The 72,089-nt window shown below is 43.7% G+C and overlaps 2 protein-coding genes across 2 annotated transcripts in view; both read left to right on the top strand.

Annotated features, from left to right (window-relative positions):
* The window catches only part of igbp1 (immunoglobulin (CD79A) binding protein 1), a gene marked incomplete at its 5' end in the record, with an annotated part of 8,934 nt that extends 359 nt beyond the window's left edge, over positions 1 to 8,575 (top strand). The window contains 3 exons of the mRNA XM_084332156.1: positions 1 to 130; positions 1,504 to 1,854; positions 5,444 to 8,575. The exon at positions 1 to 130 is cut by the window's left edge and continues 359 nt beyond it. Of these exons, the coding sequence (XP_084188282.1) occupies positions 1 to 130; positions 1,504 to 1,854; positions 5,444 to 5,728 (766 nt within the window). The 3' untranslated portion in view covers positions 5,729 to 8,575. The remainder of the gene's footprint in view (positions 131 to 1,503; positions 1,855 to 5,443) is intronic.
* Positions 8,576 to 13,626: 5,051 nt separating this feature from the next.
* Positions 13,627 to 61,066, top strand: abhd18 (abhydrolase domain containing 18). The gene is made up of 14 exons (XM_084331659.1): positions 13,627 to 13,726; positions 26,871 to 26,979; positions 28,480 to 28,564; positions 29,584 to 29,684; positions 30,120 to 30,195; positions 38,747 to 38,833; positions 39,037 to 39,062; positions 39,515 to 39,653; positions 39,948 to 40,037; positions 40,643 to 40,744; positions 43,624 to 43,746; positions 53,628 to 53,856; positions 55,962 to 56,124; positions 59,832 to 61,066. The coding sequence occupies exons 2-14, from the start codon at positions 26,888 to 26,890 to the stop codon at positions 59,887 to 59,889; spliced, it is 1,371 nt and encodes a 456-aa protein (XP_084187785.1). The 5' UTR covers positions 13,627 to 13,726; positions 26,871 to 26,887; the 3' UTR covers positions 59,890 to 61,066.
* The last annotated feature ends 11,023 nt before the right edge of the window (positions 61,067 to 72,089 follow it).

Raw genomic sequence — 72,089 nt, 5'->3', positions numbered from 1 at the left:
GCTGTACTTCTACGACTTCTTGAGGAGGTGTAAAGAATACAACGTGTCCGACTTTGAACTCCCCGACAGGGCGACGAGCGAAAACTCCCCCGACTCCCCCGACGAATCAGACAGTGAATCATCCAACAAGGTAATGAAATTAAGCAATTCATACCCATGTACATGTCAAAATACTTCCCAAATGTCAGTGCATACCACGACCACAACACCAGAGGGAGTTCCACAAATCATGTTAAACCCAGAGTCGGCTCAAACAAGGGACTAAACACGTTTCGCAATTATGCCACATCAATGTGGAACGCCCTACCCACAGCTGTAAAGGAATGTGAATCACTACCCACATTCAAAACCGCTCTTAAAGAGCACCTACGGGAGGCTGCAATTAGAAACTGGCCACCGTAAAGGTGCTCCCATAGTCGAGCAGACTGTACACAGAGCAGACTCCGCGGATGTCCGCGCGGCTCTTTGAGCTTTCATAGTCCAGCAGATCTCAGCGGACGTCCGCGGTCTATTTCCTACATTTCTCGCTCCAGTTTTACTACATTTCCCACAATTCTGTCTGTTCTACTGTACTGGCAGCAGAGGGAACATTATCAGAGAGAGAGAGAGAGAGAGAGAGAGCTTCACGGGCTCATCTCTCCTCGTGCCACCAATCGCTCGCGCGGCGTCACATTAAATGCAGTTCGATGTCAACCAAAACGCCGAGCAGCGTTTTGTGTGACACCAAGTCAGCGGCGCGGATGTCCGCGCCTCAGAAAATAGGAGCGTCGCACCTGTGGGTCTGCTGTCCGCTGAGATCAAAGCTCAAGAGTCCGCGCGGACGTCCGCGGAGTCTGCTCTGTGTACAGTCTGCTGGACTATGGGAGCGCCTTAAATGTCCAAACCCCCCAACCCCTCCTAATGTACAGTCTCCACCCCACCGTATGTATATTTCTCTCCCACCAACCCACCCCCTCCTAATGTACAGTCCCCTCCCCATCATATGTATGTACTGTCAGGATCTATGGGTAACAGTACTGTATATTTGAATACCGTATATGTCACAAATGTATCAGTACTAAATACCTGTATGTCCCAATGCCATAAATGTCATGTATGTTGTCATAAATGTCAATATGAATTGAAAATGGGGGACCCTGATGTAAACAAGACTAAAGTCTTTCTCTGGTCTGCATCCCCTTAACAATTGTGTGTATTGAGCCGTACTGTATTGTACCCATTCTGCAATCTGTTAAATAAAGTTTTCATTCATTCATTCATAGAATATATTTGTATATATAACAGCTAATAAAGAAACGTATACGAAATTGTGTCTACCGTTAATGTTACTGAATGGCGACAAAAAGTAGCCTAATGTACGACAATGTTTCATCCAATCGTTGTTGTACTTTGAACAGTTTTACACGGATATCCTGATCAATTACTTAGGAGTCTCACAATAACATGAATAACAAACATGAGTAGTGATGTTTTTTTGTATTATAATTGTTTTGCCTCCTATAGCTCTCAGTCATAGCCAGACCACCAGACCTGCTCGCCATGGCGGTACAGAGGCAAGCCAAGATAGAGAGATACAGACAGAAGAAAGAGACGGAGGTGAAGCTGTCTGAGGTCAAAGCTGCCGTGGACAGCGGCCGGGCGGACGACGAGCTCGTCAGGGACTTCTACCTTCTCAACATCAGGAGATGGATCTCCGTGTCGCTGGAGGAGATCGAGAGCATCGACCAGGAGGTGGAGATTCTGAAGAGGATGGATGTGCTCAGACGGAGCTCGGCAGAGCCGTCGTCGTCCCGGTCCAAACAGCCGGCGAGACCTCCCATGAAACCCTTCATCCTCACCAAAGATGCTGCTCAGGTGAGACCGCTGTGGTGCAGAGCATCGACGTACTCTAGGCAAGGTGTAACGGAGGTACCGCAGTATATCCACAGTCACGGGTACAAGTAGTGACGTGGCTGTGGATGGTAAGCGGTACTGCAAGTAAAACTCACTCCCCAGAGGCATCCAGACCCGGAAGCAAGCAGTGAATTCACTTCTTGCTTAGTGGTCTGTGATGCCGCCCGCGATGCGGGCGTCCGGGGTTCAACTCCCACTCAGGGCGATCCCTTAACAGGGGTCGAATCGACTAAAACACAACGCAGACAAGATCACACCGGCTACATGTGGTACCGTTAGACCCGGATGCCCTGGGTGGAGTGAGTTTAGGGGGGTGAGTGTAACGGAGGTACCGCAGTATATCCACAGTCACGGGTACAAGTAGTGACGTGGCTGTGGATGGTAAGCGGTACTGCAAGTAAAACTCACTCCCCAGAGGCATCCAGACCCGGAAGCAAGCAGTGAATTCACTTCTTGCTTAGTGGTCTGTGATGCCGCCCGCGACGCGGGCGTCCGGGGTTCAACTCCCACTCAGGGCGATCCCTTAACAGGGGTCGAATCGACTAAAACACAACGCAGACAAGATCACACCGGCTACAAAGGCATGAAAGTGATTGATGTCAAATAGATTCAAAATAAAATAACAAGAGGAGCGGCTGGGTAGCGCAGTGGATTAAGCACTCGCCTACCACCACAGAGACTCTGGGATCTAATCCAGCCGTCAGCGGTACCTCCGACTTGGTCAGTCGTCCCTACGAACACAATTGGCAGTGTTAGCAGGTGGGAAGCCGGTGGGGTGTGTATCCTGGTCGTTGTAAACTGTGACTCCTACTTGTCGGTCAGGGCACCTTTTCAGCAGGGAGGGGATCTGGGGGAGATAGTGTGAACCTCTGCACGCGTTACGTTCCCCCAGTGAAACTCCTCGCCGTCGGGTGAAAAGAAGCGGCTGGCGACTCTACATGTATCGGAGGAGGCATGTGGTAGTTCTAATCTACACCCTCCCCAGGCCGACAGTGGGGCAATGCGCGCAACGACCAGGAAGGGAATTGGTATAACGACTAAATTGGGATGGGTGAAAAAATACAGAAAGCCAGAAAAATAAATAGAACATTCTTTTTTTTTAAAGAACAAAAGGATTAAAAAGCATGAAAGACAGAAAAAGGCAGAGGTGAACATGACGCTTTTTTGCCTGTTTTTGAAAGTAGTCGAAATAAGTAATAATAACTGCTAGGGATGGGTACCTTTCACATTTGAACCGATCCGGTACCCAACGGTACCTTTTTTCGGTACTTTAGTCTCAAAATTTTTTATTTACCTACCTCAGTCGTGAAAAAAAATCCAAACTTCAAATACGGTAACTACAATTTCGACCGTTTTCGGCTTGCCATTGCTCCGACTGCTTTGTTGTTGAATCAAGTCAAATCCTAGGTAAGCATATATTGTGCGTGTGAACGTTGACATGAAAAGAAAAAAGCAGGGGAGCTCCAGTAGCTCACCGCGTACCTCGGACGCTATTTCGGCGTCGGGGACAACCGTGCGCGTCACGGATCTGGGGTACACGAGTTCGACTCCCGGACTCGCCGTATTTTCTCAGTGTCTTTCCCCCGATCTATACCCCATTCAACCTGTTTCTGTCGGTCATACTTGACCAGAAAAAGCGATAAACGCTAAAAGAACCAGCTGACTGGTCAAAGTTTAAAAAAAAAGAAAAGAAAAAAGCAAAAAAAGAAGTAAAACTTTTTTTTTTCCGGTTTCTCACTTGAATCGATACTCGGTAGTACCGACCATCCCTAATAACTGCTGCTTCACCGTGTTTTGTTTGAATCCTACAGGAACAGTTAGCAGACAGCTTTCTGACACTCTTAATAGGTCCAGGGGGTAGGGATGGGAATCGAAAACCGGTTCCCATTGGGAACCGGTTCCTAATTGGCCGATGCCTGGAACCGTGTGGCTCCTGTGACTTTCGATTCCCTTATCGCTGCCTACAGTTGCGCAATAACGTTACGTTAGCATGGCCATGGCAGACTCTATTTGATTCCTTAAGGGCTCGAAATTGCCTGGGTTTTGGTAATATGCTCCCGAAATGCTCCCGCTGTTTGGCTACTTCTATGTGCAGTGAAAACTACTTGAATGCTTTAGAGCCTAGTCATTGATTTAGATCAGGGTGAGCTAAAATTTGCCGCGGAGCTAACGTGAGCTAACGTGAGCTAACGCTATTTAATCAAGCTCACAAAGAGAGATAAACAGCTGACAGCGGAGAGTACAGGTACAAATACAATAAAACAGCAGGTGGGGGCTGTTGTGTAAACCTTGTACTCTTTAGTTCACATATAATGAGAGACGTGAGTGCTTGTTTACATGTCTGTAAACCAGGAAGTACAGTGGTGCAACATACAAATGTGTCCGTGTAGCAACACAAGCCAATACATAAAGGACAGGGGCCCGGGGAGGGAGCTCTCTCTGTGTGTGTGTGTGTGTGTGTGTGTGTGTGTGTGTGTGTGTGAGAGATAGTGTGAGTGAGTGAGAGACAGAAGTCAGAGGAATAACAACCTGTTATTCAATAGATTAAATTAGTTTAAGAATAAAAAAATAAATACATTTTAAGAGAATCTCAAATACATTATTTTATTTAAGTGTAGGCTATAGTTAATGTTTTATTTTTTACAGTTTTTGTATTTTTCTGACATGGGGGCTCAACAATAAATGACAATCAGAAATGTCAAGTTGCATGTTGTTATTCTAACCAGCTTAGACCCCGACGCTCTGCATCTTCTGGCCGCCTCAGACCTACTCCTATCCGAGCTCCGGGAGGGTCATCAAAGAGAAGTCGCCTATTCTCAGTCCTTGCCCCACAATGGTGGAATGAACTACCCACCCCAGTTAGGACAGCCGAAACCCATCCAATCTTTCGCCGTCGACTAAAGACGCACTTCTTCAACCATTATCTGAATAAAAAAAAATATATCTAACCCTAACTAACCGTACTGTCATGCACTTGTCCTAATAAACTAACCTACACTGTAGCACTCAACACTTTGATGAACATTGTTGCTCAGCTGATAGAGTTGTGCCCTTCCTGATGGCTTGTCGTACAGAACTTGTAAGTCGCTTTGGATAAAAGCGTCAGCTAAATGACTAAATGTAGTTCTGTTGCATTTCCAATTTATTTATTTAAATTATAAATTGATCAGGTATCGATAAGGGAATCGATAAAGAATCTAATCGATAAGCAGAATCGATAATGGAATCGTATCGATAAAATCCTATCAATTCCCATCCCTACCAGGGGGTTCATAGGGTGGAAGCAAATCAGAGATTTATGTTGGCCTTTAACCATTAAGTGATTCATAGACAATTCTATGACACACGATAGCCAATTCAGAGACCTGAGAACTGGTGTTATATAATCATCTTTCTTAGCCTTTGTTGAACTCAAACATCATTCTACCGAGTTACATCAATCTACTGAGTTACATCATTCTACTGAGTTACACCAGACCAGTTGATTCTGATCTTGGTGAATGTGTATATTTATTCATCTTTCATTATTTTTGTAACCCGTGTTCCTCAGGCCCGGGTCTTTGGCGCCGGCTACCCGAGCCTCCCCACCATGACAGTGGACGACTGGTACGAGCAGCACCGGATGCGCGGGGCGCTGCCCGACCAGGGCATCCCCCAGAGAGTGGCGACCGAGGAGGAGCAGGAGGAGGACTTCGAGGCGGATGAGCGGGACAGGGAGGAGAAGGAGAAGCGGTTGGAGCAGGACGACGAGGAGGCCTTGCAGAAAGCTAGGGACTGGGACGAGTGGAAGGAGACTCACCAGCGGGGCTACGGGAACCGCCACAACATGGGCTGACGGAGCCTCTGGGCGGTGGGCAGGCCCGGGTTCAATTCACGTTCAGTCGACGGGCGGCGGTGTTAAAGGGATACTTGACCCGTCTTCAGAGGCCTTTTTACGAGTTGATAAAAACCGGGAGTCATTTCAGTCGGTCCTAAAAAAGAAAAAAAGCACATAGCACCAGTGTTTTGGTTTTGGAGATATTCACAGGAGGAATTCTTAATTTCTTAGCATTCGTTATGTATGTAGCACCTTCCAAATAGCTTGCTAGATTCTGTCTTGTGCGAGCAACGCATGCGGGCGACGTAGAACACAACACAAAGAGTGCGCTGCAGGCGTGTAAACATGCCCATGTGCTTCAAATTGATTGGTCTATATACTATCTTCCTCGAAATCTTAACACGCTAACGGCCTGTCAATCAAAAGAGACCGAAAGTGCAACTTAACACTGATGGAGCACAAGAGCAAAGAAAGCAACAAAAATGGAAATGGCAACGTTTATATGAGGCTTGTTAGACTATAGAACAACAATAGAAAACTGTCTATTTGGGTGGAAATGTGAATATAAACAACGTTTACGACAACTCCATTGGACACCTTGTTAAATGTGATCCTTTTCCCCCCCTCACACAGACATTTTGAAAACCCCATTGAATTCACTAGGGTTGCTAACAAATGCTAATAGTTTCTACTTCCTACTATAAAAGCATAAAAACAAAAAAAAACTACTGGTGCCAGTTCTCTTTGGATGGACTGAGATGTTCTTAAATGGGAGTATCTATTTCATACTCGTCATCCACCATGTTTGATATGTTTTAATCCTCCGTCCTGCCCTGCGGAGATGTTAGCCCACTAGCTAGCGTTTGCACTGACATCAGTTACCGGACATCAGAGCTGACGGCTACCAAGCTAGCTAACGTTTGATTAAAGAGCATAGTGTTACTGAGCAGTAGACTCAACGTTTGCTAGTCGTTACAAGTCGTCATGTACGATTTCACGCGTTCCACGATGACTCACTCCTAGTAACGAAGGGAGCCTGAGGCCGCGGGGGAGGGGGAGACCCAAAGACGTCAAACGAGGCAGGAAGAAGAAGACATCTTTATATCTTTTTCCGCGTGGCGAGTTTTTTGGGATAGCGCTGGGCTTTCCATTCACTTCCTGTACTAACGATAAACCATTCTTTCATTCTCAGGTTATTATTACTTGTTAAAGGGCCACTTCACCTAGAAACGGTGCTGATTTATTTTGCACATAATCTCACACGCGTCCAAAAAGTTGTTTTGCACACGTTCATTTAGTTTGACGGTTTTTGAGAGTGAATGAGTTTGTATGTGGCCACCAGCGATGTCATCAGGGACATGGGAGTCCTTGTGTTGTGTTAATTACAGCTCAATGAAATTATGTAGATTAAGAAATGGCAATACCGTGTCTTATAGGGACTGCTACCTTATGTCATTGAGCTGTAAGTAACAGTAAAGAGATTAAGAGATTATGTGCAAAATAAATCAGCATCGTGCCCCGTGGGGGGGGGGGGGGGGGACAAACCCAGCAAGGATCAGTACAATACCTGATAAGTGTGCGTTTTAATGTCTGCTAATTGTGACGTGGCAACTTTTACAGCAATACTCCCTTTTAAGCGACACCTTGATAGGAGTTGAACAGTCAACCCCCAACAGTGGCTGACCAGGGATCTGCTGCTAACCGACACTTAGTCTTATCACACAGTGCTCCATGATAACAATAATAAGGATGAATTACTTCTACTAAATATATATCACCATAAGCACTAACCGATAAGCGCCACTCAACCCTTTATCACTCCCAAAACAACCAATCCACTGGGTTTTTCGAACGTCGTGAAATTGAACCGTTACGTAACTATACAATTTTTCGACGCGGTTCTCAAAAAGAGAGGTGATTGGAGTAAGGGTTCCCGGAGTGGACAATATTGATGGTTGACTGTTCACCCGCTCCTAATAGAGGTCTGAAAACACTCTGCCCGGGTGAAATACTTAAGGAAGGCTTTCATGGTTGTAGTATGTCATTATCGAGGATGTACGTTATTTATTTTGGCTCCACATCGATCGATGACCTTTATCGCTAAGTTGCACCTATAGATGTATAAGTTGTGGCTGTGTATGTTGTGGCTGTATATGTTGTGGCTGTATATCCGTGGGCGCCGCGCCCCGCTGACCTGCTGCTGTTCTGGACTGCAAACAAAACCACAAGTTTCCGGATCATTGAGAACGTTGGGGTCGCACAGAAGACTCCCGGAGCTCTGTCCCGACGTGTGAATTATTGAACCTTGAGAGCCTTCCCCCTGTGATTGGTTGAATCCGAACCCATCTCTTTTGAACAGTTACTCCTTAGATATGTCCTTGGTCGTATGTCGATGCTCTTTGAGCAAATTCTCTATGTGAAATCCTGTATCTTAAAGGAACACCCCACGATTTTGATGAGTGGTTTCGATGTCATTCTGGCCTCGATGCGAGTTCATATCAGACCTTTATTCAATAAGCTTTTCCATTGTAGAGATATTTGGTAGCCATTTTGTGTCGTCGCTTCCATAGGTTTCCAGTGTGTCTGAGAATGGACTGTTTATATAAATGGATTGCATTGATAAAGAGCTTTTCAAACCCAAAGCGCTTCATAACCTAATGCCCATTCATTTACTCACACATTCACCCATTCACAGACCAACGGCGGAGGCAAACCATGCAAGGTTGCTAAGGCTGAGACGATATGCCATTTGGAAGAATCGATAAATCGGGACGAAATTACTACTATCGATATAATAATAAAAAAAAGTTTAACACTTTGACTGCCATGAAACGTCTTTTCACGTCATTGCTGGCCATGCTCAAGTTGCCGGGGGACGCTGTACAGCGTCCTTATATCAATATTTCAAAAATCTGCGATCGGATTCATATCTCCCCTCCGCTGGCCTGAGATCCACCAGCAGGACCCACTGAGCTCTCTGGCGGTTCAGGAGCGCCATCTGGTGGCCGATCGGCGCAATCGCCAAACAGGATGTTGAATAGAGGTTGTCCTAGACGACCGTAGTACTTCCGGCGCTCGCTATAGGTCCCGCGACTCTGGCTCGTCACACTACACAGTGATCGATTGCCAATAACTCGATAAACAACATGATTTGGACGTATATACCATTATACAAGCTGGAGATGGACCGGGTAAATTTACATCCCATAATGATAAGATTTCAACTCGACGATGATCGCCCAACGGCGCGCGGAGACTGGGGTGAGTTTCAGCGTGTAACGTTACCCTCTTCGATACTAACTGCTATTATCAACATTTGACCTACATTAGATGATTGGTATAACGCTTCCCACGGAATTATAAACGCCCCCTAGCCCATCCGGTCAACATCAGATGACGTGTAGTAACTTCTAGAAGTACGTCTAGTTGGAATTTTTTATATTGCGCTGATTGCCATAAAACTGTATTGCATCATCAATATAATGCATTTGGGGCTATAGATCACGTTCTGGAGAAAGCTGCAGAAAGAGATGAAAACATACTTATACATTAGACCATACTTTACTATGAATATGTGAATGAAAAAGTTTAACGTTGCTACACAATGAACAATACATATAGGACTTTGAATGGGCCCTAATAATGGCAATGTAGCAATAGAATTTAAAAAGTTATAGCCATGCAAAGAAGGGGTACTTCTCCATAGACAAATAGAGCCGGCAACCTATGGTATATCATTAATTTAACCCAAGGCAACCAAAGTGTTAAAATACTTTTTTCTTAAAGAAAAAATTATTTAACGTTATTTTTGTGTGTGTCACATGCACTCGCTGTAGTTTTTGCGATGCTGTAGTTGGCCCACGACACACGAACCAATGTTAAATAATATTTATTTTTATTTTTTAAGAAAAAGGTATTTTAAACTTTTTTCTTTTTTCACATGCAAAAAATCTATTTCACGCAGTTATATATGTATTGTTCAGGGTGTAGCAACGTTAAACTTTTTCATTCACATATTCATACTAAAATATGGTCTAAAGTATAAGTATGTTTTTATCGTTTTCTGCAGCTTTCTTCAGAACGTGATTTATAGCCCCAAATGCATTATATTGATGATCAAATACAGTTTGGTAGGAATCTGTGCGAGATAAAAAGTTTCAACTGGACGTGGTTCTAGAAGTTTCTACGCATCATCTGATGATGACCGGATGGGCGGGGGATCGTTTATAATTCCGCGTTATATCATTCATCTAGTGTGGGTCATATGTTCATCAGATCAGTTAGTATAGAATACGTTAGAAAATAACGCTGAATCTTACCGTGGCTTCCTCGCGCCGCTGGCAGATGAGCGTGGAACAGATTTTTTTCTATTATGGGATGTAGAAATGCCCGATCCATTTCCAGGTTGTATAATAGTATATACGTCCAAATAACGTTGTTTATTGAGTTAGGGCGAGCAATCTATTATCCAGTGTTTCAAGATGGAGTCGCGGGAGCTATAGCGAGTGGTCGGACCACATATGGATGAGTACTACCGGTTCAAAGGTTAATTTCCGGCTGGCGATCTGCCGATCGGCCACCAGATGGCGCTCTTGAACCGCTAGAGAGTTGAGTGGAGCTTTGCACTGTGTCCCAGGGCTCCGGAAAGGAAATATGATTTCGATGACAGATTTTTAAAATATTGACATCAAAGACGAGTTACGGCGTCTTCGGCAGAATGAGCATGGCTAGGAATGACGTCTTAACACGTCATCGGCGATTATAGTGTTAACTACAACAAGCAATGCTGTTTGTTATTTAAGATGAGGTCGGACTCGGCACTGACAGATTTGTGTTCATTATGCTGCTTTTATAAAGCCTCAAATGACTGCTTACAATATACAATTTTGGCTGGTAGCTCTCGGGCTAGGTGGTAAATAAAAAAAGTAGATCTTGGTTCAAAAAAGGTTGGCCACCCCTGCTTTAAATGAACACGCCAACATTTTGGGAAATTAGCTTACCGTCTTCTCCAGAGAGAGACAATAAGATAGATACCAGTTTCCTCTCTGTGCGTTCAGTAGAAAGCTATCTGGCTGCATGTTAGCCTAGCACAATGAATGGAAGCGGACAGTGAATGAATGAATGAAAACTTTATTAACAGATTGCAGAATGGGTACAGTACAGCTCAATACATACAATTGTTAAGGGGATGCAGACCAGAGAAAGACTTTTGTCTTGTTTACATCAGGGTCCCCCATTTTCAATTCATTGTAACATATATGACATACATGACATACAGATAGACAGTACTGCTACATCTATACATTTATGACATACCAGATTTGCAAATACAGTACTGTTTGTGATACGAAAAGAGTCCAGAAAAAAAAGTATATACATTTGACATAGAAACTGTACATTGGAGGAGGGTGGGTAGGTGGGGGGGACTGTACATTGGAGGTGGTGGGGCGGGGGTTGGATATGAGTGGGGGGGGGGTGGGTAGGAGTGGGGGGGGGGGGGGGGTTGGGTAGAAGTGGTGGGTGGGGGATACTGTATCACTGTACAAGCAAAACTGTACATTGGAATATTGACAAGACCATACTTGGTAATTTACTGTACATTGGAGGGGGTTGTGTTAGGACATTTACAGGGGCCAGTTTCGAATTGCAGTCTCCCGTAGGCTGTATATCTCCCGAAGGGTAGCCTTTGCGAGAGTTGTTAGTTGGACAATGCCTAGGCTAACCGGTCATGTCCGCTTCCATTCATTGTGCTAAGCTAGGCTAACGTGCAACCAGATAGCTTTCTACTGAACGCACAGAGAGGAAACTGGTATCTATCTTCTCGTCTCTCTCTGGAGAAGACGGTAAGCTTGCAAAATGTTGGCGTGTTCCTTTAAAGGAGAGCAACGCCGCAAGCCGGCAGCTGCCTCGTTTAGTAGGGCCTCGGGTCAACAACGCGTCAGTGCTGTGGAGTGGAACTAGCAGCGCTGTGTGGATATGTCCCCTTTCTGAAGTCTGCATTTCAGGAGGTAATGACGTCGTCGATCCTGGGGTGGTGTTTTTTTTAGTTTTTTTTATTAAAGTTGGCTACTTCTCTTCTGCCAGGCGAACCCTCTAATGGTGGGGACTGGGGACACACTGTGCGCTGAAGCAGCCAGGCTCCTGCTCTTCTGGTGTGAACAGCCAGGCTCCTGCTCTCCTGGTGTGAACAGCCAGGCTCCTGCTCTCCTGGTGTGAACAGCCAGGCCCCTGCTCTTCATGGTGTGAACAGCCAGGCTCCTGCTCTCATGGTGTGAACAGCCAGGCTCCTGCTCTTCTGGTGTGAACAGCCAGGCTCCTGCTCTCATGGTGTGAACAGCCAGGCTCCTGCTCTCGTGGTGTGAACAGCAAGGCTCCTGCTCTTCTGGTGTGAACAGCCAGGCTCCTGCTCTTCTGGTGTGAACAGCCAGGCCCCTGCTTCTCATGGTGTGAACAGCCAGGCTCCTGCTCTCCTGGTGTGAACAGCCAGGCTCCTGCTCTCATGGTGTGAACAGCCAGGCTCCTGCTCTCCTGGTGTGAACAGCCAGGCTCCTGCTCTTCTGGTGTGAACAGCCAGGCTCCTGCTCTCATGGTGTGAACAGCCAGGCTCCTGCTCTCCTGGTGTGAACAGCCAGGCTCCTGCTCTTCTGGTGTGAACAGCCAGGCTCCTGCTCTCCTGGTGTGAACAGCCAGGCTCCTGCTCTTCTGGTGTGAACAGCCAGGCTCCTGCTCTCATGGTGTGAACAGTCAGGCTCCTGCTCTTCTGGTGTGAACAGCCAGGCTCCTGCTGGCCCTAGGAACAATGATGTCATTTTGACAAAGTTAAACCTGAAATCCAAACTTGGGGAAACCGTAAATATCCATGCAGTGTTGCTATTTCCAATCATTAATACTGACATTTCTACTTTCACCTACGGCTCTACTAAATTAGATGTATGTTGTTTTGCGCTGTTGCCTTCCTTTATTGAAGGACCGATGGTCTACTCCAGATTTGTAATGATGATCTGAATGATATTAAATAAGTCGGCTTTAAATATCACAATAAAATGGTTTATGATTCTATGAACTTACAAATGAAATACTTGTTTTGTTTTCCATTTTTCTTTTTTTTTAACACCAGTGATGTTTCTTTACCATAGACTAGTCGGGTTGGGTCGCATTGCCCATAATTAATTTGATTAGTATTTGTTTTAATGGAGACTTTTAGTTAAGGTTTAGTAAGTTTAGATGTTTCCTTACAAAGAGTATCATGGTATTTACAAAAATAATTCTTGTGTTTCTAGCTCAGACTCAACAGTGCACAATTAAGAAACACCAATGAATACCAGAATGGTAACAATAGTAGTAGTAGTAGTAACATAAAATAAAATATAAAATGAGGTGAGATAAAATAGTCAATTATTTACAGAAATGTCTTAGTGTATGTGCATGATAAGGTGCAGTGCAAGGGGTGTGTGTGTTGATTGAAAATTGTATTAACAGATTGCAGAATGGGTACAATACAGTACAGCTCAATACACACAATTGTTAAGGGGATGCAGACCAGAGAAAGACTTTCGTCTTGTTTACATCAGGGTCCCCCATTTTCAATTCATCATAACATATATGACATACAGGTAGACAGATAGACAGTACTGCTACATTTATGACATACCAGATTTACAAATACAGTACTGTTTTTTATACAAAAATAGTCTAAAAAAAGAGTATACATTTGACGAAGAAACCAATAGTATTAAGTAGTAGTAGTAGTACGATAAATAAAATAAAAGTAAGATACAAATAAAATTGTTAATTTCTAGAGAAAGTGGTCGCTCGATGGGTGGAGCGCTTCACTAACACCGCCACCAGGTGGCAGTAATAAAGTGTGATTTTGATCAACGCCATCAGAAGAAAAAGACACTTCCGTTTCCCCTCGGCGCAGGGCACTGTGGGACGGAGGAGTTAGTTCGCCCTCTGAGAGACACCATCACGGCGAGGCGGCGCACCAGACCCAACTACAGTTCAGTGTGAGAGGAGGTACAGTCATCTGCGTTCTCTCTCTCTCTGTCTGTCTCTCTGCTGTCTGCTTGTTGTTGTCTCTAGTACCGCGTCGCTGCTAAAGAAACAAACACGTGCAGCAGTCGAGAGACTTTACAAACAAAACGCCCACGAATGAATGAATGAATAAATAAACAAATGAATGAAATGATAATTTTCTAAGCGAGCTAAACGTCCCACACGACGAGACTGAATAAACAACAACACGGTGAATGATAAACAACAACACGTTGATTAGTTAGTTTTATTTCGTCGTGCTGCCTCTGGACCAGTCCGCCTTGTGTAACGTTAGTTATGTAACTTTTATTAAACCGCTCCAAAAACTAGCCTCATGTCCAACGAATGTGTATTTAATATTCAACAGTGTGTACCTTGTCATTCAGGTTTAAAAAGTCAATAACAATGGGTGGAAACGGGACGTGTTTGATAAACTGAACTGTTTTGAACCTAAACACGTTATTATTATTATTATTATTATTATTATTACACTCTGCAAGAACACACTTGTACCATCATGATGACGTTTCTATTGGTTAGTATTTATTAAATTATAGTGCAACTGAACGAAACAATGTTCAGGTCTGTCGACATAGTTGTGTAGCTATGTCACAACAATGGCAAGTATAATGAGGGTAACGGTTATAAAAACAATTAAGCGCCATCGACGGGTGTAATGGGGGACCCTGATGATTGTAAACAAGACGAAAGTCTTTCTCTGGTCTGCATCCCCTTAAAAATTGTGTGTATTGAGCTGTACTGTACTGTTACCAACATGCTGACAGGAGACCGGTGTAACCATGAAGTACAGTCTGGACACTGTCCCCCCTGTTACCAACACGCTGACAGGAGACATTAACCATGAAGTACAGTCTGGACACTTGTAATTTCCATGGTTCACATAGTTGACGTTATGTTCATAATGTTCAGTGAGCTTGGTAATGTTTAGTTCTGACCTATAGAGGGCGCTCTAGGTTTTACTCCTCAAGAGCAAGACACTCGGGTGATCTTGTCAAGGCACTACGGAGAAGCAGCGGGAGTATTGTTATTGTGGTAGTTCTAGCCATAACAGCAGGAATGTGTCTGTAAGCTTGAAGACGTTCATAAAGAGTCAAACCAGGAATCAATGTGTCGGAGCCTTCATTCTAAAACTTTACACTGGCGACGAGGAGTAAAAGTTATATTTTTGTATAACCATGGCTGCTGCATTACCATCGTTCCCTACTTTTGATACAAGTGACGATCACAGCTCATCTATCCGTTGGAGAAAGTGGATACAGCGTTTTGAAAATTTCATTGTTGCGTTGGATGTCAAGGATGAAACAAGACAACGTGCGATGCTTCTACATTATGCAGGGGAAGGTGTACAGGACATTTTTGATACACTGTCAGACACGGGTGACGCAAAAGACTATAAAAAAGCTAAAGATAAACTGAGTGAGTATTTTTCCCCTAAACTCAACGTCACATACGAGACTTACAAATTCAGACAAGCTATACAATTGGCTGGAGAAAGTCTCGACTCTTATCACACTAGGCTGCGACAGCTAGCAGCAACCTGTGAGTTTTCTGATATTGGAAGAGAGATCAAGACGATGATTATCCAGACGTGCACATGTAATAAGCTGCGACGTCAAGCACTACAGAAACCGGAGATGACGCTGACTGAGCTACTATCACTGGGTAGAACCATGGCACTTGCCGAGACTCAAGCATCAGGAATGGAGCAAACACGACACAGTTCGGCTCAAGGAAACATGAGGGAAGATGTTTTGGCTATGAATATGGGGAGGGGAGCTACAAATAAAAGTTTGGCACTTTTCCCCATCGTGAGGAAACACCGTGCCCAGCGAGGGGGAGAACGTGTAACACCTGCGGTAAACAAGGACATTTCTCAAAGTGCTGTTGTTCCAAACGACCACAAGGGGGCACCAGAGCACCATGGGAAAAGAGAGACCGACATGAAGTGCATTATATGCACACCAGTGACAGGGAAATCACACCAAACTCAACACATGCAGACAGAGAATCGTCTGAGGAGTATCTGTACACACTTTCTCAAACTAGATCAGACCTCCCACATGCAAACATAAAGGTTGGTGACTGCAAAATAAATGTGATGCTGGATACAGGGGCAACTGTAAATATCATTGATGAGGCAACTTACCAGAGACTGACATATAAGCCCCCACTCACCAAATGCACTGTTCCCATATTTCCCTATGGCTCTCGTAAGCCACTACCTGCCCTGGGAAAATTCACCTCGCTGGTGGAGTCCAAATCACAGTTCACAACTACAACATTCCATGTGTTACAAGGAAATAATGGCAGTTTACTCGGATATGACACTGCCAGTCAACTTGGGCTAATCAAGATTGCTAATGCCCTTCATACATCCCCAGAGCAGCAGGAACAGCTCACATCTCCACGACAACCGGTCGACAGACAGCCCACATCAGCTTGCAAACAGACAGAAGCGAATACAGTGGATGATATCCTCACTGAGTACGACGGTCTATTCCATGGATTGGGCAAGTTGGATGGGGTTCAAGTCAAGTTACACATAAATAAAGACGTTTCTACTGTCACACAACCTCATAGAAGAGTGCCGTTTCATGTGAGGAAGCGGGTGGAAGCTGAACTACAACGCCTGGAGGATCTCGATGTAATTGAAAAGGTTGATGGCCCCACTCCATGGGTTTCTCCGATAGTTGTTGTTCCAAAGCCAAAAGACCCGGAAGGTGTGCGTTTATGTGTGGACATGAGGGTACCAAATTGTGCCATCGAAAGAGAAAGACATCTCACACCCACAGTAGATGATGTGATACAGGCACTCAATGGAGCCAAGTTCTTCTCAAAGCTGGATTTAAACAGTGGATATCATCAGCTAGAACTGGATCCATCCTCACGATACATCACAACATTCTCCACTCATGTAGGGCTACGACGTTACAAGAGACTGAGCTTTGGGGTCTCGTCGGCTGCAGAGGTGTTCCAAAATGCCATTCAACAGGCCCTGGATGGCATTCCAGGAGTCATCAACCTCAGTGATGACATTCTGGTTTTTGGGGAAACCAGGGCTGCCCATGATCAAGCTCTCAGGGCAACCTTTCAGCGACTGAAAGAAAAAAACCTGACTCTCAACAAGGCCAAGTGCTCATACGCACAGACCACTCTTGACTTCTTCGGATATACATTCTCAGATGGAGGTTTCTCTCCAGATCCTAAGAAGGTTCAGGCGATTCATGATGCTGCTGCCCCGACCAATGCAAGTGAGATACGCAGTCTCCTTGGCATGGCAAACTACAGCGCCCGATTCATAAAGGATTTTGCCACCATAACTCAACCCTTGCGAGACCTGACAAGGAAATCTGCTCATTGGACGTGGACCGAAGAACACCAGAGGTCTCTTAATGAGATGAAACGCAGCCTTACTAGTGACGCTGTGATGACCTACTTTGACCCACACAAACTAACTGAACTGGTTGTTGATGCAAGCCCAGTAGGTCTTGGGGCTGTATTGGCACAAAGGAACAGTCCAAATGAGCCGGCCAGAGTGATAAGCTATGCAAGTAGAGCACTGTCCCCCATTGAACAAAAGTATTCACAGACAGAACGTGAGGCCCTTGCTATTGTCTGGGGCTGTGAACATTTTCACAAATACCTCTATGGTGCAGCCTTCACACAGTGATCACAAACCATTGGAATGGATTTTCAATAACCCCAAATCCAAACCACCTGCTCGTATAGAGCGTTGGAGCCTGCGTCTGCAACCATACAACTACACAGTCTGTTACAAGGCTGGCAAAGACAACCCGGCGGATTACATGTCGCACCACCCGGCACAGGTATCACACATCTCTCACGCTATGTCAGACGATGAAAGACAAGCTGAAGAATACATAAACTTTGTCACTGAAAATGCTGTACCCAAGGCGATGACACTGGCGGAAATTCAGGATGCAACCACAACTGATCCCACTCTACGTGAAGTAATGCGACTCATTAAAGATGACTCTTGGAGGTTGCTGTCTGACAAACGGGACTCTATTGATGGAGTTGACAGATCTGCTCTTGTGTCGTTCAAGAAAATAAAAGATGAACTGACAGTGACTGCTAATGGTGACACTGTACTGCGTGGCACAAAGATTGTCGTCCCCCACTCTTTACAAGTCAGAGCAATATCACTTGCACATGAAGGCCACCAGGGGGTGGTCAAAACTAAGAAGCTGATCAGGGAGAAAGTCTGGTTCCCTGGAATTGACAAGCAAGTGGAGGCAATGATAGCTGGCTGCATCCCATGTCAGGCTGTTGTGCCCAACCACACACAAGAACCCCTCTGCATGTCTGAACTGCCATCGTCACCATGGGAAAAGGTTAGTGTTGATTTCTGTGGTCCATTCCCCTCTGGGGATTATCTTTTGGTAGTTGTTGATGAATATTCAAGGTACCCAGAGGTTGAGATTCTTCAGTCCACGTCAGCCAGGGCCACTATCCCTAAACTCGACAAGATATTCTCAACACTGGGAATTCCACTGCAGGTCAAAACGGATAATGGCCCCCCCTTTCAGAGCTCGGAATTTGCAGATTTTGCAACATATTTGGGTTTTAAACACAGAAAGATAACTCCATTGTGGCCTCAGGCGAATGGAGAGGCAGAACGGTTCATGCGCACCTTGGAGAAGAATATACGGGCTACACATGTTGAAGGTCGTCCATGGAAACAGACTCTATATGCATTTCTACGCAACTACCGTGCCACGCCACACTGCTCCACTGGGATGGCTCCAGCTGATGTGCTGTTTGGTAGGCCTCTGAGGATCAAGCTACCCACACCTGCTGTCCACTATCAGTCTCCGACTGATGCAAAAATACGACGAGCAGATGCAATGGCGAAGGACAGGATGAAACATAATGCGGAAAGGAGGCGCCATGTGGTTCCTTTGGCTCTGAAGGCTGGTGATAGAGTTCTCTGTCGTCAAAAGAAGGAAGGGAAGCTATGCCCTGCTTACAATCCCCACCCATTAGGGGTGGACGGTATGGTCTAAAATTTATATCACGGTATAATTTGAAGCATGGACGGTAACGGTATATATCACGGTATCAGTGTTTCTGTTAGAATAATTTTGTTTGCCTGATAGGCAGGCTATATAAAGAATGACATCCTCAAGGCATGTAGATTTATAATATTTTAACTTAAAACTAGGCTACTTTTGCGTATAAAGTCATTATATTCCAAATAAAATAAGTCCAGAGTCGAGACTCCTGCTCCCATTGCAAACAGCGGGGCTGGATTTCGCTAGAAGCATATGTAGCTGCAGAGCCGCAGAGCGAATTGAATTGAATAAGAATTGAGACAAAGGTGCCACTCATCCTCAGCTTTAAGAATTGACAATTGTGTCAACAAATTGACACATGTGTCAACAAATTGACACATGTGTCAACAAATTGACACACAAAATGCTTAGAGACGATGGGGGTCAGAACGGCGCAAGGGTGGGGGGGCGCTGTTTGACGGGCCTGTGACCAGACCTGAAAGAGCCACTGGCTCTGCGGCTCTGCAGCTGCATGCTATTCGCAAATCCACTGCTGCACGCCTTCCTCCCGGCTCCCGCTGCTGCCGTCGTTATCATAACACTACACACATATCGTAATGTTTACAGCAAACTGTAGTTGATCACCAGGTATGTTTTATTAACGTAGAATAATTCATATAAGAAAAACTATAGGGAAATATCTTACCTTTCTCCACTGGTTAAAAATGCCAGGAACTGAAATTGAAACGTGCTGTGCGCCGCGGTGATATGTGTTTATTATGAAATGACAATTGCGTGTTGACACGCCCACTGCGCGAAGCCTCCTAAATAACTTTTTCCAGTTTGCACATATCTATTATCTATGACTAATTCTATCTATTTTTAGGGGCAAATGCGATTGAAATAGTCGCGCTGTGGTTACATGACGTCATTGCTATTTTAGAGCTGCTCTACCGGTTAAACGGTATAGTCAAAATCCATACCGTAGAGCAAATTAATACCGTTTATACCGTATACCGTTTATACCGTCCACCCCTACCACCCATACAAGATCATCGCGATCAAAGGCTCCATGGTGACAGCTAAACGTAACAATCATGTCATCACCAGAAACTCATCCCACTTTAAGAATTTACCTAAGGTGGATGATCACCACTCTCAATCAGCTGACATGCAAGGTGTCATAGACTGGACTGAAATAGATCCTCACTACACTGCAGAACGTTTATGCCCTGACAGCCCCAGGCCACAGCCACCTGGTCACAGGTACCCAGTGAGGGAAAGCAGAAGACCCCCATCATACCTCACTGACTTTGAATAATGTGCATAATGTAATAATGTTCCAAAATACATTGTTGAGTTCAACTAATGTGTAGTTATTGTTAAAGAAAAGAAATGTAAGGAAAGGAGGGTTGTAATGTCCATGGTTCACATAGTTGACGTTATGTTCATAATGTTCAGTGAGCTTGGTAATGTTTAGTTCTGACCTATAGAGGGCGCTCTAGGTTTTACTCCTCAAGAGCGAGACACTCGGGTGATCTTGTCAGTGCACTACGGAGAAGCAGCGGGAGTATTGTTATTGTGGTAGTTCTAGCCATAACAGCAGGAATGTGTCTGTAAGCTTGAAGACGTTCATAAAGAGTCAAACCAGGAATCAATGTGTCGGAGCCTTCATTCTAAAACTTTACAACACTGTCCCCCCTGTTACCAACACGCTGACAGGAGACATTAACCATGAAGTACAGTCTGGACACTGTCCCCCCTGTTACCAACACGCTGACAGGAGACATTAACCATGAAGTACAGTCTGGACACTGTCCCCCCTGTTACCAACACGCTGACAGGAGACATTAACCATGAAGTACAGTCTGGACACTGTCCCCCCTGTTACAAACACGCTGACAGGAGACATTAACCATGAAGTACAGTCTGGACACTGTCCCCCCTGTTACCAACACGCTGACAGGAGACATTAACCATGAAGTACAGTCTGGACACTGTCCCCCCTGTTACCAACACGCTGACAGGAGACATTAACCAGAAGTACAGTCTGGACACTGTCCCCCCTGTTACCAACACGCTGACAGGAGACATTAACCATGAAGTACAGTCTGGACACTGTCCCCCCTGTTACCAACACGCTGACAGGAGACATTAACCATGAAGTACAGTCTGGACACTGTCCCCCCTGTTACCAACACGCTGACGGGAGACATTAACCATGAAGTACAGTCTGGACACTGTCCCCCCTGTTACCAACACGCTGACAGGAGACACTGTAGGGCTGGGCGATATGGCCAAAAACGATGTCGATAATTATCGTTGATATAATGTCTGTCAAGTTTAATTAACTTCTTATGCCCGGCGGCGATGGACGGGCTATTAATAGCATAGATATATATAATAGACTTGTTTTGCTGCTGCGAATGTTGATGTCGTCATCAGTCCGCGCACGTTAGCAGTTAGCCGACAAGCGGAGTATCTCATGACAATATGTACTAAATATTACCCTAAAATACTCTCTTCCGCCCCAATATATTGAAACGACGTCCACTGTATACCCCACACTACTATAAACGTGGCCTCAGAATTCACTCCACACACATACTCGGCACGTAAATATATAAAATAGTGCCGTGCAAGCTAGTTATCCTAGCCAGCCTTGTTTACTACTAGAGTCCTACCTCTCTACCCAGAGGTGCTACCTTCACTGTCACCATCTCCTTCACTGATTGGTTGTTAGTGCGTGCTCATATCCAAGCTTGGAAAATCGATATATCGAAACTTTGCGACCACGTTTCATATTTATTTAGAGGAAATAATTTATCGCGATAGTTATCGTTATCGTTTTATCGCCCAGCCCTAGGAGACAGGTGTAACCATGAAGTACAGTCTGGACACTGTCCCACCTGTTACCAACACGCTGACAGGAGACACAGTGGCCTTGGCAACACATGTCCTTGACTACAAGTGAACTGTTCTGTTGCCCAATGGTCCTGATATATTTGCAAACCTTGGACGTGTCCATATTTGCAGAACTTTAGTGGTTTGAGGCCTGCGTGTCTGTCAGGGAGGAGGGCGAGGGGGACGTATGTGGTAATTGGTTGCCAGGCAGTGTGTGCGTGTGTTAGGGGGGCTGGGCAATTAATCGGAAAAAAATCACGATTTCGATTCATAGACCTATGCAATCTCATTTCTAAGTTATTAGGGCTGTACCGAATGTCATTTTTTAACATTCGAAGCTTCGATTGAAGTATTCGAACGAAGCTTCAAATGTCTATTAATTTTTTTATTTATTAACACTTTAAGTGCCGAAAACGTGTTTAGGCGTCTTTCCTAGCCATGCTAAAGTTGCCGAGGACGCCCTAACTCGTCTTTAATAGGGGTGGGAATCACCAGTTTCATCACGATACGATACGATATCGATTCTTTGGACAACGATACGATATTTGCCGATATCACAAAGTCTGCCATGATACGATACGATTCAATTCAGGTGCCTGCGATCAATATGAGGCGATATTATGTGCCCATTTAACACAATCAGTCACATTTAGATCAACTAAAAAAAGGCTACGGAAATATCAATTGATGTATTTATTTTTGAGCTCTTCCAGACATTTAAATGAAAAACAATCTATTGTTTTTAATACAAATAGACCTCCTGTTCACTTTTGTTTTTATATATTGAACTTTAACACACACACAGACACACACAGACACACACACACACAGTCCCCCACAGCCCCCACCCCTCCTCCTTCCAAGTCCCCTCTCTCCTCTCCTGTTCTCTCTCACGGTTAGCTGCTTAGCTTTTAAGCAGCCAACGCGACGTTCATTTAGATATTTAACGCGACGTTGGCATAAAGGAATGGCGACGATGCAACGCCTGTTATATGCATTTGACCCGTTGCGGGGAAAAAACTGCACAGACTTATATCGGCTCGCAAAATAGACTCTCTGAGTGCTTTACAGCAGACGCAAACACTGCTGTAATGTCTACACGGAGTTTCACAATACTGGGCGCCGGCGGATATGACTCGCGGGGATTTTCAAAATAAGAGTATCGCAATATGAATCGATCTTTTTACGTTGCGTCGATCCTATTTGATTATTGATAATAGATCGATATATCGATCTGGATCGATGTATTGTCCCACCCCTAGTCTTTAATATCAATATTTCAAAAATCTGTGATCGAAATCATATTATTCCTCTGCAGCCCTGAGACACAGTGCTGGCCTCCTCTCAACCCTCTAGCGGTTCAAGAGCGCCATCTGGTGGCCGATCGGCAGAAGCGCCAAACAGGAAGTCATGTGGATGAAGTGCTGATCACCCATATTACTTCCGGCCACTCTCTATAGCTCCCGCGACTCCATCTTGAAACACTCGATAATAGATCGCTCGCCCTAACTCAATAAACAACGTTATTTGGACGTATATACTATTATACAACCTGGAAATGGACCGGGTATTTCGACATCCCATAATGGAAAACTGTCTACCCCACGCTGATCGCCCAACGGCCCGCGGAGACTGGGGTGAGTTTTAGCGTGTAGTATTACCGTGTTCGACACTAACTGCTATGATGAACATTTGACCCACATTATATGAATGGTATAACATTGCCCACGGAATTATAAACGATCCCCCGCCCATCCGGTCATCATCAGATGATACGTAGAAACTTCTAGAAGCACGTCCATTTGAAATTTTTCATCTGGCACCGATCGCTACCAAACTGTATTTGATCATCAATATAATGCATTTGGGGCTATAAATCACGTTCTGGAGAAAGCTGCAGAAAGAGATGAAAACATACTTATACTTTAGATCATATTTTAGTATGAATATGTGAATGAAAAAGTTTAATGTTCATACACCCTGAACAATACATATAGGACATTGAATGGGCCCTAATAATGGCAATCTAGCAATAGAATTTAAAAAGTTATAGCCCTGCAAAGAAGGGGAACTTCTCCATAGACAAATAGAGCTGGCAAGGGATGGTAAATTATGAATTTAACCCCGGCGATCAAAGTGTTGACAAAATTTATTTTTATTTTATTTTTTAAACTAGACTTCACTCAGGTGTATTATTGATGCTCTCATTGATACTATGTTTGTTTCTGAAGTGTGTGTGTGTGTGTGAGATATAGAGAGAGAAGGGGGTGAGAGAGATGAGGAAGGGGCAAGAGAGAAAGAGAGCTGGGAGAGTGTGTGTGTGAGGGAGAGAGGGGTGTGTGATTAATCAGCCCTTGTGTGTGTGAATGTAACAAGTTCCTAACGTTTTCTTTCCCCTATTATTTCATGCACACTTTATTCATTGTTTTAAATTATTATTTTCTTAAGTTATTTTGTGCATCACTCTGTTTTAAATTTGATGCAAATTTGCAATGCATGAGGGTCATCCTTTTGTGTTAAATGGCTGCATAAAGCAAGCATTTGTTGACTCGCATGTTGATAAGAGTATTAAAACTTGGAACTTGAAAAAGATCTGTTTAAGGTAAAAAAAAAAGAAATGCGATTAATTTGCGATTAATCGCGAGTTAACTATGGACAATCATGCGATTATTATAGAGTTAAATATTTTAATCGTTTGACAGCACTAGTTTAAACAGATTGAATAGACACAAAAAAATATATATTTTTTTATTATTAAAAATTCGAATTTAGATTTTAGGGATGCCCCGATCGATCGGCCACCGATCGTTATCGGCCGATATTCAGTATAAATATGCGATCGGTGAATTCCGATAATGAGTCATATTCGCAGATCGCGGAAACTGATCAAGTGGAGATCTCACTCGCTGTCTGTCTCAGACGCACAGGACCTGCAAACTGCCGCTGCTCCCTTGCCCCGCCCGCACCTGTGTAGAGTTTGTAAACACAGAGGAGGCGGCTCCTCTGCTCGAGTCTATAGTGCATTCGACCTGAGCTAACGTTAGCTACCTAGCTATCGTTACTGTTTAAACAAAATTACCCAGTCAACTATTCACTTTTAGTAGGCATTGTCTAACGGTATTTAGCCGGCTAGCTACTGATAGCTCCGGATATCAACAAATGCCCCAGCAAGTCTAGTAGTCCATGTTGATATATCTCCGTTAGCTTGCGTTAGCTGACGTTAGTTCACAGTTCAAAACGAAATGTCCGATTGAACTAAATAGTTGTCTTAACGTCATCTAGCCGGCTAGCAGTAGCTACAGATAGCTCCTGATATCAATGTCTTATAACATTGATTGAATGCGTATTCGAGCTGAGGGCTTGCTGAATGTGACAGTAGTAACGTTATACCAATAGGGTCCAGCTGCAGCGCCGGAGAATCCTTTTTGGAGCTGGAGGCTACTAGAGTACACAGACAGTGGCGCTGTTTGCAGATAGCGAGCATTTTGACTTGTTGCGTGGTGGCGATGTCTCGCAGATAATACAAGTACAAGTCTAATTATATAATGTATATATTTTATAAAAAAATAATTATATAAAATAATTTTTAATTTCTTTTTAATCAAAAACGATCGGTATCGGCCGATATGGCCCACGACGATTGGTGATCGGTATCGGTGGCAAAAAACGTGATCGGGGCATCCCTATTAGATTTTGAATGTAAACATTATGATCAAAGCTTCAAAGCATTCGGTACAGCCCTGTAAGATAATTTTCTTTATAAAAAAAAATAAAAAGTACTTTATTTTATTGAAAAAATAAGAATCGTGAGAGAATCGTTATCTCAAAAATCGTGAGTTCACATTTTAGCAAGAATCGCCCGTGTGTGTATATATAATGGGTGGCCAGGCAGCCTGATTTCTTTTACCAACGGATTTCCAGTTCCGCGTTCGCGTTCTGCGCTCTGATTGGCCACTGACATTTCTGGTCGCGCCAATCGTGCGACGCCTGTTTCTTTCACCGGTTAAGCTTAGGCACTCTTTCGAAGTTGGTTAAGGTTAGAGTTTGTCTTAGAGCATGGCGATAGAACACCAGCCCTGATTCCAAACTCTAACCTTAACCAACTTCGAAAGAGTCGCCTAAGCTTAACCAGTGATAAACTAGGCGTTAGGTAGTTTGCTGCTGTTCGAGGCGGAAATGGGCGTGTCACACGATTGGGCGCACATGTCACATGACCAGAAACGTCAGTGGCCAATCAGTGCGTGCGCGCGCGCGTGAGTGTGTGGTATATTCCTGATAATAATGGAAGCCTTGGAATGCCTGGATGAAGCCAGTGTGTTGCAGGAAACCAAAATCATTTGCTAACTAGATTAGCAAACTATGTTTGAGTAACACTAGCAGACACGGGGAGGAACTGAGACGTGGAACTCTCTGGCTACTTCCACCACCAGCTCTGGGACAGAAGCAGAATGGAGTGAGACATAAAATGTCTTATACCAGTAAAAGTAGAGGAGGCTTATTTGATTGAGCAACAGATCTTAGAAACATATTGGCATTTTAAACTCTGAATGTCATTCAGTGGATATTTGTTTTAAAGGATTTTTGTTTTGGGTATTATTGATTATGAAGATTACTGATGATGTATTTCACCTTTTGTCACGATTTACAAAATAATTGTGTAAGCTAGGCTAACGATTTGGCCAGATTTGACATCAAATTGAGAAAATAACTTTGTTTACAATATTGAAATTGACCTTCCTGATATTTAAGCAGTTGATTGCTATTGCACAAGTCAGTTTCTCTGATGACGCGAATGACGTGCGTTGAGATTTCAGTGAGGCCATCACCTCCTATTAATTTTTGTGGCTGATATCCCTCTTCCTATAAATACATCTTCCTATAAATGACCCTTTTTGACGTTAGCTTGGCTGCTAACGTCTGCATCTAGTCTTTAAAACGTCAGTCATACCCTAAGTCAGTTATACCCTGCTGACTAAACCTCAGCTATACCCCGCTGACTAAACCTCAGTTATACCCTGCTGACTCAGGGTGTATGTAATTATATTATTTAGAATATGGTTGGAAATTGCATATTGATGAGGTGAATAAACCATGTGTCTTCATGCCTGTGTCTCTCTCTGTCTCCAGATGTTAGGTGGTGGTCCATGTGTCTTCATGCCTGTGTCTCTCTCTCTCTCTGTCTCCAGATGTTAGGTGGAGGTCCATGGGTGTGAGCCGGTTAGATGTGCTCTACCGACGGCTGCTCCTCACCAAGCTCTTCATCCAGGGTTGGGGGAAGCCGGAAGACCTCAAGAGGTGCAGAGACATGGATGGATGGATGGATGGATGGATACAGACAGACAGACAGACAGACAGACACAGACACAGACAGATATAAAGATAGATGGATAGATGGATACAGATATTAGGGGTGGGAATCGCCAGAGACCTCACGATACGATAGTATTGCAAAAAATATATATAGATTTTTTTATTTTTTATCAACCTTTTTTCAACTGCAAAGTAAAACTTTGTCAACATGTTTTATCTAATAAAATAAAGTTCGTCTGTTTATCTCACTTCAATCATTTTTATTGCAGAACATGGTATTTTCTCAAGCAGACAGATGTCAATACTGTAATCTGTGTTGCATGTACCTGACAAACTGAACTGTTTGTATTACAGTCATATTCCAACTTAACTGAATGCACGTGTGTGTGTGGACTACTGTACTATTACAGGTATTGAAATTAACAATGCAACTTCCTTATACAAAAGAAACTAATATTTATTTTTATTTTTTATGAATAATTAAATATCGATACTTGGTGTCCCTGTATCGATACAGTATCGCCACGCAAAGTATCGCGATACTACTACGTATAGATTCCCCCCCCCCACCCCTAACAGATATACAGATATACAGATAGATAGATGGATAGATAGATAGATAGATAGATACAGATATAGGTCAATGTCAACTTTATTTCTATAGCACATTTAAAATCAACTGAAGTTGTACCAAAGTGCTTTACAATATAAAAACAGAAATACTAAAAGAAATACAAAATACACTACACACAAAGTCATAAAAACTACACTACATTAAAAACAATCACGACACGACCAGGGATGTGTGGCTTAGAACACCAACAGATAGATACTGTAGATACAGACAGATGGATACTGATAGATAGATAGATAGATAGATAGATAGATAGATAGATAGATAGATAGATAGATACAGACGGATAGATACTGACAGGTAGATACATACAGATAGATAGATACAGACAGAGACATACAGATAGATATACAGATAGGTAGAGACAGACCATTCCATGTCCCTAAAATCAGCACCCAGCCCTCTCCTGTCCCCTCCTTTCATCTCCACTCCTCTCCTCTCCCATCATCTCCTCTCCTCCCATCTCCCCTCCTCATCTCCCATCTCCTCTCCTCTCCCATCATCTCCCCTCCTCTCCTCATGTCCTGTCATCTCCTCTCCTCTCCCATCATCTCCCCTCCTCTCCTCTCCTGTCCTGTCATCTCCTCTCCTGTCCTGTCATCTCCTCTCCTCTCCTGTCATCTCCCCTCCTCTCCTCTCCTGTCCTGTCATCTCCTCTCCCATCCTCTCCTCTCCCATCATCTCCTCTCCTCTCCTCTCCTCTCCTCTCTCCTCTCCTCTCCTCTCCTCTCATCTCATCTCATCTCATCTCCTCTCCCCTCCCCTCTCCTCTCCTCTCCCCTCCTCTCCCTTTAGGATGGATTTTCTGTGTGACTTGCTCACCTGCTGTTCTCATGCTCTTCTCCCTCCAGAATCTTTGAGTTCAGGAAGAGTATCGCTGACAGAGACAGATGTCAGAACCTGGTGCCAAAAGATTACCCTGTATACATAGATAAGGTATCTCTCTCTCTCTCTGTCTCTGTCTCTGTCTCTGTCTCTCTCTCTGCCCAGCCTTGTTGATCACTAATGTTAGATTATATAGATGCTAATAAATAATAGTATATATATCAGAAACAAACAAATATTAGTGTATTGCACAGCGTTGTTCCTCACTCATTTTTTTGTTGAACTTTCTTTTTATTTTGTGTCATAGTGAACATCACGTTGCATTGATCATACAGTATATACCGTACTTGATTCACATAGTCAATGACATTTGTTACTCAGGCGCTTCCATCTTATTCAATTTGTTTTCAAAGTATTCAGCATAAACAAAATAAGCAGTATAAACCGAGTATGCCTCATAAACAACCCAGGGGAGGAAAGATGACATAGGAAAATAAACGAAAAAAATAAATAGAAAAATACATTTAACCGGGTTCGACTCCGGCTGTCGGCGTTGCCTCTGGCTTGGGCCGGCTGTCATACTAACTCAATTGGCAGAGTTAGCGGGTGGAAGTCAATGGGTGGTAATCTGGACGTTGTGGACAGCGACTCCGGTCGGTTGGGGGACGCCTGCACAGCAGAGTTAGGAAATGGCGGGGGTAGTGTGAGCCTCCCACACGTTACAACTCGCCAAATGAGAGTCCGCGCTGGCAGGTGAAGAGATGTGACAGGCTGCCTCCACATGTATCGGAGGGGACATGTGATGCAAGGCTTCTATCCTCCCTACAACCGGCCAGTGGGGAGCATATGCGAGCAACGTTCAAGACAGGGGAGGGGAGAATTGGCATGACTAAATTGGGATGGGAGAAAAATTTTAAAAGAAAAGAGGAGAAAAAGTGGATACATTTAAAAATAAAATAAAAAAGGGAGGGAGGTCAGACTCATGTTAGTGTGTATCCAGGTACAAGGGTACAAGTGACTATCTCTGCATAAATATATCTTTTTTCAGTTGCAGTTGTGCAGTCATTTCTTCCTCACTCACTCATGATTGGTTATATTGATAATGTTGCTTGGTGTTGGTTGTTCTACAGACTGAGGACCAGTCCGACTGTCAAATCCACGATGGCTTCTTCATCTCTCCTCTGGAACACCTTGTCCCTGGAATACTGCCTCCAGAGGCCGTTAAAGCAAGGTAATATAGTATAGTACTGCACCTCGACTCTGGAACTCCCTCCCTCAGACCATCAGAGACTCCCCCACACTCTCCACCTTCAAATCCCGCCTCAAAACCCACCTGTTCGCCTTAGCCTTCAACCCTAACCCCCCCTCCAACCTGTTGTGATCTTTGTTACTGTGGCCTCATGTTTCTGTGTATCATGCTGTTTCCCTGTTTCCCCCGTGGTCTTATGTTCCTTTTGTTTCTCTGTTTTCTCTGTTTCCCCACCTAATGTCAGCGACTTCAGGTTCCTGAGAAGCGCTTTATAAATACAATGAATTATCATTATTATTAGTACTACTATTACTATTATTATAACTAACAACTAGTTTAGCTTTGCTAGTAGTAGTAGTTGTAGCTGTTGCAGTAATAGTAGTATTCATAGACTGATTTTGTGTGTGTGTTCTGTAGGTTCCAGTTCATAGTGCCTAAGAAATGGAAAAAGAACAGCCCAGTATGTATCCACCTGGCGGGTACTGGAGACCACGTAAGACATGACCTTTATTAACTGGCTAAAACATATAAGACCAAACCTTCATCAAATGACTGAAACATAGGAGACTGAGCCTTTGTCAAGTGGTTCTTGTACTAAGTTCAGTCATCCAGCCTCTCTGAGGGGGACGACATCAGACTAGTGACTGGCTAGACTACATGTACAGCTAGGTTTACATTTCATTTAGTTTTACATTTGTTTTTTTTGTACATTAATTCTCACTCTGCTTGCCACAGTGATACCGGTGTTATCTGCGTTCCGGCATCATCGAATACACTTTTTTTTTTATATTTTTTTTTTATATAGAAATAATATGTTTGAATATGTTAGAAACGATTAAATGGACCTATAGTCCATTCATGCTGAGTGAATCAGTTCCCCCAGCCACATTTGTGTATTCGACATTTTTGGGGGAATTAATCCTTTCTCTGCCACATTTATATCCATCAATGTTTGATCACTGCCAGCTCTATTTGTCTATGGAGATGTTCACCTTCTTTGCAGGGCTATAACTTTTTAAATTGTATTACTAAATTGACATTACTATGGCCCATTCAACATCGATTAGCTATTGTTCAGGGTGTAGGAACGCTTTACTTTTTCATTCACACATTCATATAGAAATACTGTCTAGACTTAGAGTATAAATATGTTTTTATCGTTTTCTGCAGTAATTCCTAGAACGTGAGATATAGCCATTTATGCATATATTAGATCATCAAATGCCGTTTGATAGCGATTGACGTCAGATTAAAATGTTAAATTGTACAAGGTCCTAAACGTCATGACTCATCATCTGCTGGTGACCGGAGGGGGGGGGGGGGGGGGGAGTCGTTTATAATGCAATGACCGACGTTAAATGAATCATGTAGTATGGGTGATATATTGATCATAGCAGTTTGTATGGATAATAATAATCAAGAAAGCTGAAACTCACTCGTAGCGATGGGGGATGATACTGGAGCAGAAAGTTCGCTGTTATGGGATGTTGATCTAGATGAACCATTTCCGGGTTGTATAATAATATATATGTCCAAATAACGTTGTTTATTGAGTTATGGCAACCGATCGATTATCCAGTGTGTCAAGATGGAGTCCCGGGAGCGATTGCGAGTGGCGGGTGGAATAGGGGGGACACCAAGCACTTCCGGTTTGACGATCCACACTTCCGGTTTGACGATCGGCCACCAGGTGGCGATATTGAACCGTTGGAGAGTTGAGTGGAGTTCCCCAGCACCCGTCAATGATCCGTCGGTGAAATATGATTGCCATGACAGAAATTTGAAATATTGATCTCAAAGACGCCGTAAGACGCCATCGGCAGATTACGCATGGCTAGGAATGACGTCTTAACACGTCTTCGGCGAAGAAAGGGTTAACTGATAGAAAATTAATCGAATCGTGGTCAAATGAAGAGATTTCATGATGCATTGAATCGTTGCCTGAAGAATCGCAATCGAATCGTTGTGAGGTCGAATCGTTACACCCCTAATACTTAGTCAGACAGCATTATAAACTGGAAGATGGCGGCGTAGAGGAAGGACATAGTGGAACGGGCTCCTACACAAAAATCCTGAAAAACCTGATGTATCGAACATACTCCGCCTAAACTTCAGTTTATGTCAACCCACGCTTATTAAGCACATAACCAACAAAGAAATGCCACCCAAAAGGACCGAACCGAGCAGGAAGACGGTGACATCGCCCGGCGTTAGCAATAGTGCTAGCGTGAGACCGCAAGGAGCTAACGCACCGGCTAACAGGGAAGCTAATGCAGCTAACGTCGAAGCTAACGATGAAACACCGCCGATATGGTTTACTGGGGAACTGGAGAAAGTATTCGACAGAATTCAAGCCATGATGGAACTTAAGATGAACTCTCTAAGCATCTCGGTGGAAAGACTTATCAGTGACAACCAGGCACTGGGGCAACGTGTTAAGGAAATGGAGGGAGTGCAAGCTAGCTTCGGTGATAGCCTCGACTACCTACAACAAGACCTCAGCGATCATAGGAAAGACACAGAGGAGGAGATCTGCGGTCTGAGGGAAAAGCTGGACGAATTGGAAAACAGAGGGAGAAGAAAGAATCTGCGACTGGTGGGATTCCCAGAAGGTGTGGAGGGGAAAAGCTCTATCGATTTCCTACAGGAATGGCTCCCCAAAATACTGGAGCTGGACACCGGGCAAACCATTGAGATAGAGCGGGCTCACCGTACGCTCCAACGCCGTCCCGAAGAAGGCAGCCTCCCCCGAGCCATAGTGATCCAGCTACTCCGTTTCACCGATGTGACGAGAATCCTGGACGCGGCGTGGAAAAAGAAATCACTGGCATACGGTAATTCTACTATCAAGATCTTCAAGGATATGTCCACGGCCCTCTACAAGAAGAGAAAAGCCTTCATGCCGTTGAAGAAGAAGCTACACGAGAACAACGTATCCTTCAAGCTGCTCCATCCCACTAACTTGAGCGTGGAGCTACCGGAGGGCAGACGTACTTTTACTTCTCCGGGGTCGGCAGAGACGTATCTGAGTAAGCACCACCCGGCTATGCTAAAGTGATCCAGCGGTCGCCACTCGACCATAAAGGAGCGGTAAATAAAGACACATACCAGGCAATAAGCCTCATACTCTAATTACTTTTTGAAATGTTAACCGCCGGGTAATACATGTCGTTATTGGCGACACTGGACTTGAGATGTTGTTAAGCCTCACGGGACCTTTTGTTGTGAGTTCATATTACTAAGTTTAATTTCAAGACGGTTATGTGCTAATGGGTATATGTAGGTGTACATGTTTATTCATACATGTGTGCACATTACATTTATGCATTTTAAGCGTTGATATTACCCCTGAAAAAAAAAAAAGATATTAAAAAAAAAAAAAAGGTGTGTATATATATATACATGTTTTGAAATGCTTAAAGGAGATGTTCGTACCCACACCTTTAATTACTTAACCTAAACCTGGTAGGGAGCCCGGCTCCGCTTGGTAGGAGAGGGTATGGTACTACGCAAGATTACGGGAGGATTTATAGGCCAGGGGGAATTATTTTTTTTATGGGAAGGGGGGGGGGGGGGGGGGGGGGCATTAAGGGGAAAAGGGAGGGGTTCAGACAGGACTGTTTTTGTGAATTGGTTTATAATGTTTACACATCTAGGTATTGTATACCATGTTTTCAGGTATCCCAGTGTCCTACTAACCAGCTATACCAACCACATGGGTGAATGACATACTCGTTTCTGAGTTGGAATATTAATGGTCTTAACCGGCAAGTTAAACGCCGTAAAGTGCTTAGCTTCATCAGAAGACATCAAATAGACGTGGCCTTCCTGCAAGAGTCTCACTTGGATGACGCAGAGCACAGTAAACTGGGGAAACAATGGCAAGGGCAAATATTTTTCTCCTCATTCACATCGTCAGCAAGGGGGGTGGCTATTCTGGTAAGAAGAGGGATCCCCTTCCAACCGAACCTAGTTGAAAAGGATAAAGGGGGAAGATATATTTTAGTCAGGGGATATATGGGAGACCAACTGGTCACTATGCTGAATGTATATGGTCCGAACCACGATGACCCTAACTTCTATGTGAACCTTTTTCTTAAAGTGACATGCGCCCCTTCAGAACTTATAATTGGTGGTGACTTTAACCTGGTATTAGACCCTGCTATGGACAGATCCTCCCCTACCCCTAAACCTTTGACCTCAGCGGCCAAGGCTCTTAAAAAAGAACTTATGGATCTTAATTTGTTGGATACATGGCGGGAGGGGCATGCATCTCAAAGGGAATACAGCTTCTACTCACACATGCACAACAGCTACTCTAGGATTGATACGTTCTTTATACATACAGCAAAACTCCATCTTGTTTCGTCCTGCGAATACTTAGCCATGACACACTCAGACCACGCCCCCCTTTTGACTAAAATAGCCTTAAGCGACTCTCACACAAACTCCAAACGCTGGAGGTTTCCTAATTTTCTAAATAACGATGAGGATTTTGTCAAATTAATTAACAAACAGTTGGACTGGTATTTATTGAGTAATAGGGGCTCGGCCTCACCAGCTATAGTCTGGGAGACCCTTAAAGCTTACATAAGAGGCTACATTATTAGTTACTCTTCCTGGAAAAAGAAACAATATCAAACCAAATTACGCTCACTAGAGTCTGATATAAAAGCGCTTGAAAATCAACACTCCCTATTACAATCACAGACCTTATTGGTTCAGATAACGGCAAAAAAGGCAGAATATAACACTATCACCTCGCGAGAGGTAGAAAACGCTATGTCAAGGTTGAAACATCGCTACTATGAGCAGGGTGACAAGGCAGGGAAACTACTAGCGTGGCAAATTAGAAGGGAGGATGCCGCTAGGTGTATACCGGCCATTAGGGTAAGCGACAAAGGGGAGTTGACCCGGAACCCACTGCTCATAAATCGGGCCTTCTCAGACTTCTACAAGTCTCTCTACTCCTCGCAGGGGGAGAAGAGACAGGAGATGTGTGAGTTCTTGGACAACCTAGACATACCTACGATAACAAAAGGCACAAGGGGGGTCCTTGACGAGGCGATAACTAAGCAAGAAATACTAGATGCCTTATCAAAACTGACGCCAGGGAAAGCTCCAGGGCCGGACGGCTTCTCCATAGACTTCTACAAGGCATTTATTAGCAAATTGATAGACCCTCTCCTAGAAATGTTCAACTACTCTATTGAGAATGACCAACTACCTGATACCCTTGAGCAAGCTCTTATTATAGTCCTGCCAAAACTAGGGAAGGACCCTACCTTATGCGGGTCGTACAGACCAATTTCGATCCTTTCCAACGAATATAAAATATTTACTAAAATCATAGCCACTCGACTTGAGAGAGTAACCTCCTCACTTATTAATACGGACCAGACCGGTTTCATACAAAATCGCTCATTAATAGACAACGTGAGAAGATTTCTTAACTTGACGCATTGTGCCAAATCCATAGAAGACCCAGTCATAGCGATCTCGTTGGACGCGGAGAAGGCATTTGACCGAGTAGAGTGGCACTTTCTCTTCGCTGTTCTACAAAAAATGAACTTTGGCCCAAATATGCTAAGAATGATCCATATGCTGTACCTTAACCCTACAGCCAGGATACAGACCAACTCAGAGATTTCACCTTCTTTCCCTCTAAGGCGCGGTACTAGGCAGGGTTGCCCTCTTTCCCCGACACTTTTTGCGCTGGTAATCGAACCCCTGGCTATAGCAATAAGGTCACATAAAGCTATTAGTGGGATCAAGGTGGGTCCTGAGAGCCATGTCATCTCTTTATACGCGGACGACATAGTCCTGTTTCTAACCAATCTCGACTCATCCATGCCTGCCCTTATGGAAACACTGTCAAAGTATAATGTAATCTCAGGCTACAAGATTAATGCACAAAAAAGCGTGGCCATGCCACTTAACTCACTAGCCGAAAAAATGCCAAGGTCCAATTTCCCCTTCCAGTGGAACTCACAATTTGTAACATATTTGGGTCTAAAAATCCCGAACCAAATAGATACAATTTTCTTACTAAATCATGACCCACTACTTAAAAAGGTGGAGAAGGACCTAGATAGATGGATGCAGCTGCCTCTCTCGCTAATCGGACGTGTGAACTGCATTAAGATGAACATCCTACCTAAATTTCTCTATCTTTTTCAAACCCTCCCTATATCTATACATAAGAACTTCTTCAAGAAATTACAAAGGATAATATCTGCATTCATATGGAGAAGGAAGGTCCCTAGAATTAAAATTAAAACCCTATATAATTCCCCCCAGTGTGGTGGACTGAAACTCCCGGACTTCCAACGCTATTACTGGGCTGCACAGACAAGGGCTCTGTGGATTTGGCAGAATGAGTCGACTAATTCCCCTGCCTGGAGACAAATAGAACAATGCCATACGATGGACGTACCGCTGGCCGGAATTCCTTTTATCAGGAAGTACCACACCCTGAAGAATTGTTCAGATAACCCATTTATTAAACACACAGCAAGAACATGGTTTGAGATTCAGACACATCTTGGTAGCTTTATTGCATTTCACAGGAAGACTCCCTTCCACAACAATCCAGCTTTGCCAGAATCACTTAGAGATGGCATCACCAAGAAGTGGTACACTCAGGGAATTAAAACTTTTGGGGACCTATTTGATAATAACATACTTATGTCCTTTGAACAGTTACGTGCCGCCTTCCACCTTCCAACTACTAATTTCTTTAAATACCTACAGGTCAGACACTTCATAGGTACAGGTCAGGGAGGAAACTCCACTCTTCCAAAACCCCTCCTCATAGATGATATTCTAAAAGGAGTTATTCACACTAGAGGCATCCTATCATTAACATATGATAGAATCCTGACCAGTACAGAAATTATACCCCTAAATGCCAAGAACAAATGGGAGCGGGACCTGGACTGTACCTTTGATGAAGATGAATGGGAATCACTATGTGAGTCTGCACTATCTTTTTCATATAACACTCGACATAAACTTATGCAATTTAACATTCTCCATAGAACCTATTTTACGCCGGAAAGACTTCACAGGATGAATGAGGCTATCTCTGACCTTTGCCCTAGGTGCTCAACGGAAACAGGTAGCCTGCTCCACATGTTCTGGGAATGTAACAAACTGAGACCTTACTGGGGCTCAATTTGGGAGACTCTCGAAGAGGTCACAGGTCTTGAGATCCCATGTACACCTAAATTAGCATTATTAGGAGACATGTCTGACATTTCTCCAGATAAGAGAGGCAAGGTGCGGATCATTAAATTGGCCATGATTGCAGGGAACAAGTGTATTGCCATGCTGTGGAAAAGTGCTGAATCCCCCCCCATGTCTATGTGGCTTAGTGAAATCTCTTCGTACATGGCATCAGAGAAAATAATGTTCAATCTTAAGAAAAAACCACGTCTCTTTGATAAATGCTGGGCTGGGTTTAGGCAATACTTAGAACAGATTACATAGTAGGTTGATGATATAGGCTATTAGTGAAGCTCCCTTTTGTCTTTCTGAAGGGTATATATTGCAATGAATGATACTGTAAATGTTATTAGTTGCTCTTTGAAGAGAAAAGATGTAATGGTAGACATTTATTTGTTTGGTGTAGAAGTATGGGCACCTGTTAGACGGGTGTAACTGGGTTTACAAAACTCTCAAAATGTGTAAAAAAAAAAGAAAAAACTGAATTTGTCGAGGTCCTAGTCTGGGGGAAGGGAGGGGGGGTCTGGCCGATTTTTTTTTTTTTTTTTATATTTTATTCAGGGGGGGGGGGGGTTAATATGCATCTATTTTTCTGTAACTCGGGGAGGGGGGGGGTAATTGTATTGTCTGAGATGTTTGTAAATCAAAAATGCAAATAAAAATGTAAGTTAAAAAAAAAAAAAAAGACAGCATTATAAACTGAACGTGTCACGTGAGGACGGCAGAGCCGCAGTATAGAGCAGCTTAAGTTTCACTTTCACTTTGAGAGTAGATTTTACTTCACGTGAAGGAGAGAAAGAAGGCTCTAGAGACGACACGGCGGTTTACACAACGGTGGCGGGGGATTTGGCTTCAGGTTTGAACCCCACAGCTGGAGAGGAGCTCAGAGGACCAGTTCAATCGAAGTATGTTTGCGCGATGCGCTAAATAAGGCTGCAGCTACATTGATCTGTCAATGAACGGATAGAAAATTGTTGGAATGTATTACTGTCCGTTGGTTTATTTTTTTATTAGAACCTAACATCAAATCAAATTTATTTATAAGGCCCGACAACACACGTTAATGTCCCCATGGGCCGTACATGTCTTCTTTAAACAAGTCAAGAAGAAAACATAACAATAAGTCAAGAACAAAACAAGAACACCATAAGGTCCCAACAAATTTAAAATAAATGCAAATAAATGAAAGAATGCAAGCACTCCCAGACATACCCCACGCGAAGGAAAGGAAAAACTCACTAAAACCTAACGATAGGGAAAAATGCTCCACAGGCAGTGTGGAGGAGAGAAACCTTAGAAGGGCCATTCAAGGGGGGATCTCCCTTCTTAGATGTCGGTGATAGTAGTGTTGCAGACTAACAGTTGGTAAGCATGCACTCAAGTGTGTAGTGAAACAAAGATGAGTGCATGCAATAGCAACTGAACATTTTGAAAGATTAAAGATAGAGCTGATAGCGATAGCAACTGAACATTTTGAAAGATTGAAGATAGAGCTGATAGCGAATCTATTTGAGGCACAGGGGCGGCGCAAAGAGGGTCGCGTCCTCCCCGTCTTAATCAACATCAACTCTGTCTGTTCAACAAATGGATACTCGTCATTGAAAATTAATTAAAAACAGACGCAGACGGACAGACACGGTCAATGTAGCGCCGCATAGCGTTAAAGATCAAAGTAGGCGCTCTACAGACATTGAGTGTCATTTTGTGAAATGTCCGGTGTCACCACCAGTAATGCAGGTGTTGTCATGAGTTTATCAATCGTGGAAAATGTCACATCACCGCGGCAACCATAATTCTGTTGATCCGTCTGTGTGCAGTTCTTCTGGCGACGACGCACCCTGATGGCCAGACCGATGATCAAAGAGTCCGGGATGGCTTCTCTGCTGCTGGAGAACCCCTACTATATCCTTTATTCTATTCTGTATTCTACTGTTCTATTATGATATCACCTATGAAACTTTTTTTTTTTTTATTCAATTCTCTATTGTTCTGCTCTGTTCGGATGTTTTTCTGCGTGTCTGTGTGTCATAATACTTGTCATAAGTCTTGATATCCTTTATTGATACTGTAAATCTCTCGGCATTGGCTCCTTGACTGGTCTCTACATGGCTACCGTAAACCCAAAGACCAGAAGTAAGTCCCCTCTGCTTTACATAACCATCTCCCACGGTAACGTGTCGGAAGTTAAAGGAACATGCCAACATTGCTGGAAATGGGCACTTTACTGTCTTCTCCAGAGTTGAACGATACCAGAAGATCGATACCAATTTCCTCTCTGCGTTCAGTAGAAAGATATCTGGCTGCAAGCTAGCTTAGCTTAGCACAAATGAATGGAAGCGGATACGGGACCACTAGCCTATAGCTTAAAACTCCGGGAGAGGTGTTTTTAGCCAACAGCTAGGCTAGGTGGTCCGTATACGCTTCCATTAATTTGTGCTAAGCTAGGCTAGCTTGCAGCCCGATAGCTTTCTAGCTTTAACTGATAGTTTCACACTGTAACACATGGCAGTTCTTATGTTGCACTAAGAGCCATACAATGCTATATTCATACCTTCTGACGGAGCTGTGAATTGTGGGTATTGTAGGCGATCCTGCCTGAAGAACGTGTCGGACCTTCTTGTGATGGGCGGGGCTTTGATCCTGGAGTCGGCAGTGCTTCTCCATTGGTTGGAGAGAGAAGGCTACTGGCCACTGGGGTTGACGGGCATCTCCATGGGAGGATACGTGAGTTGCCGTAGCAACCGTCTGGTTATGACAGATTACATGCACTGGACGTCTAGGGGTGTTTTCACTTAGTCCTTTAACCCTTTCACTACCAGACTACAGAAGGTTAACCTTTCACTACCACACTAACCGTCTGTAGTGTGGTAGTGAAAGGTTAACCTTCTGTAGTCTGGTAGTGAAAGGGTTAACCCTTTGGTAGTGTGTATGAATTCTTAAAATGGGTGGTGTTTTCCTTTTTAATGTAATCATTTATTGTTGATTTACATTGTAATTATTATGTGTATATTTGTTTAGATGGCATCCTTGGCAGTGACCAACTGGCCTAAACCCATTCCTCTCATCCCCTGTCTGTCCTGGTCTACTGCCTCCAGTGTCTTCACTACGGTACTACATGGACAATAAGCACACACACATGTTACCTCATCACTACGGTAATACATAGACAATAAGCGCACACACATGTTACCTCATCACTACGGTAATACATAGACAATAAGCACACGCACATTTTACCTCATCACTACGGTAATACATAGACAATAAGCACACGCACATTTTACCTCATCACTACGGTAATACATAGACAATAAGCGCACACACATTTTACCTCATCGCTACGGTAATACATAGACAATAAGCACACGCACATTTGACCTCATCACTACGGTAATACATGGACAATAAGCACACGCACATGTTACCTCATCGCTACGGTAATACATAGACAATAAGCGGACACACATTTTACCTCATCGCTACGGTAATACATAGACAATAAGCACACGCACATTTTACCTCATCGCTACGGTAATACATAGACAATAAGCGCACACACAAATTTCAATAATTTATGTATGTTCACATGAATTACAAACATACATTAACATTGTAACGTCAGCCAGATATTCACTTTCACTTCCATGTTTGCTCAGCTGGTCAATAATCAAGTTATTTAATGTGTGTGTGTTCGTGTGTTTGTGTGTTACCAGGGTGTGTTAAGTAAAGCCGTGAACTGGAGGGAGCTGGAGAAGCAGTATGCCATCAACTCTGTGTATGAAAAGGAGATTATTCAATTGTTGGAGTACTGTGGAGTAAGTTTAATCTGTTGGAGTACTAATAATAATAATACATTTTATTTATAAAGCGCTTTTCAAGAATCCAAAGACGCTGACAATGAGCAAAACAAATGAACAGAGAAACAAAGAACCACAGGGAATAAGCAACAGTATGAAGACGCAGGACATACAACCACCAGGTTGTATGCTTGGGAGGACGGGTAGCGTCTATACTTTCCACAAGCCAGTTGTCCTTCCGTGTTGCTCTGATTGGCCGCTGACCTACACAATTTTTTTGCCCCCACGCCGGTATGAGAGAAATAATAATAATGAGCAGCGTAGAAATAATAATAATGCCAGAGCGAGCCTCGTAGAAATAATAATAATGCCAGAGCGAGCCTCGTAGAAATAATAATAATGCCAGAGCGAGCCGTATGAGAGAAATAATAATGAGCAGCGTAGAAATAATAATAATGCGAGAGCGAGCCTCGTAGAAATAATAATAATGCGAGAGCGAGCCTCGCACACACGCACGCTGAAATGGGTATCGTAGAACAATTTTTTCAATTGAAATAACGTATTGTATTGTTTTCATCTCTCTATATTAACGTGATTCCATCAACACAACATAAATGTTCAAAACACGACTCAAAGCATTTAAAAATACTTTGATGAGTACATCAATAGCATTAACCATACATTGTCAAGGTTGACAGAATAAAGTCTATCAACTTATTGCCATCATGGACCAATAACAGAACAGAATGAAGCCGTGTTTTGAACATTTATGGTGTGTTGATGGAATCACGTTAATATAGAGAGATGAAAACAATACAATACGTTATTTCAATTGAAAAAATTTAACTAAGAGTGATTTGAACTTGTGACCATAGGCTCCACAGCCAGCTGACGAACGAGTTGAGCTACGCGGGCCGATGTTTAAACTGAGTGACTAATCCATGATTTACAATTGTGCCAATTGTGTGCGTTTGTCCCTAATCTTTAGTATTGGCACTAATAAATCAGATGTCATGCGACTATGTCATGTTCTACGATACCCATTTCAGCGTGTGTGTGTGCAAGGCTCGCTCTCGCATTATTATTATTTCTACGAGGCTCGCTCTGGCATTATTATTATTTCTACGAGGCTCGCTCTGGCATTATTATTATTTCTACGAGGCTCGCTCTGGCATTATTATTATTTCTACGAGGCTCGCTCTGGCATTATTATTATTTCTACGAGGCTCGCTCTGGCATTATTATTATTTCTACGAGGCTCGCTCTCGCATTATTATTATTTCTACGAGGCTCGCTCTGGCATTATTATTATTTCTACGAGGCTCGCTCTCGCATTATTATTATTTCTACGAGGCTCGCTCTCGCATTATTATTATTTCTACGAGGCTCGCTCTCGCATTATTATTATTTCTACGCTGCTCATTATTATTATTTCTCTCATACCGGCGTGGGGGCAAAAAACTAGCGTAGGTCAGCGGCCAATCAGAGCCAATTGAGTCAGGATTTAAAGGTGGAGAGTAGGGATGCTCGATATTGGCTTTTTTACCTATACCGATATTGTCCAACTCTTCATTTCCGATACCGATATATGCAGGGTTTCCCCGCCCCAAAAAACGGAATAATTTCATGTAATTAACATTACATATCTCTTGTTGTGGAATTAACACAACATTATACATACTTTTGACAATAAAAAAAATCAGAATGTGTTCTTACTTGCTTGCCTGGGTAAATAAAGGTTAAATAAATGTAAAAAAAAAAAAAAAAATGTAAACCGATACCGATCATTTCCGATATCACATTTTAATGCCAATATCGGACATCCCTAGTGAGAGTGAGGGAGAGTCTCTGACAGTCTGAGGGAGGGTGTTCCACAGTCTGGGTGCAGCTTGTGAAAAAGCCCGGTCGCCAAAACGTTTAAGTTTGGATGACGGGACAGTGAGGGAAGCAGTGGAAGAGGACCGGAGGGAACGGGTGGGGGCGGTAACGGAGAAGGAGGTCAGTCAGGTAGGGGGGGGCAGGCTATGGAGGGCTTTGAAGGTGAGGAGTAGTGTTTTGAAGTTGATGCGTTCCTTGATCGGGAGCCAGTGGAGGACAGGAGTGATGTGTTCGCGGGACCGGGTGTTAGTGAGGAGGCGGGCGGCTGAGTTCTGGACCATCTGCAGTTTATGGAGGGAGCGGGAGGTGATGCCAGTGAGGAGGGAGTTACACTAGTCCAGGCGGGAGGAGATGAATAAATATATTTATTATTATTAATTTACTCTGAAGTAAATGTAATCTGTTGGATTATTCACCAGTTGGAGTACATGTAATCTGTTGGATTATTCACCAGTTGGAGTGCTGTGGAGTACATTTAATCTGTTGGGAGTACTATGGAGTAAATGTAATCTGGTGGAGTACTATGGAGTAAATTTAATCTGTTGGAGTACTGTGGAGTAAATGTAATCTGTTGGAGTACTGTGAAGTAAATGTAATCTGTTGGAGTACTGTGGAGTAAATGTAATCTGTTGGAGTACTGTGGAGTAAATGTAATCTGTTGGAGTACTGTGGAGTAAATGTAATCTGTTGGAGTACTGTGGAGTAAATGTAATCTGTTGGAGTACTGTGGAGTAAATGTAATCTGTTGGAGTACTGTGGAGTAAATGTAATCTGTTGGAGTACTGTGGAGTAAATGTAATCTCCCTCTGTCTGTCTCTCTGTCACCCTCGTCTCTTTCTATCCCGCTCTCTTTCGATGTCTGTGTATCTCTCTCTTTCTCTCGCTCTCTCTCTTTCTCTCTCTGTGTCTCTTCGCTCTTTCTCTGACCCTGTCTTTCTGTGTGTCTCTCTCTCCTCTCTCTCTCCATCTCTCTGCCTCTCTCTCTGTCTCTCTGTCTCTCTCTGTGTCTCTCTCTCAAGGTGGACTCCTTTAAGATGGGTCAGGACTTGGTGAAGAACTCTCCCAGCAGTCTGCAGTCTCTGTCTGGTGTCGAGCTACCTGGACAGCTGCTGGGTCTGGGGGAGGCCGGGGCCACCGCCAAGGTACTGAGAGGTCACATCCAATGTTCCCTCTAACGTGCGCACGCACACATGGCAAACCGCTCCCGCGCACATCTGAAATCTATTGCGCACAGAAACATTTGTGTAAAATATGCATGTTAAATTGACTGGCGCGTTGCACCGAATACTACGGTACCCTGTTGCGTGTGACGTTACCCAGTGAAGTGCTTTGTGGGCGTCGCTACTGCGCTCACACAGACACACACACACACAACAGAGGAGGAAGCGGACAGATCCGACCAGCATTGATTCTGCTCACAATATGCCAAAGTGAAAATGTACATTACAGATGAACTGCAGAGAAAATTCCCAATTTACCGTCCCAGTGGTGACTAATTGGAAGCGGAGTGCAACGCGTGCAAAGCTTGACCATATGTTTCTGTGTCTAATAAAGGTGCTGGCGATCTCAAAGCTCACATGGACACAGCAAAACATTACAAATAAAGCTGTGCGAGGCGAGAGTTTGTTGGCAAAGTTGACCGAATTGATTGAAGTATGCAGCTATACAGAGAGAGAAAGAAAATAATTTAAAACTATGTTGATGCCTCAAAATGATGTTTTGGTTTGATAAGATGCTTATGATACAATCTAGGGATTATGTATGTAATAAATTAGTTTTGTACACTAATTGCAAGTTATGCAAATGTAAACATCCGAACCGGCATAGTGCACTTTTAAATTAGTATCTTTGTGAGGTTACTGTTTTATAATTTACATTACATTGAAAAGATATATTTTTTAAAGCTGGATTTTCGAATACAGAAGAGGTATTATTTAGAACATTACTTCATATTTTTCTTGTTATTTATTTTGTCCAGTAAGACTTGAAATATATATATTATTTTGTCATAGGTTGTTATTTCTTGAGATTTGTCAGATAGATTACTTTAGGCATAATACAGCATGTTGAGTAACTTTGGTTATAGAGAGATATTATTTTGTTATATAAAATAATATAAACAATAATTGTATATCCATACAGAGGAGGCATACTTTAAATATAAAATGATAAGGCATCTTTGAGTAAACTTCGAGTATCATTAAGTATCTTGAGGCTGAAGGCAGAGTGTCCTCTTTAAAAAGAAATCACAATATGGTCACCCTTGAAGTCACGTGATAATTCACTTAATAAAATAATGATGAGTCGGGCTCCTAAAAAGACAAAAGTTAGTGACACGACTCACACCGCCGCCGCCAAAGTAAGGACGTTGCTCTGTATCGTCAATCAATGGTCAAATAAATATTTGATTAAGGAATATAATATGCTTTTTTGTATTATTTCTGTGTATCAGCTAAATGTATAGATTTTTATGTTTAGACATTGAGGGAAATTAAGATTCTCTGATTTTTTACAAACCGCCGCTTATCAACTAGCCGGTTAATCGGCAGGTGACGTATGTTGCTCAGTAGTTGCTGATGTCTGCTCAGGAGGTCTGAGTGTTTGCTCAGACCGAAAAATAATTAGAGGGAACATTTCACATCTGTAATCCAGTTTCAAGTTTCAAGTTTGTTTATTAATTGGAATACTTTATCATGAAATGCTTTTTTCTGTATGAGCCATCTGGGAGTGTGCTTCATAAGTATAAAAGTATAAAGTATAAAATAGAAAAAGTCAGTAAGTAAAAATACGTAAAATAAAGTGTTCAGTCAATATTACACAATACAGAGTAAAAAGAGTAACAGTGAGGTACAATGCAGAAATGGGATGAGGTACAAACTTAGGGTAAGTGCAATGAGGTATGAATTGTAGTGCAAATCTCTTTACTACTAAATATAAAGTGTGTTGAAGTGGGTGATAAGGTGAGTGTTTGTTTAAACTGAGTGTACGTGTGGATGTGTGTGCTGTGAGTGTAGATGATGGGTTGTTACATAGTGTCATTGTCATTGAGCATCCTGATCCAATTAGAGAGATGTTTATATTTTCAGGTATAGGGAGCTCTTCATTATGTCACGATTAACTGAATCAAATAAATCGATTTACAAAGAATGATCTATTAAAACTGCATCAATGCTTCGAAACATTTGATTGGTGACAAAGTGTCCAGTCTGATGGAAATATGCAAAGATCATTCAGAGGCACTAAGACAGATTTGGCCTTTTTAAAGACCCACTCACCATTTCACAATCCTCAAATGAATTAATATTAATGGTTTAGTGATGAACCCTTATCAATAGTGATATTCTTTATTATTCCCAATGTATATGTGGTGTCATGAGAGGTTTGTGACATCATGCTGTATAATACAACTCTTTGGCGACACGTCGGAACACAAAGCAGAAGGACCTGATTTTCTGCCTGTTTTTAGATGCAAAGCACCTCATTGACCAGCAATGTCACTAAAATGTACCCACTCACTCACCAGGGGCAGAGTGACTAGCGCCCCTTAGTGGCCGCTTGCATGCATGGCACTCTTGTGTAAGACCAGTTTGCTCTATGTCTACATCGCAGACCCCGCAAGCCCTTACTCCACCACCAGGTGACCTCACTACCCCCTACTCCACAGTCAGGAGCCCTAAGTCAGCTTTAAGTCCAGGCTCAAAACACACCTTTATTCTCTAGCCTCTGTTGACTCCTTTAAGTCCAGGCTCAAAACACACATTTATTCTCTAGCCTCTGTTGACTCCTTTAAGTCCAGGCTCAAAACACTTTTATTCTCTAGCCTCTGTTGACTCCTTTAAGTCCAGGCTCAAAACACTTTTATTCTCTAGCCTCTGTTGACTCCTTTAAGTCCAGGCTCAAAACACACTTTTATTCTCTAGCCTCTGTTGATTCCTTTAAGTCCAGGCTCAAAACACACTGTTATTCTCTAGCCTCTGTTGACTCCTTTAAGTCCAGGCTCAAAACACTTTTATTCTCTAGCCTCTGTTGACTCCTTTAAGTCCAGGCTCAAAACACACTTTTATTCTCTAGCCTCTGTTGACTCCTTTAAGTCCAGGCTCAAAACACTTTTATTCTCTAGCCTCTGTTGACTCCTTTAAGTCCAGGCTCAAAACACACTGTTATTCTCTAGCCTCTGTTGACTCCTTTAAGTCCAGGCTCAAAACACACTGTTATTCTCTAGCCTCTGTTGACTCCTTTAAGTCCAGGCTCAAAACACTTTTATTCTCTAGCCTCTGTTGATTCCTTTAAGTCCAGGCTCAAAACACACTGTTATTCTCTAGCCTCTGTTGACTCCTTTAAGTCCAGGCTCAAAACACTTTTATTCTCTAGCCTCTGTTGACTCCTTTAAGTCCAGGCTCAAAACACACTGTTATTCTCTAGCCTCTGTTGACTCGTTTAAGTCCAGGCTCAAAACACACTGTTATTCTCTAGCCTCTGTTGACTCCTTTAAGTCCAGGCTCAAAACACACTGTTATTCTCTAGCCTCTGTTGACTCCTTTAAGTCCAGGCTCAAAACACACTGTTATTCTCTAGCCTCTGTTGACTCCTTTAAGTCCAGGCTTAAAACACACCTTTATTCTCTAGCCTCTGTTGACTCCTTTAAGTCCAGGCTCAAAACACACCTTTATTCTCTAGCCTCTGTTGACTCCTTTAAGTCCAGGCTCAAAACACACCTTTATTCTCTAGCCTCTGTTGACTCCTTTAAGTCCAGGCTCAAAACACACTGTTATTCTCTAGCCTCTGTTGACTCCTTTAAGTCCAGGCTCAAAACACACTGTTATTCTCTAGCCTCTGTTGACTCCTTTAAGTCCAGGCTCAAAACACACCTTTATTCTCTAGCCTCTGTTGACTCCTTTAAGTCCAGGCTCAAAACACACTGTTATTCTCTAGCCTCTGTTGACTCCTTTAAGTCCAGGCTCAAAACACACTGTTATTCTCTAGCCTCTGTTGACTCCTTTAAGTCCAGGCTCAAAACACACCTTTATTCTCTAGCCTCTGTTGATTCCTTCCAGGCTCAAAACACAGTAATCCTAAGGGGGCTTTCTCACTAGCCATTCGGGGTCGAATCAGCTCTGCTCCGTCCTCGCTCCGTCCTTGGGTGCAAACTTCCCCCCTCCCTCTCCCCCCTCTAGTTTGCGTACACACTGCAGTCTTGGTGCGCTCCGGGGTTTGTTTGCGTTTTGAGCGTGTAAGCTGCCGTAGGCGATGATGTGCCACTCTAACGTCAACACAGGAAGAGTTTAACATACGGTGGTGGAAACTGGATGCTGATATAAAGAAACAAATAACCAATAAATTTGAAGTTATATTTGAACCTCTGTTGTCAAGCCTTGTCAATATAACCCACCCCCTTTTCTCACGAATGGAACTGGTGTTGTGGAGTCCGCTTTGAGTGTTTTCCAGGGTTAGCGGCTAACGCTAGTTAGCTTAGCCTAGTTATTACTAGTTAGCAGCTAACGTTAGCCCATTGCTCCCATCAATTATATTGCATGTCATTGATCTATCGGTCGATCACGGCCGACTGGTTGGGTACCACTGGTCTATAGAAATAAATACATTCGAACAAGAAACCAATGTATAGTAGACATAGGAATGGCAAAAAAATTGCCAAGCCCAATGCGAGCCAGGGAAGTCTTGTGCTTGTAACGTGGCTTCATCTAGAAGTTTTCATCCACTGAGCCGTGAGGCTCAACATGCTAAATATCATTTTTGTGGGTATTGTCCAGTTGTTGCTGTATGTTTTTATCTGCCCAAAATTCAAGCAAGCATGAAAGCATTACAGTAAGCTTGCACACCACGCCCCCCGCTCCGTTGTCGGGGACGCTGGCGTAGGGCTGGGCGATATGGAAAAAAATCTTATCGCGATAACGATATGATAATTTTATTTTATTTCTCGATATCGATAATTATCGAATTGTTATAAGTATAAAAAAAATTAAATTTTTTTATTTTTATTTTTTTTTAACAACAGATGTATGTTTATTTTGCAGCAATTCTTTGTCATTGCCGCCATCTTTAGTGTTACATCCCCTCACACTCCAGTTCTCAGGCTGCAGCTGGTTTAAAAGCTAAAGTAAACCGGCTTCTCTGCTGGCTGTGGCTCCAGAGGAGTTGAACAGTTCTGGCTCTGCTAGTTTATTTTCGATCTTTTGGCGCTTTTTTGGTGGACAAACCACCTGCTAGCACACATAGCCTACTGTGTACAGACGGTTTCAAAATGTATTTTAAATTAGAAAGCAAACAAAATAAATGGACAAGAGAAAAAGAAATCTGAATTTGGTCAGTATTGTCATTTGGACAAGCAAAGCCATTACTTTAAGTTGCAGGCAAGAAAGACAAGTCTGTCCACTGTCTCTGGTTTTAAAACTGCCCTGTTGCAGGTCACAAAAAAAAAAAAAAACGATTTTTCGATTTTTTTTTAATTTCGATATTCGATATCGATTATTAAAATATATCGCGATATTTATCGTTATCGTTATATCGCCCAGCCCTACGCTGGCGTGCACCCGAGACCACCTATTCCAGCAGTCCAGGTTTGGAGCGAATCAGCGTCCCCGGGGACGGGGGGAGCGTTCTCATCACGCGATATTCTGGTGCGATCGCGCTCTGATTCTACCCCGATTCGAACCCGATGGCTAGTGTTATTCTTATTCTCTAGCCTCTGTTGATTCCTTCAAATCCAGACTCGAAACACATTTTTATTCTCTAGCCTCTGTTGATTCCTTTAAATTAAGTTCAGGTACAAAACATACTTTTATTCTCTAGCCTCTGTTGATTCCATTTTCTATTCTATTAATATGCAAATGAGCAACAATCAATCGCCCTTTGATATTTACCAGGAATACCAAGTCGGCAGCTTATATTCTTTCAAGACATCAATACACAAGTCAACACCTACTCAGCGTTCTGTGCAGCTGAAGCTGAAGGTGTCATGTGACCACATGTTAGACCGTGATATGTTCAACCTATTAGTGACATCATCACACATGCAACTCAGATTTCATGGAAGTTACAGAGCAGCTCTCCCGAAGAATGTGACAAAGGTGCTCTGGTGACAAGTTCTGCACAAATAACAATCTGTATAGTCAAAGTCCTGCCTCCAAGAGGAGCTAATCATAAATAACAATCTGTATAGTCAAAGTCCTGCCTCCGAGAGGAGCTGTACATAAATAACAATCTGTATAGTCAAAGTCCTGCCTCCGAGAGGAGCTAATCATAAATAACAATCTGTATAGTCAAAGTCCTGCCTCCAAGAGGAGCTAATCATAAATAACAATCTGTATAGTCAAAGTCCTGCCTCCAAGAGGAGCTCATCATAAATAACTATCTGTACAGTCAAAGTCCTGCCTCCAAGAGGAGCTGAACATAAATAACAATCTGTATAGTCAAAGTCCTGCCTCCGAGAGGAGCTGAACATAAATAACAATCTGTATAGTCAAAGTCCTGCCTCCAAGAGGAGCTAATCATAAATAACTATCTGTATAGTCAAAGTCCTGCCTCCGAGAGGAGCTGAACATAAATAACTATCTGTATAGTCAAAGTCCTGCCTCCGAGAGGAGCTGAACATAAATAACAATCTGTATAGTCAAAGTCCTGCCTCCGAGAGGAGCTCATCATAAATAACTATCTGTACAGATCATTGAGTTACTTTGCTGTTGTGTTGTGTGTCTGAGGTGTTCTTATGTTCTCTGTCTGTCCGTCTGCCTGGTTCCCCGTCTCCATTGTCCTGTCTATTCGTATTCCTTTTCCCCCGGCTGTGCCCCGGACCGATGTAAAGATTGGCTGGGGGGCGCATTATAAATGAAAATATCATATCATACAGTCAAAGTCATGCCTCCAAGTGGAGTTAATAGGAACCTGTATAGTAAAAGTCATGCCTCCAAGTAGGGCTGGGCGATATAACGATAACGATGATTATCGCGATATATTTTAATAATCGATATCGGGGGGGGGGATATAAATATATTTTTTTATTGTGACCTGCAACAGGGCAGTTTTAAAACCAGAGACAGTGGACAGACTTGTCTTTCTTGCCTGCAACTTAAAGTAATGGCTTTGCTTGTCCAAATGACAATACTGACCAAATTGAGATTTATTTTTCGCTTGTCCATTTATTTTGTTTGCTTTCTAATTTAAAATACAGTTTGAAACCGTCTGTACACAGTAGGCTATGTGTGCTAGCAGAGCTAGACTCCAGTCACGAGTCACAGTGCACATGTGCGGTGGTTTGTCCACCAAAAAAGCGCCAAAAGAAACTAGCAGAGCCAGAATGTTCAACTCCCCTGGAGCCACAGCCAGCAGAGAAGCCCATTTACTTTCGCTTTCAAACCAGCTGCAGCCTGAGAACTGGAGTGTGAGGGGCTGTAACACTAAAGATGGCGGCAACGACAAAGAATTGCTGCAAAATAAACATACCGGTACATCTGTTGATATTGTTATCGCGATATCATTTTTGGCCATATCGCCCCAGCCCTACCTCCAAGAGGATGTAACCATAAATAACAATCTGAATAATGTAAGAGAACAGTGTTCCAGCTGGTCGTCGATCGCTATCAGCCTCTGTCCGTCCCATCTCTCGATCCTCTGCGTTGTTTGTTCATCGAGGCAATCGTTCGGTGGAATTCTTACTCCCACGGCTGAGACACCACTATCTATTTCCCGGTCACTCCCCGTCTCTCTCTCTCTCTCTCTCTCTTTCCAACCTCCCCCCCCCCCCCCCCCCTTTGCTTGGGGGGGGGGGGGGCTCCTCTCTTTCTCTCTCTCCGTATCATCTGTGGACGTGGTGTTCTCTTAAGGAATGTAGCCTTGAAGCCCGTCTAACTCGCAGCGCTGTTGCTTGACAGTTGACACCCATCTCTGGTCACCTTTGACCCACATCTCTCTCCTCACAGGCCTGACCTGTCGACCTGTGAAATGTGTCTAATACAGACTTGGTGTAAAAGACTAAACAACAGTTTGCCAGAATTAAAGGTGTTATACCCACATACTTTACATACTTATCCTGTATAATCATAACGAAAACAAGTAATATCATTTCAATAGTCAAAGTCCTGCCTCCAAGAGGAGCTAATCATAAATAACAATCTGTATAGTCAAAGTCCTGCCTCCAAGAGGAGCTAATCATAAATAACAATCTGTATAGTCAAAGTCCTGCCTCCAAGAGGAGCTAATCATAAATAACAATCTGTATAGTCAAAGTCCTGCCTCCAAGAGGAGCTAATCATAAATAACAATCTGTATAGTCAAAGTCCTGCCTCCAAGAGGAGCTAATCATAAATAACAATCTGTATAGTCAAAGTCCTGCCTCCAAGAGGAGCTAATCATAAATAACAATCTGTATAGTCAAAGTCCTGCCTCCAAGAGGAGCTAATCATAAATAACAATCTGTATAGTCAAAGTCCTGCCTCCAAGAGGAGCTAATCATAAATAACAATCTATAGTCAAAGTCACGCCTCCATGACTGGGCAGCAGTGGCTCAGGAGGTAGAGCGGTCGAGGTAGATCGGTTGTCTGGTAATCGGAAGGTTCCTGGTTCGATTCTGGCTCCTCCCGGCAGCGTGTCAAAGTGTCCTTGAGCAAGACCCTTAACCCCTAACTGCTCCCGATGAGCAGGTCGGCACCTTGCAGGGTTGCCTCCCCTGTTGGTGTGTGAATGTGTGAGTGGGTGAACGAGGGGCATAAATTGTAAAGCGCTTTAGATAAAAGCGTTATATATATATTTTTCAGGCAGATTTCTAGCTTCGAACAGTGTTCCAGAGACCCCATATTCAGTTTGTTTATTCAGTTGTGAAAAATATACCACATATCATTTTAAGAGTTTCAAATTTGCTTCGGTTACGTTTGTAATGTTTGTTAAAGGTCCCGTGTCTTATGGCCTTTTCCATTGTTTTCTAGCAATGTGGGGTTGTATCAATGGGGTCTGTGTCTCTAATTCTCATTTAGGCTCATCAGTCCAGTCTCGAGTTCACGAGATCCTCCCTCACTCTGAACTAAGCTATTCTGAATTTCGTGTACCTGTGACGTCCAAGAATTCTCATCTGCATAACTAATGCCCCCTCTATGGTTTTAGCCACACTCAACCATTCGCTCAACAACAGAGCGAGTGGAAATACTGACACTTCCTCAAACGGGTTGACGTGGCGCGGGTGCCGACAGAGAGAGCAGAGAACGAGAGAGGGAGAGAGAGAGAGGGGGACACGGAGCACCCCACACACACACAGTCAGGAGCACTTGCATATCACTGTCAACCTGCTGCAAAATATCATTGCGCACGCTTCCACGTGCGCGCCCGTATTCCGATCTGTGCAATAATATTCACAGGGGTATATATTGTCATTTGAAACAAGTTACCAGAGCTCCAGTAGCTCACCATGTACCTCGACGTGAACGCGTCGGGGAATACCGTGCTGCGTCACGGATCTGGTTGACTCCGAGTTCGATTCCCGGACCCGCCGTCATTTGCCGAATGTCTTCCCCTGTTCTCCCTCCCGTTTCACCCTGCATCTGTCGGTCATGCTTGACCAGAAAAGCGATAAACGCTAAAAAACGAAGTTTTAAAAAAAGAAACAAGTTACCAATGCATTGTCCCGTGGGATTATGCCCCCCTGCGGCGAAATTAATTAGTATCCCCCTCTATCTCTCTATGTCTCTCTCTGTGCCAGTGCTGACTGTGGGTGACTGTCACTCAAAGCTCTTATGGGCGGAGCCCAGCCCAAAACAGTTTGAAATATTGAAGTGGAAAAATGCTGCTTTAGAGTACTTGATTAGAAATACAAAACAATGAATAAAAAAAATAAAAAACTTACAGATGTGTTCCATAGACTCACAGGAATTGTGTAACATTGCCCAAATAGTGAAAGGAATAGCAAAACATGGGACCTTTAACATTGGAGTAACAAGAATCTGTATTTTGAGTAAAGGCCTGAATCTCATTCAGTTCTATTCATTCTAATTCTACGCTCCGTTTTCTTTTTTGCTTCCAGACTGCCAGCCTGCACTCCGGAGGACGGGGGCTTCCGATTGTAGGCAAGATCGCTAGGGGCGGGGCAGGAGGGGGGATGGACCAATCGAGGTTGGTTACCGGTGGGGGCCAGGTCCTGGACGGACTACATGCCAGGGACTCAGCGGGGGGGCGTCAGCCATTACAGAGGGAGTCTCTGAGCTTCATGAAAGGAGTGATGGACGAGTGTACACACATGGCCAACTTCTCACGTTAGTAACACACACACACACACATTTGGTAGTGCTTTTCTGCCAATTCACCACTGCCATAGGCTTCCAGTGTATCAGAAAATATGTATTAAACACCACATAAACCCAACATTTGACTAAAATGCCACGCCCATCTCTCTTTCTCTCTTCCTCACTCCCTTTTTCTCTCTCACACACACTCACTCTCTCCCCCTCTTTATTTCCCTCTCAAACGAGATATGATAAATATATTTGCATTTACATTTAAATTCCATGTAGATAATCTTGCAAGCCAACTGCGACAGAAGGTTGGCTTTTTTTACAGAAAATAAATTGTCCTATGGGTTAGCAGAAGGAGGGTCATTGAAGCTGTTCTTCTGTCTGTTTTGGACGATGGAGACGTAGTTTATAGACCTGCTGCTGCTCCCACTCTGAAGCCTCTGGACTCTGTATATCAATCTGCCCTTAGATTTATCACTCGTGACAGTTATGGTTCCGTCATTGTATCCTGTATGATAAGGTTGGCTGGTCCTCTCTGGCAGAGAGATATGGTTAGGGATGGGGGGTACTGTTCACATTTGAACCGATACGGTACCGGTACCTGTGAATCGATACCGGTACCCAACGGTGCCTTTTTTCGGTACTTTAGTCTCTAAAAATGTAATCTACCTACCTCAGTTGTGAAAAAAAAAATATATATCCAAACTTCAAATAACCACATTTTCGACCGTTTTCGGCTTGCCATTGCCCCGACTGCTTTGTTGTTGAATCAAGTCAAATCCTAGGTAAGCGACTAAGCGTACATTGTGCGTATGAACGTTTAACGGTATCTCACCTGAATCGATACTCGGTAGTACCGACGTGTTTCGGTAAGTACCTTTTTAAAAATACCGAATTCGGTACCCATCCCTAGTTATGGTATCATCATTGTATCTTGTATGATAAGGTTGGGTGGTCCTCTCTGGTAGAGAGAGGTGACTTGCACAGGCATCTGTTTCTGTACAAAGCCATGATGTACATCACTTCATTACTGGACTGGAACTCTGGACCTGATCACACTCGCTCTGGTGATCGTCTCACGCTTAACACATTGACCGCCAGCAGCAGGGGGCGCTGATACCCCAGTCATCGCCAGGTCTTTATTCAATGGATATAGTTTTAGAATGTGACATTTGCGAGTGCTTAAAATATTATATCTATGGGTCTAATAACGCTGTTGAGTCTCACCAACATGCCCGAGACGGGATTGTTTTTTCATCCGTACATTTCCGTTTTATACCGTTTTGAATAGAGTATGGTCTGGGTGTTTTTCCGTAATTCCAGGAAAAATATGAGAAAAAGGCATTTTACTGTAATCCAGTCATCACGTTGTAATTTTTCGGCTGATTATCTAATCATCCTGAAATCAACGCTAGCCAACGGTTAACAGCCATACACGGTCCACACAGATAGCTGTGATCGCGGTAGAAATAAATGTCAGATCAACGATCGAATTTATATATAATGTTCTTACCTTGTATCTGATATAATGCAAAAGAGATCATCCAAATATCTGATTGAAATTCCAAATAATGCTCGTGGAGGTCCGTACCACACCGTACCTCCTAAAACACAACGGACCATTTTCAATGAGATGCAATAGCTCCGCCTGGCAGTAGAGGGCGGTGTTGACCGTCTGCCAGCTCAGACAGGCTCTGAAGGGTATACCAGAGGCTGCAGCTATGAATTATGAATAGATATAGCGAATAAACTAAATAACGAGTAAACTCGTTTCTGGCGCTGAACGCATGGCGGGCAATAACGAGTAAACTCGTTCTTGGCGCAGAAGCGGTTAAGGTCCTCAGAGTTTGCACTGAATTAGGAAGATCTGCCCCCGACACATGGAATGTTTTGCAAAGCACTTTAAACTCAATACTTTATTTTACTTCTACCCATCCATTTCACCTCAGTATGTAGTTGTTTTAATTCCTTTAAATTGATTGACTATTTCTGTTTTTGTATTATGTATTGTACCGCTCGATGTCATTGTAAACGAGAGCTTGCTCTCAATGATCTTTCGAGATTAAATAAAGATTGAATTGAATGAATAAAAAATAAAAAAAAAACTCTTTCCGTCTCTCTCTCAGTCCCAGTCGACCCCAGTCTGATTATCGTAGTCCAGGCTAAAGAAGACGCCTACATCCCCAGAGCAGGAGTCCTGGGCCTGCAGGAGATCTGGCCCGGCTGTGAGGTCCGCTACCTGAAGGGAGGACACGTCAGCGCCTACCTGTTCAAACAGAACATGTTCAGGTAAACACATAGTTCCCTGTCTCCATGTGAACATAGTTCCCTGTCTCCATGTGAACATAGTTCCCTGTCTCAACGTGAACATAGTTCCCTGTCTCAACGTGAACATAGTTCCCTGTCTCCATGTGAACATAGTTCCCTGTCTCAACGTGAACATAGTTCCCTGTCTCAACGTGAACATAGTTCCCTGTCTCAACGTGAACATAGTTCCCCGTCTCCACGTGAACATAGTTCCCTGTCTCCATGTGAACATAGTTCCCTGTCTCCACGTGAACATAGTTCCCTGTCTCAACGTGAACATAGTTCCCTGTCTCAACGTGAACATAGTTCCCTGTCTCCACGTGAACATAGTTCCCTGTCTCAACGTGAACATAGTTCCCTGTCTCCACGTGAACATAGTTCCCTGTCTCAACGTGAACATAGTTCCCTGTCTCAACGTGAACATAGTTCCCTGTCTCAACATGAACATAGTTCCCTGTCTCCACGTGAACATAGTTCCCTGTCTCCACGTGAACATAGTTCCCTGTCTCCACGTGAACATAGTTCCCTGTCTCCACGTGAACATAGTTCCCTGTCTCAACGTGAACATAGTTCCCCGTCTCCACGTGAACATAGTTCCCCGTCTCCACGTGAACATAGTTCCCTGTCTCAACGTGAACATAGTTCCCTGTCTCCACGTGAACATAGTTCCCTGTCTCAACGTGAACATAGTTCCCTGTCTCAACGTGAACATAGTTCCCTGTCTCAACGTGAACATAGTTCCCTGTCTCAACGTGAACATAGTTCCCTGTCTCATCGTGAACATAGTTCCCTATCTCCACGTGAACATAGTTCCCTATCTCCACGTGAACATAGTTCCCTGTCTCAACGTGAACATAGTTCCCTGTCTCAACGTGAACATAGTTCCCTGTCTCAACGTGAACATAGTTCCCTGTCTCAACGTGAACATAGTTCCCTGTCTCAGCGTGAACATAGTTCCCTGTCTCAACGTGAACATAGTTCCCTGTCTCAACGTGAACATAGTTCCCTGTCTCAACGTGAACATAGTTCCCTGTCTCAACGTGAACATAGTTCCCTGTCTCAACGTGAACATAGTTCCCTGTCTCAACGTGAACATAGTTCCCTGTCTCAACGTGAACATAGTTCCCTGTCTCAACGTGAACATAGTTCCCTGTCTCCACGTGAACATAGTTCCCTGTCTCCACGTGAACATAGTTCCCTGTCTCATCGTGAACATAGTTCCCTGTCTCAACGTGAACATAGTTCCCCGTCTCATCGTGAACATAGTTCCCCGTCTCATCGTGAACATAGTTCCCCGTCTCATCGTGAACATAGTTCTCCGTCTCCACGTGAACATAGTTCCCCGTCTCCATGTGAACATAGTTCCCTGTCTCAACGTGAACATAGTTCCCTGTCTCAACGTGAACATAGTTCCCTGTCTCAACGTGAACATAGTTCCCGGTCTCATCGTGAACATAGTTCCCTGTCTCAACAGTTCCCTGTCTCCACGTGAACATAGTTCCCTGTCTCAACGTGAACATAGTTCCCTGTCTCAACGTGAACATAGTTCCCTGTCTCAACGTGAACATAGTTCCCTGTTCCCTGTCTCAACGTGAACATAGTTCCCTGTCTCAACGTGAACATAGTTCCCTGTCTCAACGTGAACATAGTTCCCTGTCTCAACGTGAACATAGTTCCCTGTCTCAACGTGAACATAGTTCCCTGTCTCCACGTGAACATAGTTCCCTGTCTCAACGTGAACATAGTTCCCTGTCTCAACGTGAACATAGTTCCCTGTCTCATCGTGAACATAGTTCCCTGTCTCAACGTGAACATAGTTCCCTGTCTCAACGCAACGTGAACATAGTTCCCTGTCTCAGTGTGAACATAGTTCCCTGTCTCAACGTGAACATAGTTCCCCGTCTCATCGTGAACATAGTTCCCCGTCTCCACGTGAACATAGTTCCCTGTCTCAACGTGAACATAGTTCCCTGTCTCAACGTGAACATAGTTCCCTGTCTCAACGTGAACATAGTTCCCTGTCTCAACGTGAACATAGTTCCCTGTCTCAACGTGAACATAGTTCCCTGTCTCCACGTGAACATAGTTCCCTGTCTCCACGTGAACATAGTTCCCTGTCTCCACGTGAACATAGTTCCCTGTCTCAACGTGAACATAGTTCCCTGTCTCAACGTGAACATAGTTCCCTGTCTCAACGTGAACATAGTTCCCTGTCTCCACGTGAACATAGTTCCCTGTCTCCACGTGAACATAGTTCCCTGTCTCCACGTGAACATAGTTCCCTGTCTCCACGTGAACATAGTTCCCTGTCTCCACGTGAACATAGTTCCCTGTCTCCACGTGAACATAGTTCCCTGTCTCCACGTGAACATAGTTCCCTGTCTCAACGTGAACATAGTTCCCTGTCGCAACGTGAACATAGTTCCCTGTCGCAACGTGAACATAGTTCCCTGTCTCAACGTGAACATAGTTCCCTGTCTCAACGTGAACATAGTTCCCTGTCTCAACGTGAACATAGTTCCCTGTCTCAACGTGAACATAGTTCCCTGTCTCAACGTGAACATAGTTCCCTGTCTCAACGTGAACATAGTTCCCTGTCTCAACGTGAACATAGTTCCCTGTCTCAACGTGAACATAGTTCCCTGTCTCCACGTGAACATAGTTCCCTGTCTCAACGTGAACATAGTTCCCTGTCTCATCGTGAACATAGTTCCCTGTCTCATCGTGAACATAGTTCCCTGTCTCAGTGTGAACATAGTTCCCCGTCTCAACGTGAACATAGTTCCCTGTCTCATCGTGAACATAGTTCCCCGTCTCCACGTGAACATAGTTCCCTGTCTCAACGTGAACATAGTTCCCTGTCTCAACGTGAACATAGTTCCCTGTCTCAACGTGAACATAGTTCCCTGTCTCAACGTGAACATAGTTCCCGGTCTCATCGTGAACATAGTTCCCTGTCTCCACGTGAACATAGTTCCCTGTCTCAACGTGAACATAGTTCCCGGTCTCAACGTGAACATAGTTCCCTGTCTCAACGTGAACATAGTTCCCTGTCTCAACGTGAACATAGTTCCCTCAACATGAACATAGTTCCCTGTCTCCACGTGAACATAGTTCCCTGTCTCAACGTGAACATAGTTCCCTCAACATGAACATAGTTCCCTGTCTCAACGTGAACTGTCCATCCATGCAGGTGGCATCTTGATGGCTTCATGGCATTGATCTCCAAATCACCATAGTCGAGATTCGCATAAACTGGACCATTTCTAGATGTAGCTTCTTCAGTATTTACGATACAGATCATTCCCCCGGAAGTCTGCTTGAGATTCATTGTTAAAGGATGCTCCTTCTTGGCAAAGTGCGGCGATAATTGCATGTATCGAATATGTAAGACGCATCATTTTCAACAGTAGACATTTGAAGCAAAGTCATAACTGTAGAAGTATCATAAATACGTACTTGAATGTGCTAGGACCAGTACTGTACAAAATACCTTCACCATAGAGAAACATTATAGAGTACTGTACAAAATACCTTCACAGTAGAGAAAGACATAGAGTACTGTACAAAAAAAAGCACAATTCCCCAGCTATATAACACAATTATTAGAAGTATTACGGTAGATTTTCTTATTTGAGAGCAGGTGTTTATTAGAAGTTTTACGGTGTCTGCTTGTGTTGTGCTTGCAGGCGGGCCATCTATGACGCCTACGACAGATTCCTCCAGAAGTACTCCAACATCCAGTGACCATGGCAACCATATAAGCACCTCCTCCCCAGGGACAGAACCAGGGTCACATTACAATTGGCTAAAATATGACATGTGACTGTTTTTCCTTTTCCTGGATTGGCTGAAACATGAAGGACTGGGTACTGAAAATGTATGCCAGTTGGTACTGATTTGTGGTGTTGATGTGGTTTCTAGGCATCAAGAGGGCATTGAAAGCTATCAACAAGCTTCAAGATAATCGATTTTTACTATGGGATGTCAATAATGTACAGTATGGCATGGTTTAACGGTACAGTATATCTCCCTTTCAGTCACCAGTGAAAGGTGTTTAGAGGTGGTGGGGGGGGGGGGCTATTGAAGAAATGGGTGTCTGTATTAAATCTGTATCAGTATTGAGACATTTCTATCTATGCCCAGCGGTTGTGGCTAGAAATTATTCACATTTCAACCATTGTTCACCTTAAAAGTTGTTCATAAACCCTTAACCTTACTATAACTGGAGACCTCACACGCCCCACCTTAACCTGAAATATAGATGCAAAAAGATCGATTTTCTGATCATCGATTTTCTAAGTTCCAACAAAATGCTAATGCCTTCTAGCCATGACCATGCCCCGCCTCCTCCTGGCTCCTCCCCTTCCTCCTTCAGCCCTTCTAACAGATATCTGTTGGCTAGCATTGGATGATGTCAGAAGGAGAGGCGGGGCTTCAAGACTGCTGGGCTTATGAACATGAAACCTCCCGGAATATATCAGTACTGAACTAGGACCACTCGCATGGTTAAAACGGTCCCAGATTGAAAATTGTTGAATGAACAGATTGCAGAATGGGTACAACAGAATGAACACCAGATTTCTTGAACTAATAAATCAGAGTTTTTTTTATATATATATATCAGGAACATCTCTGAGAGAAACCGAGATGTCTCCTTGATGTTTTTAAAATGTTAAAATATTTGTGCAGAATTATAGCTCTCTTTTGGTAGAACCTCGGAACATATTATCTGTTACCTGGGAACAGCATTAAGTATGTGTCCTTCACAGCTCCCTACAAGCTAACTGGTCTCAGCTCCCTACAAGCTAACTGGTCTCAGCTCCCTACAAGCTAACTGGTCTCCGCTCCCTACAAGCTAACTGGTCTCAGCTCCCTACAAGCTAACTGGTCTCCGCTCCCTACAAGCTAACTGGTCTCAGCTCCCTACAAGCTAACTGGTCTCCGCTCCCTACAAGCTAACTGGTCTCAGCTCCCTACAAGCTAACTGGTCTCAGCTCCCTACAAGCTAACTGGTCTCCGCTCCTTACAAGCTAACTGGTCTCAGCTCCCTACAAGCTAACTGGTCTCCGCTCCCTACAAGCTAACTGGTCTCCGCTCCCTACAAGCTAACTGGTCTCAGCTCCCTACAAGCTAACTGGTCTCCGCTCCCTACAAGCTAACTGGTCTCCGCTCCCTACAAGCTAACTGGTCTCCGCTCCCTACAAGCTAACTGGTCTCCGCTCCCTACAAGCTAACTGGTCTCCGCTCCCTACAAGCTAACTGGTCTCCGCTCCCTACAAGCTAACTGGTCTCCGCTCCCTACAAGCTAACTGGTCTCAGCTCCCTACAAGCTAACTGGTCTCCGCTCCCTACAAGCTAACTGGTCTCAGCTCCCTACAAGCTAACTGGTCTCCGCTCCCTACAAGCTAACTGGTCTCCGCTCCCTACAAGCTAACTGGTCTCCGCTCCCTACAAGCTAACTGGTCTCCGCTCCCTACAAGCTAACTGGTCTCAGCTCCCTACAAGCTAACTGGTCTCCGCTCCCTACAAGCTAACTGGTCTCAGCTCCCTACAAGCTAACTGGTCTCAGCTCCCTACAAGCTAACTGGTCTCCGCTCCCTACAAGCTAACTGGTCTCAGCTCCCTACAAGCTAACTGGTCTCAGCTCCCTACAAGCTAACTGGTCTCAGCTCCCTACAAGCTAACTGGTCTCAGCTCCCTACAAGCTAACTGGCCTCAGATCACTACAGGCTAACTGGTCTCAGATCAGTACTAATATATTCACAGATGCCTTATAGATACTGGAACTGGAGATGGCCAATCAGGGTGCCATGCTGTAAATAAAATTATGTTTGAATTTGTGTGCAGTGGATGAGGAGGATACTGAGACGAGAGTCCTACCAGAGCCCTCCGTCTAAAAGAGTTGAGCCACTGTAACCACTTAGGCGCCAACAGTTACAGTACCTCAATATTGCCAATCAACAGCCTACTTGTTACTGTAGAAAAAGCTATTTCCACCAGTGGGCACGAGTCGTTCACTTCCACACATTGTGGCTTGGTCATTTGAAGACCTTATATAGTTTGATGAGCTAAAAAGGAAAACTGAATCACTTGAAGCTTAAGAAACTTCCTTAACTCTTCTAGATGTAGGGCCCTGGGTCCAACCAGTGTGTTAACTCCTCTAGATGTAGGGCCCTGGGTCCCATCACTGTGTTAACTCCTCTAGATGTAGGGCCCTGGGTCCTGCCTGTGTTAACTCCTCTAGATGTAGGGCCCTGGGTCCTGCCTGTGTGTTAACTCCTCTAGATGTAGGGCCCTGGGTCCTGCCTGTGTGTTAACTCCTCTAGATGTAGGGCCCTGGGTCCTGCCTGTGTGTTAACTCCTCTAGATGTAGGGCCCTGGGTCCCATCACTGTGTTAACTCCTCTAGATGTAGGGCCCTGGGTCCCATCACTGTGTTAACTCCTCTAGATGTAGGGCCCTGGGTCCTGCCTGTGTGTTAACTCCTCTAGATGTAGGGCTCTGGGTCCTGCCTGTGTGTTAACTCCTCTAGATGTAGGGCTCTGGGTCCCATCACTGTGTTAACTCCTCTAGATGTAGGGCCCTGGGTCCTGCCTGTGTGTTAACTCCTCTAGATGTAGGGCCCTGGGTCCTGCCTGTGTGTTAACTCCTCTAGATGTAGGGCCCTGGGTCCTACCACTGTGTTAACTCCTCTAGATGTAGGGCTCTGGGTCCTGCCTGTGTGTTAACTCCTCTAGATGTAGGGCTCTGGGTCCTGCCTGTGTGTTAACTCCTCTAGATGTAGGGCTCTGGGTCCTGCCTGTGTGTTAACTCCTCTAGATGTAGGGCTCTGGGTCCTGCCTGTGTGTTAACTCCTCTAGATGTAGGGCCCTGGGTCCTACCTGTGTGTTAACTCCTCTAGATGTAGGGCTCTGGGTCCCATCACTGTGTTAACTCCTCTAGATGTAGGGCTCTGGGTCCTACCTGTGTGTTAACTCCTCTAGATGTAGGGCCCTGGGTCCTGCCTGTGTGTTAACTCCTCTAGATGTAGGGCCCTGGGTCCTGCCTGTGTGTTAACTCCTCTAGATGTAGGGCTCTGGGTCCTGCCTGTGTGTTAACTCCTCTAGATGTAGGGCTCTGGGTCCCATCACTGTGTTAACTCCTCTAGATGTAGGGCTCTGGGTCCTGCCTGTGTGTTAACTCCTCTAGATGTAGGGCTCTGGGTCCTGCCTGTGTGTTAACTCCTAGTAATCATGAAGGATTTTAAAAGCCTCAGACACTTAACCCTGTGGTGCTACTGACCTCACAACCCACAACCTCGGCCTGAGAACCATGTACAGTGTATCGACGACTTGTCAGTAATGAAGGAAAACTGCCTTACTCTCGGATTGACGGCGATGTATTTTTTAAACTGCAGTGTGTTTTGAATGGGTTTCAGGACACTCTGGACCCATAAAGAATCAGGAAACACTTCAATTCAAGTGAAAACATGAAAATCACCAAATTCTAACCACACAGCAGCAGTGATAAGAGTAGATGTGTGTACAAAAGATAATATATATACAGTATATTGATATGTAATCAGTATTTTACAGTCACGTGATTTGATCCCAGTGTTGCCAACTTCACACCATGTGATCCCGACCGTGGAGATGCAACTCAGTCAGACCTTCCCATTGAAGTCAATGGGAAGATAGATGTTTCTGTTTTAGGTTGATATTTGTGTTCTTTTTGGTGGGAATATATAGGCATTCCGGTTCACTTCGATGGGAAGGTCGACCGTTGCATTACTTTCACCAGGATGATGGACATCACCTGTTGATTGTAAGGGGAAGACGGATCACTCCATTCATTGTGAATGGGAAGGCAGTGAGTTGTGTCTCCATGGGTCTCTTCTCACTCCGTTGCCTTCATCCCTGTCTCCACTGATCTTCCGGGAAATTTTTTGATCGCTAGGGATCACTTACTACCCACAAAAATATGTTTTATTTACCCAGGGAGGATTTCCAGAGCGCATATGTTGCCGTTTTCCAGAAATGTCCTACGACACATTCATACAGCTGCAAACACCTGGGAACTGTCCGGTACAACCGCGGTTTTAACTAGGGATGCTCGATATTGGCTTTTTTACCGATATACCGATATTGTCCAACTCTTAATTTCCGATACCGATATCAACCGATACCGATTATATGCAGGGTTTCCCCGCCCAAAAAACGGAATAATTTCAGGTAATTAACATTACATATCTCTTGTCGTGTAATTAACACAACATTATGCATACTTTGACAATAAATAAAATAATAATTTGTTCTTACTTGCCTGGGTAAATAAAGGTTAAATAAATGTATTTTGTAAATGTAAACCGATATTTTCCGATATCACATTTTTATGCCAATATCGGCCGATAATATCACTACCACATGGCTACCACGCTACAGAAGGTTAGCCGTGTGGTAGTGAAGGGTTAAAGGGGAAGTCACATGACGTGTTGTCCCTGTGCCCCGGGACGGCCCTGTCAGTATGTTGTGAACACAACCCACTCTCTCCTGAAGTCACATGACGTGTTGTCCCTGTGCCCCGGGACGGCCCTGTTGGTATGTTGTGAACACAAACCACTCTCTCCTGAAGCCAGGCATCAGAGAGAGAACCCTCCAAGTGGTGACGTCACTGTCTGCTGCTCCATAGACTCTGAATGGGGCTCTAACTAAGAGACCTTTAAATGTTTGTGTGAGCGCTTTCACCCAAGAGATATGTTTTTACTTCTGCTTCATGCGTTCTAGCAATGCTAGAATATAAACCTAATTTGGGTTTAAGAGCTCACAAAAATGTTGTCTCATAAAGTCGGAGCCACATTCATTGTCTGTGGAGCGGCCCTAGATTTTACATCACAGATGGTACGGTTATCTCTCCGATCCCTAGCTTTAGGAGAGGGGTGCGTGTTCACAAATACTGACTTCACTGTCCCGGGGCACAGGAAGAACATATGGGAATTCTTAAAATGGGTGGCATTCCCCTTTTTAAGTGCCTTGCTCAAGGGCACTTCAGTGGTAGTTGTTGACGGAGTGTTTGAACCGCAGACCTCGTCAAAAGCCTGCTCGAACGTTTAGGCTGCGGCTTCCCCTTGTCCAAGGACCTAACCTGGACCAATGCTGTAATCGGAGCAAAGATTATTGCATTGTTTTATCACAATTTTCACCAATATTTGTACCATACTCGCAAATACAATCACTAAACGGCACAACTCTGTTTGAAAGTTTTCAAACAGTATGCCCATAAAATTGGTTGCAGTAATAACCGAAGTCCTGGGGCAACTGGTAATACCTAATGCCTTCCAGAAGAGATTAGAACAGCAAGCGGAATGCATTGGATCAGAAGAGATTAGAACAGAAAGCAGAATGCATTGGATCAGAACAGAATGGGTGGTTTGTCCTTAAACTTGTCTTCCTAACACATTGTTCAATGATTAGTTGTTATGGATTCCCATTGATTTGAGACTGGCTATACCAGAGCTAAAGATAGACCGTGAATGTCCACGCAGAACAAGGCTCTCCATAACGTTATCATGGTCAAATGCCCAACATTATAAAGGTCAGGTGCCATAGAAGCACCAGTTACTTGGCGACGGCCATGGAGCAGGATTGCGGGACTAACATGGAGCCGTCCCTAGACTTCTGGGGTCCTTAGGCAAACATTATTTGGGGGGGCACTTAAATCACATTATGGGGTTCAGCACTTTCAAAATGTTGCCGTTTGGTTGAAATTGTGTTTGACATTTGACTCTGATTGGTCTGATTAAATTGTGTTTATCATGATTATTGATGTTTCGAGGGTCCCTCTGATTGGCTGACTGACCTCCCTACAACCGTTTAAATAATTAAGAGGGCCTTAACTAAATAATTCCACTGAAGGAAAATCTGATGGTGGATAATTTCTTGTGTCTAACTATGGCTCTGGACTAGCCCATACAGACCGTCGCTAACTCTGTCAATATTACTGCTCCCAGTAATTTATCTACACTTAATCATTGTTTTCTTGAGTCTTGTCAACAATGTGTATATGTTGTCATTATATTAAAGACTTAATTAAATTAACAGACCTAATTATTTCACAACTGTGTCCATTCTGAAAATTGTTCACACACACAAAAGCCTGAGGAAGCATTGTTACACATGTGAAGCACTGGAGGGGGTATTGCAATCACTTGTCTGACAGCACCAGCCATAACTTCTAACAGTTCTGATCCAATCCACAGGGGCCAAGGACCTGAATACTAGAATATTTTTTTAATCAGTAAATGACAAGTATTTAATTTGAATTAATTTCCATCATTGTCCATTGAAATGGATACAGTATAGAGTTGCACCTTTTGAACACGAGGGCGATACTATACAGGTTGTTGCTCAGCCATTACTGAATGAAAATGAATGAAAACTTTATTTAATTAACAGATTGCAGAATGGGTACAATACAGTACGGCTCAATACACACAATTGTTAAGGGGATACTCCAACTCGACTGCTTTATCCCTCACTTTTTAAGAAGAAGAAGTATTTATTTGTCATGCAGTTTAACACACATGCAAGATGGGTGACACACAGGAACACATGCATTGGGTCGCCGATGAAATGTCTCTCCACACTTGACCCATCCCGTTGTCCTTCCCCCCAAGGGCAACCGGGAGAAGATGGGGGCTGCGCCCTGGGGACCAATCCAAGTGCTCCTGTCCGTCTTTGTCAGGGAACGCGACAGCGTTAGCGATCTGTTGTGCATGTTTTTCCATTGGGTTTATCTTATCGGGAGGGGAAACCAGAACATGCAAACTCCACACAGAAAGGCCCGGGAGATACCCCACCTGGGTAACTGGCAACGCGGAAACCTGGCCCCCAAGCGGGAATCGAACCCTGGACCTTTAGCTGTGAGTGTTAACCACTACACCACCGTGCTTGACGGATTGCCTGAGTGTATCTTCTCAGCCACTGAGCAAAGACTCCGATATTTCATGCAGTGGCCAAAAAGAGACCGGATGCCAATGAATCTCTTGGTTACATCAATAATCTGCTGTCAAAACGGTTTCATGTTTGTAGGGTAACTAGTATTTGTTAATGTTCACTATGGCCAATTGTCATCTTGTTCTAATCAGGAAATGCCCACGTTATTAAAAGTTGAAAAATCTAGTGATCTATGCACAAAATCATGCTTTTTGTTTTCAGCAAAAGCTTTGTTACGGGATTGTGTTCGCTAGGTTAGGCAACATTGTGTTTGACAGAGGCTAGTGGTCTGTATCCGCTGACTCTGGACAACATTGTGTTCGACAGGCTAGTGGTCTGTATCCGCTGACTCTGGACAAGATTGTGTTTGACAGGCTAGTGGTCTGTATCCGCTGACTCTGGACAAGATTGCATTTCCCATAATGTTGCTGTGTTCCTTTAAGACTGAATTCCGTTAAGTTAAAAAAGTTAAAGTCTCATATTAATTAAGGAAATTGGTTTTGCCTATTCTTGGTGTGGATATAGCAGACTGAAATGTTAAATCCCAGTGTTAATTGAAATAATTAAACAAGACAATCAGAAGTATTACCCTTAGTTTGTCCTACCATGCACAAACAATCAATGTGCTTTAATTAATTAATGAAATGTCCTTTATGTAGTCAGAAACACGGCATACTTAATATTCTGCCCAGTTTGTGAATGTTTCCTATTATGATGTGTGTATATAGCCAAAGGTGGCCAGTAAGAAATCGAAGGACAGTAAGAAAATAAAGTTACAATTTGATTTAGACTAGTTTATTTGAAGAGAAAAAAATATGTTACATAGATTCAAGAGAGAGTGACCCCCCTGCACAAAAAAGGCAGCAAATTAGACCCGGGCAACTACCGGCCTGTTTCTATTCTTGCCTCCATCGCAAAAGTCATGGATAAAATAGTCTACGAACAGGTCGCAAAGTACCTTGCGGAAAAAAATCGAATCCACGAATTCCAATCTGGCTTCAGAACATCCTATGAGGGCTGACGTTCCACTCTACTGGTTAAAGTTGCTTACTCGTGAGTAGTACGTTCATTGATAAAGAAAAATAATGTCCACAGCCGCTCCAGTGTAAAACAAAGATATCCAAATGGTTTATTTCTCTTCCAAATCAAATCAAATTTATTTGTAAGGCCCGACAACACATGTTAATGTCCCCATGGGATGTACACGTCTTCTTTAAACAAGTCAAGAAGAAACATAACAATAAGTCAAGAACAGAACAAGAACACCATAAGGTCCAACAAATTTAAAATAAATGCAAATAAATGAAAGAATGCAAACACTCCCAGACAGACCCCGCGCAAAGGAAAGGAAAAACTCACTAAAACCTAACGATAGGGAAAAATGCTCCACAGGCAATGTGGAGGAGAGAAACCTTAGAAGGGCCATTCAAGGGGGGATCTCCCTTCTTAGATGTCGGTGATAGTAGTGTTGCAGACTAACAGTTGGTAAGCATGCACTCATGTGTGTAGTGAAACACAGATGAGTGCATGCAATAGCAACTGAACATTTTGAAAGATTAAAGATAATAGCAACTGAACATTTTGAAAGATTAAAGATAGAGCTGATAGCGAATCTATTTGAGGCACAGGGGCGGCGCAAAGAGGGTCGCGTCCTCCCCGTTTTAATCACGGGACATTCAACACTCCGGTCATCGCTCAGGGACAGCCGGAGACAGGGAGACAGGGGGGCACGCAGAGAGGGTCGCATCCTTCCGGCCTTCATCACAGGACGTCCAAAGTCTTTCTTTACAGAAGTGATCCTAAAGCTATTTTCCTAAACTATTTTCCTAAACTATTTTCCCAGTCTCCAAAATCACAGCAGACTCGACACATGACAAAATTCGTCCACACCTGAAAGCCGTAAATCAACTTGCCGGCTCTTTCCACAGCAAAACGGTATAGGCAAGGCACCCGACACTGACCTCTTCTTCTTCTTCTTTTGAATTTCCGGCAGTGTAGACGCATCGTGGCGTATTACTGCCCTCCGCAGTTCTTTTGATGAGCTTTTTTTTTTTTTTTTTTTCCACTTTTTCTCCCATTTTCTATATTTTCTCCCATCCCAATTTCGTATCATCCAATTCAACCCTCCCCTGTCACGAACGCTGTTTCTTGCCTCCCACAAGCCGGCTGCAATGTGGACTAAGTCATACATAGCACAAGTCCCCTCCGGTACTTGAGGTAACAGCAGTCGCATCTTTTCACCTGCGCAGCTCGATCTCTCAGTGGCGAGGAGTAACGCGTGGGAGGCTCACGCTGCCCCCGACACTTCCTGATTCTACTGCGCAGGCGCACCAACCGACCTGTAGGAGTCGCTGTCCACAACGCCCGATCCCCACCCTCCAGTTTCCCTCCCCGTAATACGGCCAATGTTTATTACTGTGGACGACCAGCTAAACTGAAAGCAATGTGGAGCGCTGGGCTCGAACAGGCAAGCCCAGCGTCTCTGCATTCGTGGCGAGCGCCTTGCCCACTACGCCACGTAGCCGCCCTTTTGATGAGCTCTTCTTCTTCTGCTTCTTTCTTCTTTTGAATTTCCCGCAGTCTACTGGAATCCGTCATCCCCTACATTGTCCAATGGAGTGCAGCTAATGCTGCTACTTCCTGACTGAGCCCCCCTCTGCGAAAGAATTGTTGAATATATAGATACACAAATGTTCTAGAATGTTTGGTTATGACATCATACTGTGACATCACAAATGTTCTAGAATGTTTGATTATGACATACTGTGACATCACAAATTTTCTAGAATGTTTGATTATGACATCATACTGTGACTGACATCACAAATGTTCTAGAATGTTCTATTATGACAAATAAGACGGTTCAATGACTTTATAATCAATATTCCTAATGCCGTTTCAATGTAAGGTTATAAAAATAAACATTCATATAATACATAATAACCTAAATATATAGCTTCTGCTCCTCTACACATCCCACTCCACTGACACATGCCTTCTCTACTTGAACGACCACATCAAACAAGAGGTGGACGTGGGCAAATACTGGGGCATGGTCATGCTGGACCTACAAAAGGCCTTCGACACTGTCAATCACTCCATTCTGATTGACAAGCTAAAATCGATTGGTTTTGAGCTGGATGCAATCCTACCTGGAGGGGAGAGAACAGATGGTGGAGGTAAACGGTACTCTATCCCCCCCCCCCTCCCAGTGAGCTGTGGTGTTCCACAAGGAAGCATACTGTACTAGGACCGCTACTGTTCCTAATTTATGCAAATGACATGTCATCAGCTTGTGACTGCAACTTGTTCCTGTTCGCGGACGACTCAGTCCTGCTGGTCTCTGACAAGAACAAGTTGCAGGTTGAAAAAACCCTCAGCTAGGAACTAGGCAAAATCTGCATATGGCTCGCGGATAACAAACTATCATTACACATGGGCAAAACAGAGTCCATTATCTTCGGTTCAAATAACAAACTCAGCAAGACCAACGGCTTCTCAGTTACAGTGGGTGACAATATTGTCACAAGGAAAGATGAAATTACATACCTGGGTTCCATCCTAGAGGCAAATCTTTCCTGTGACAAAATGGCATCCAATGTAATTAAAAAAAGTCAACCAACTAACTAGATTCTTGTACCGGATCTCCTCTCTGGTAAACAAGAATACCCTGAAGACTCTGGCAGGAGCACTCATTCAAGGGTACTACGACTATGCTTGCACCTCATGGTACCAAAGCACCTCAAAGGCACTAAAAACAAGATTACAAACATCACAAAACAAACTAGTCAGACTACTACTTGACCTTACCCCTAGAACCCACCTCACCCCTGCCCACTTTGACAACCTAGGATGGCTTAGAGTAGAGAGTACAGCAACTTTCAATGGGCCTGGTCTACAAGATACACTATGACTATACGACTAAGGTACCCATGTACATGTCAAAGGTCTGTGAATACCACGACCACAACACCAGAGGGAGCTCCACAAATCATGTCCAACCCAGATTCGGCTCAAACAAGGGACTAAACACGTTTCGCAATTATACCACAACAATGTGGAACGCCCTACCCACAGCCGTAAAATAATGTGAATCCCTACCCACCTTCAAAACCGCTATAAAAAAGCACCTACGGGAGACTGCAATTCGACACTGGCCCCGGTAAATGTCCAACCCCCCCCCCCCCCCCCCCCCCCGCCCCCCATGTACAGTTTCCTCCCTCTCAAATGTATTATTCTCTTTTAGGAACTCTTGTCTGTAAATAAACAGTAGGCCTACTGTATATTTGTATATCTTGTATGTCATAAATGTCTGCATGTAACATGTCATCCTATGTATGTTGTGTATGTCATAAATGTCTGCATGTAACATGTCATCCTATGTATGTCATGTATGTCATAAATGTTATGAATTGAAAATGGGGGACCCTGATGTAAACCAGACAAAAGTCTTTCTCTGGTCTGGTGAGCCGTACTGTATTGTAGGCCTACCCATTCTGCAATATGTTAATACAAATTTCAATCAATCAATCAATCAATCAATCAAGGAAATTATTAAATTGTTGAAAACTAATATTGTTCAAAATGTTAAGGAAAACACGCATCCTTTCATTCAATTGAAAGATGTGAATGGAACCCCACCTTGAATAATTAATGTCAACCCGACGGGTGGATTGGAAACCTTTATTTTGAAACGCTTGACTCTTCCTGCCAGCGCAACAGCCGGAACCGGAAGCGGATCCGTGACGTCACGTTGTTATGTCCACCAGCTGATCAGGCCGGAGAAAAAAAAGGCGAAGAATGATGATGATGATCACACCATCACACCATCTCTACAAGAAGAAGACACCGCGTTCCAGCGCCACTTCAACTAAACACGGATAGAACGGCAACGTTGCGAGCTGTGCGTCGTGGATAGTGGACGTGTTGGGTTGTCAGGGCCTGGTTTGTTGTTGTGGTTGTTGGTACAACAGTA

The sequence above is a fragment of the Notolepis coatsorum genome (genome assembly GCF_963971535.1).
Source record: "Notolepis coatsorum genome assembly, chromosome: 16".
NCBI lineage: Eukaryota > Metazoa > Chordata > Actinopteri > Aulopiformes > Paralepididae > Notolepis > Notolepis coatsorum.
Note: the sequence above shows the minus strand (reverse complement) of the source record. Positions and strands in the feature narration are given on the sequence as shown.

Bases quoted from the DNA above. Each gene is read 5' to 3' on its own strand.
- abhd18 (XM_084331659.1), top strand. From the start codon at position 26,888: ATGGGTGTGAGCCGGTTAGATGTGCTCTACCGACGGCTGCTCCTCACC. The intron at 39,654-39,947 runs GTGAGTTGCCGT...ATATTTGTTTAG, and splicing joins GCATCTCCATGGGAGGATAC to ATGGCATCCTTGGCAGTGAC. The intron at 53,857-55,961 runs GTTAGTAACACA...TCTCTCTCTCAG, and splicing joins ACACATGGCCAACTTCTCAC to TCCCAGTCGACCCCAGTCTG.